Source organism: Rhineura floridana, chromosome 5, assembly GCF_030035675.1.
Source record: "Rhineura floridana isolate rRhiFlo1 chromosome 5, rRhiFlo1.hap2, whole genome shotgun sequence".
NCBI lineage: Eukaryota > Metazoa > Chordata > Lepidosauria > Squamata > Rhineuridae > Rhineura > Rhineura floridana.
Genome location: NC_084484.1, coordinates 98,257,460 through 98,329,548, shown reverse-complemented (window position 1 = coordinate 98,329,548; position 72,089 = coordinate 98,257,460). Strand labels below are relative to the sequence as shown.

The 72,089-nt window shown below is 41.7% G+C and overlaps 1 long non-coding RNA gene across 1 annotated transcript; it reads right to left on the bottom strand.

Annotated features, from left to right (window-relative positions):
* Nucleotides 1-34,159: 34,159 nt before the first annotated feature.
* On the bottom strand, nt 34,160-63,222 carry LOC133385881 (uncharacterized). The gene is made up of 3 exons (XR_009762994.1): nt 63,182-63,222; nt 61,317-61,453; nt 34,160-34,723 (listed from the first exon to the last, which is right to left on the bottom strand). It is a non-coding gene; the product is annotated as an uncharacterized LOC133385881 (long non-coding RNA).
* Nucleotides 63,223-72,089: the final 8,867 nt, after the last annotated feature.

The window sequence follows — 72,089 nt, the reverse complement described above, 5'->3', positions numbered from 1 at the left end:
TGCACTACAAATCTGGCAGATCATAGGGTTACAAATGTTGTAGAGTTGTATTTGGATTAATTTGTCTCAGATGGTGGAATTGTAATGGGGCTTTCCCACCCTACATTTGTTTTTTTAAGGCTTTCTTTATCGTCATTGGAATCCACTCCTAGGAAAAGCCAAAGATCCAACAAACATTCAAACTGAACATTTATTAGATGAGTGTAAAGCAAATTTGAATTCAAATACTTCTAAATGAAAATGAAAGTTTTAAATGTTACGGACTGCTGAAAACTATTTCCTACTTTTGACTGAAACACAGTTAGGCTGCTTATAAATCCCCTAGAAGTCAACATATTTAGGATCGGCCTCAGAGCTGAGACTAGAAATCAGAATAATATTTAGACGCTAAGGCTCCATCCCAAGACCTGCAATCCAAGACCAGCCATATGTGTGGGCAAGAGGAATGTAAGCACATATCTGGAGGCAGGGCCGGTGCTATCATTAGGCCAACTAGGCAGCCACCTAGGGCGCAGACCTCAGAGGGGCGCAGTACTGACCTTTGAGGGGCATAGTTTTATACAGATTAGTTATTTTAACCCTTGGAAAAATGCAACTAAAATAAATTTAGTAGTTTCAAGTCTTGAGCTTTTCATTTTTTCTACAAGACATCTGTTTTTGAAAACTGAAGTTAGCAATTTGGGAGGGGGTGCAAGTAGGTAGCCTTGCCTAGGGCACAAAATAGCCTGGCACCGGCACTGTCTGGAGGTGTCTTGAACTTTTTTACTGCAATTGATCACTTGGCTGAAAACTGAAAGGGAAGCAGATTTTAAATGGAAAAAGTAGCTTGCCCTCTTGACTTCATAATCAGCTGCAGGAAAAGCTCTCAAAACACCTTCCTTTATGTGTAGAGTGGCCATGTGTCCTATTTTACAGAGGGCAGAGCTCTATTTGAAGGGCTGCCCCATTTAAAGAAAAAGAACCATAAGAAGGGAGAAAAGGAGATTCAAAGTTGCTCATCATTGACATTTAGCACCTAGATGTCCCATTGAACAGACATACACATTACCTGGTAACTCTTTCTCTACTGTGAGTGAGATACATAAGTTGGGGAATTTCCTCCATATAGAGGTATGTCTGGAAACTTCACTATACAGTTTTCAGCAAATGCTGAAGACATACCTCTCTATCCTGGCCTTTGACACCTGAGATGTATGTTTCAGGAGCCACCCTATCCCTTTGACTGTAATTTGTTGTAATTATTTTTTAAACTCAATTTTAAATGGTTGTAATCCACCCTGGGACCTGCTGATGAACAGTATCTAATCAATTTTATGATGATTATGATATTTCTTTCAATTTGAGTGATATCCACCTCAGTCACTGAAATCAATGAATTTAAGTTACTTCCCCATTGATTTCGATAGGTCTACCTTGTGTATGGCTAGCATTGGATATTACCTATTACTTCTAAGTTTGCATTTATACATATAAATTGGCATTTGCACATTATATGCAAATGTGGGCCCTTTTCTGTCCTTTTTTTTAGTGTGTGTTTCTTCTTTTTCTTTTTTGGAGACCAAGTAAATGGTCACCCTAGGTAGCTGTATGCTTCTCCCCTGTTTTTGCATATGATTGTCTAGTATTGCAGCTGTGTTGTTTAATCCAATGCATATTTACTCAAGTCAAAAGTAAGTCCTGATTATTTCCAATGTCCTGCTTACTTTAAGTGGGGCTTCCTTCTAGGTAAGTGTTGATAGGATTGCAGCTTAGTCTCTAATTACTATAACTTTTTTTGTAACAGATCTTCAGCTTTGCTCAGGCACACATCCTGCTGAATTAATTGGATCTCACTTCCTGGCGTGGATGCTTAGGATTGCAGTCTTAAAGGCGGAAAGTAGGGATGGGATCCATTGGCCAGTGCCACTTCTAAAGCATTCTGTTGAACTAACAGGCTGGTATTCAAGTTTGTTCTTTGTCTGCAAGCTGCTACTTTTACCAATACTTTCCCACCCCCTCAGAAAAAATATTGATATTATCAATATTTTTAAGGAAATATTGATATTTTTAAAGGAAATGCCAATAAATGAAAGGAACTATTGATAAATTAAAGGAAATATCAGTAAAAATATCAATATTAATATCAATAGTTTAGACACAGTTTTAAAAAACCAATCAGTTTCTAAAAATAGCCGTAGAAAACCACTACATAAAAATCCGACCTGCAAAAATAGTGAATAAGCAAATTAATGGAAAGTTCTGTACCAAAATCCAAATCGGATAGAATTCCAGCATATCCCTAAGTAGTAATACTAGACCACCTCATGTCAAACAGCTAAGTCCCACCCCTTTTGAGTTTGATGGATGACATCAGCGGAAGTCCCACTCTGGAAGGCCCACCCCACCATTTCCGGCTCCCCGATGACCTCACTGGATATCCTGTCCCCCAGAAGCCCCAGCCCTCATGCCCCACCCTGGAAACGGTAGCCATGTGACCCCCCCAGGAGCACATGGCCCTCGCCGGACCAATGGGCATATTTTTACTCAAAACGGGGTCCTGGATTGGTCGCTATAGGGGCATGTGACCCCTCTATGAGCATGTGGTCTCCAGGGGACCAATCTAAAACCCAAAGGTGAAACCAGGGTGCCGGAAATGCACCCCAAAAGGGTGCATTTCTGCCCCCTCTCCAGACTGCTCCCTATAGGGGCATGTGACCCCTCTACGAGCACGTGGATGCCTGGGGACCAATCTGAAGAGGTTTAAAACCCATAGGTGAAATTAGGGTGCCGGAGATGGACCCCAAAGGGGTCCATTTCCACCCCCTCCTCTCCAGAACAGCCCAACAGGGATAAGTAACCCCTCTACAGCTACGTCACCCAATAAGGGGAGGTTTTGAATCCCTAACCAATCAGGAGAGGGGACAGAGTGACCTGGTACAGAAGTGCAATTTGCATGCCCAGACACGCTCTGAGGATCAAACATGGAACCAGCCAGCACCCCACTGAGTCCTACGGAATTAACTATACCGCCACCCGTAGAGAGTCCTAACCCTCGAAAGTGTTTTATTAGCACAAGTTCTAATGAAGATGAACGTTTTTCACCAACTAAACTGCTAAAAGAGAAAGAGAACAGCCAGATGTGGAACAGCATGCTGGAGGCCATTGCAACAGATAACGCTGTAATGCCGGTAAGATTTAAGTGTAAACTACATGCATGGAGAACTGCAAAATATAGGAGGGGCAAAAAAATGTGAAAACATGTCCTTACTTTTCTAGGGATCTTCAGTAACTGAAAACTCTGCTGAAGCTAGCTCGCTGCCATGTCCAACAGCCCTGTGGAAGACGGTATCAATAGGAAACATTCACATGCAGGTTTGTAGAGTGATTATTTGCATGGTGTAGTATAAAAACAAACAAAGGTATGTGTTTGATTTTTTTCTTTCTTTTTCTTTTTTTAGAACTCTGCAGATCTGACAAGAAATCATCCCAGGCATATCATCCTTAGAAGCATTCTCGGCATTCAAACCCATGAATCAGACAATATTTTACCAAGAAAACAGAAGGCAGCAATGAAATGCATTGTCAGAGCAGCTGTGTATGCCATTTTGAAACACTGTTTAATGCAAAATATGTATGAAGCTTGTGAGGGATGCCTAATTCAAGCCCCAGGTCAGAAATCACATGAATGTCTGAACTGGACAAAACCTGTCCTTTCTAGAATGTTGAGAATTATTTGTGGAAAGATCTGTTTTAAAAGTGTGCTTCATGTTGTTATCTTAACAGCTTACAGTCTGAATTGTCTTGTTCTAACACAAGAAACTGTTGATGAAGTAATAAATCTTGTTACCAAGGTAGGCCGATCCCACAAGTCTGTCAAAGTTGTTGAAAAGATACTGAGAGACACCGACCAGTCCTATCTAAGCCACATTTTAAATGTTATTAAGAACAGAAGTTACAAAACTTTTCTTACATCTCTCAATGAATCTTCTAAATAAAACGCTCTATTTGGAAACAGTGTCTTTTTCTTTCTTTTTTAAAAATAAAGATGTAAATACATGACTCCTCCAATGGAACACCTGAATGATTAAATTAGGACAGGGCTTACGGGGGGAGCTAATCATTCTCACCAATCCTGCTTTAATGCCAAAAGTAAATAAAATATATTGGATGCTGACCATGAGCAGCTTCCTAGGATTTAATCCTATATGGGTAGCTTCTCCTAGGCCTTAATTCAATCAGGGGAAATTACAGTTTAAACAGAATAAATGTACAGGATCTGTTTTTTTATATCCCTTTAGGTAAATCTTTGAAAACTAAAATATAGGGTTACCAGAGAGCTACAGCTATAGCAGACCCCCAACAACAAAAAAGTGCCACTTTGCAACATATCTGTAATATTTTGGAACCAATCACAGATCAAAGATACCCAGTTTAACAGTGTTTTTCAGGATGCAGTTATCCATGGTTATTTTTGTAAAACACGTGGTTTTGCAAGGCACCCTAGAAACTAGCCAACCATACAGTGTAAGGTCCAGGGAAAAATGGTTGAGACCACATGGACCTGGAGGAAAATGGCTGTGACCACATGGACCAGGAGAAAAAATGGCTGTGACCACATGGACCAGGAGAAAAAATGGCTGTGATCACATGGTATGGTCATACGATTCTAGATGAGATCACCTGGTATTGGACGTGGCCAATACAGGATGCTCTCTATAGGTAAAAAAAAAATAGCAGTTCTCCAGGGTGTAGTGTAAACCAATCACAAAGCCTTGGTCTGCATACATTAGGTGTGGTGATATAAAATAGCCTCCACAACTCAGGATCTTTCTCTTTTACCTGGCATTGGTGAGTACCCTCTACTGTTTTTCTAGCATGATTTAATAAGTTTGAGGCCATGTGACTGTTTCTAGCCCTTTTTAAAATTCTTTTTTCCCCGCAGAGGCTGTTTCTCTCTGCAAACACTCTCTAATCTTCTAGAAGGTAATTGTTTATTTCATTAATGCGATGCATAGTTTAAACGTTGTATAGAAAAGTCCACAGCAATTATTTGCAGCTATGTACATTTCCCAAGCACGATTTTAAAAAGTTTGAGGCCGTGTGGCTGTTTCTAGCCCTTTTTAAAATTCTTTTTCCCCGCAGAGGCTGTTTCTCTCTGCAAACACTCTCTAATCTTCTAGAAGATAATTGTTTATTTCATTAATGCGATGCATAGTTTAAACATTGTATAGAAAAGTCCACAGCAATTATTTGCAGCTATGTACATTTTCCTGGTACGATTTAATAAGTTTGAGGCCGTGTGGCTGTTTCTAGCCCTTTTTAAAAATCTTTTTTCCCCACAGAGTCTATTTCTCTCAGCAAACATTCTTAAGCTTCTAGAAGACAATTATTTATTTCATTAATATGATACATAGTTTTATTTCATTAATGTGATGCATAGTTTAAACGTTGTATAGAAAAGTCCACAGCAATTATTTGCAGCTATGTACATTTTCCTAGCACGATTTTAAAAAGTTTGAGGCCGTGCGGCTGTTAGCGCTCTGCTGCAATAACATGGTTTAAAATTACTTTTCTTTTTAAAATATAGTATAGAAAAAAGCCCCCAGCATCATGAAGAGAATGTCTGCAAGTAAGCTCTTTTTTTCTCGTCAAGTTTGCAGCATATAGTTTATTTCTGGTCCCGTGTGAAGAATTCCCCCATTTTTTCCACAGATTCTGTTCTTCAGGGTGGGAAAGCATCAAAGACAATGCAGCAAAATTTATCCAATCTGTTTGAAGGTAATTAATGCATGTTTATATAAAGAAATCCTCAAAAGGCATGTGGTCTAAAGACCGGTGCATAAATTATAGGAGACCTTCTGAATGTTATGGGGCTTGTACATTTATTTCTCAGCTAGAAAATTAAACTGGGTATATTAACCAAAGCATTGAGTAATAAGTCTTGAATAAGTCCATGATTCTGATCTTCACATTGTGGAAAGGTCTCTCAAAATGCTTAACAAAACCATATTCCTGCAATAAAGATAGAGAGTATTTATTGTTATGGCTGAAGGCAGCTAATTTCTCAAACTTAAGAACAATATATTTTTTGTCATACTCACCCAACCTCCATTTTCCAAGATCCATTCTGATTTTGTACTCGTGATGTATGCTGTGATGTAATGTGTAAGCTGATCCTCATTGCTTTGTGTCAGAGGAACTCCACACAACTGTAATTTTTTAGCAATAATACCACCAAACAGCAGGGTTGTTAAAAGATGCCCCCAACTTGATTTTCCATCAGCAAATACTGATTCTACCACTCGACCATAAGTATTGCATGCTGCCTCTATAGATTTAATATCAAGAGAGTCCAAATACGGGGCTATTTTTTCTTCAAGCTCATCTTGAATTGAGCAGGCAATATTTTCAAAAACTAGGACCGGTTTGAATTGCTGTATCTTAGGTACTGCTCTCCCACAAACAAAATTCAAGGAGCTTTGAACCATGATGAATGTATGACTCTCCATCTTTTCTGAATGTGCTGCTAAACTCTAGTTATGCTCTATACTGGTTCCAAGGGGCAGGCCTCAACATGTATTCCTTATCTTCAGAATCTCCAGGTCCAAGCTTTCGACATGTTTCTAAACTGAAGAGAAAGATAAGCACCACACCATCCAGGATCTCAAATAATGGTGACATTAATGGTATGATAAAGGGACTATGAAAAGAAACAATTTCTAATTTCAGTAAAATTCTCATGCATGTAACACTGATATGTTTTCTGGCTATAGGTAACAGGGTTCAGGAATTTGAGGTGGCAGGACCGTCCCTTAAAAAAACAAAGAAAACGCACCATATAGAGGGACCTCAGACCTCTGATGATATAGGTAAATAAGATATTTCAAGTTGTAGTGGTCATTTTAAGTTCAATAAGGATACCAACAATAGAGCTAATATGTCTGTTATTCCTCACAGTGTACATCAGCAACAAGCCATCCCCAACAGCTGAAGTTATAAGGGCACAAGACACAGGAACGGGTAAGAAACGTGTGTGTGTGTGTGTGTGTGTGTGTGTGTGTGTGTGTGTGTGTGTGTGTGTGTGTAAATATAACCATAGCTGCACATGACACCATTCTTTTGTATTTTAGAATCTGTACTTGGCAATACAGATAAAAAGTGTGGAGGCATAGAGATCCATGCTGTTCCTGATCCAGAACCTAAACAGAGAAGGTGTGACAACCCTCTACAGTCATCACAAGGATCCCTAAAGTTTTGGATTCCCACACACGGGACTGAGGAGCAAGATTTACATAATTGTGCTGAGCAGTATAGACTGATATCGAATACATATGAAGCTATCGAGAATATGGTTAAAAAAGCTAAGAATATGGTTAAAAAAGCTAACATGATGATGATGAATGCCAACCAGTATCAAGCATCTGTAAAGCAGATTTGTAGTGGGGGATGCATTGATTCATCAGCCTTGACAACTCTTCTTAAAGAGATTAAAAAACACCAACAGTATCACAGCAGTGCTAATAGTATTGCTAAGCATGTACAAAGGGGTGGTGGTAAACCCAAAAAAAGGTTCAGGAAAAGCAAACCAACCCTGTCCCAGATGTACTGGAGACAGAGGATTAAAAAAATACTTTGCATGGCTAAAAAAACACTCTCAGCCTCTAAAAGCCGAAAGTGTTTAGGTAAAAAAGGCTGTAAAAATACTCCACCTCTAGGCACAGCTGTTCTAAAACATTTCCAACCACCACAGGATGCTGGGTCTTCAGGCTCACATACGTCTACACCATCTCAGGATGTGGAGCCTATAGGGACTGCCGCGCATTCATCTACACCATCCCCAGATAGTGAAGGTGAATGTGCACCCAATGATCATGAAAGGCTGGTATGTGTAGAGCGTGTTGCCACATACCAGAGACATTTTGAAGGCTTCCAGGCTTTGCGCCTTACTGAGGTATTCCGATTTATTAATCTAGACTGTATCAGATCATATGCCCACGCTGTATCTGAATTATACAATGCCATCCAGATGGTTCTACAAGATATTAATAGTAGAATCGCTCCTGAGGATTATGTTCAAATAAGGTTAGAGGGTGGTGGTCTATCAGATCCACTATTTGCAGTCAGAAGGAATAGGGATGCCCTGAATGCTGAGGACTTTCTAACGCATATGAGCAACCTCTTGCAGAGCAATGCACAAATACTTGCAGATGTCTCTCTGCATTTGGTTGTTACAATTGTGAGGCCACCAAATGGTGGAGGCCATAGGGCAATAGGTTTTATACCCAACAGCGCAATCATCAGTAAAAAAAGACAGTATTTGGTAGATTTAAACTCCTTAGGTAACAATCTCTGTTTTGCTGGGGGGCTCTTAGCTGTTATGGCTGAGAAGACCTGTACAGATACCGAACTGTTGACAGCAGCCGGGGAGTTGCATAAGGAACTAGGGTGGAGTGATCAAAAGAAAGTTGCCCTTAATGTTGTTTCCTTTTTTGAAGACCTTTTAAAGGTCAACATCCAAGTAGGCCACTTCAATAAAAAAAAGGGGATGGAGTCTGCTTCACACAGTAGGACCAAAGTACCCCAAAACCTATACCATGCTTCTCCATGATGAACATTATTATGGAGTACACAATGTAAAAGCTGTTTTTGGATCTAAAAACTATTGTGAGTATTGCAATACGTTATGCACTCACATGCATAATTGTATGTATCGCTGCAGGCTTAGTCTGAGTACAGAGTGTGCTAGTAATGTTGGTACACTGCAGAGATGCAATAATTGTAAGATGGTTTGCAGATCTGCATCCTGCTTATTTAGACACAGACAACTGGCCTCTAAGAAAGGTGTAAAATGTGAGCACAGAATCTACTGTGTAAACTGTTCCTCTCTCCAGAATCCAGGGCATGATGTCCAAAAATGTAAAGGAAGACAATGTACTGTTTGTTGGGGGTTTATCACAATGGACAAGAATCATCAGTGTTACATGGCACCTATTAAGCAACCTAAAGTGTCTGTAAAATACGTGTTTTATGATTTTGAGTGTCACCAGTCAACAGGCGTTCACATTCCAAATTATTGTTTTGCAGAAGCGTTTGCAGGGGAAACTGTGGAATGTTTTAAGGATAGGCGCAAGGATTGCAAAAAGAAAGGGGGGAAGAAACAGAAGAAGAAGACAAACCAGAAAGAGAAAGAGTGGCTCCCTGCAGGCAAATCTTGAGAGTTTAAGGGTGAGTCTTGCCTTGCTGAGTTTATAAACACCTTCACTAAGGATAGTCAGTTCAGCAACTGCACATTTATAGCTCACAACTCTAAAGGTTACGACTGTTATTTTATAATTAGTCAGCTGATCAAGGAAAAATTGGATGTAGATATTGTTACTCAAGGGGGGAAACTGCTCTGTGTGACAGTAAACAGGCTAGGTATCAAATTCATTGATTCCCTTAGTCATTTACCCATGGCTCTCTCTATGTTTCCATCTGCTTTGGGTTTTGAGGGTTGTAAGGGCTATTTTCCCCATTATTTTAATACTCCAGAGAACTGGAATTATGTGGGACCAATGCCCAGAGTCGAGGACTATGGTGTACATCAGATGATGCCCGAGGAAAGGGAGAAATTTTTAAATTGGTATGAGAAGAACAAATCAAACATTTTTGACATTCAGAAAGAGTTGGCATTTTATTGCAAACAAGATGTAGCAATATTGGTGCAGGGCTGTACCAAGTACAGACATGAAATCATAGAAATGACCAAGGCTCAGAAAGCTGCAAAGTCTGGCACTGAATGGTGTGCTATAGATCCATTCCAATACCTCACTCTGGCTAGTGTGAGTCTAGCAATGTACAGGTTTAAGTTTCTGAAGGAGGACACCATAGCCCTACCCCAACCAGACAACTATCACAGGCAGTGTAAGAGATTCTCTACCTCTTCAGTACAATGGCTATCATACTTAGAACTTAAAGAAAATATTCAGATTCAGCATGCCCTAAAGGGTGGTGAATTCAAAGCTGGTGATTATTTTCTGATGGCTATGCAGTCATAGACAATAAGAAAACGGCTTTTGAATTTAATGGATGTTTTTGGCACAGCTGTGTCCTATGTTATCCTCCAGAAAATAGGAATCCTTTGATGGGTAAATCTTACGAGTCTCTTTACAACTCTACAGAGAAAAAATCTGCTGAACTTAGAGGTATGGGGTATGAGGTCAGGAGCATATGGAAGCATGAATGGAAGCAGATGTTGAAATCAGATGAGGAGCTTAAAAACTTTCTGACTTCAGCGGGGTTTCCTGAGCCTCTAGAACCTCAAGATGCTCTCTATGGTGGACGCACTAATGCTATCAGTCTTTATTATAAACCAAATGCTGAAGAACAGATATATTATTATGACGTCTGCAGTTTGTATCCGTTCATGCTTAAACATAAAAAATTTCCCTTAGCACATCCTGAGGTAATATATGAGAATTTTGAACCCCTCTCTAATTATTTTGGGATTGCTAAGGTAAAAGTGTACCCTCCCAGAGGGCTTTTCTTTCCTGTACTACCAGTCAAGATGAATGGAAAACTCATGTTTCCCCTTTGTGCAGCCTGTGCAAAAGCACACTTGGAAACATGCAACCATTCTGATGAGGAGAGGGCACTGATAGGAACATGGTGTATAGTGGAGCTGGACGTTGCTATAGAGAAGGGATACAGGGTGGCAGAAATCTATGAAGTGTGGCATTTTGAAAGGACATCCACGCAGCTGTTTTCAGAATATATAGACACGCACCTGCGTCAGAAACAGGAGGCATCAGGGTACCCTGAATGGTGTGTCAGTGGAGACGATAAACAGAAATATGTAGATGACTTTCTCAAAAAAGAGGGGGTGTTCTGGCGCCATGAACTGATCTCTGAAAACAAAGCAAAGCGTAATATTGCCAAACTGTTTTTAAATTCTTTGTGGGGGAAATTTGCTCAGAAACCCAATCTGGCTAACAGCCAGGTGTTGAGAGATCCTGATGACTTGTCTAACATACTATTTTCTGATGCTTATGAGGTTTTGATGTGTGGATTTATTAATGCTGCTGCTGCTTGTGTGACTTGGAAACATTCAAAAGATCGTATGACTGTCTCAGGTGGAAAGAATGTGTTCACAGCATGTTTTACAACTGCCTATGCTCACCTGGAGCTATACAGCCTGCTTGACAAGTTGCAGGAGCGTTGTCTGTATCATGACACAGACTCTGTTATATTTGTGAGTCAGAAGGGACAATGGGTTCCACCTCTAGGTGATTTTTTAGGGGAACTCACAAGTGAAATCCCTGCAGGTCAATATATCACAGAGTATGTGTCAGTAGGCCCTAAAACATATGGTTACAAATTGTCAGGTGGGACTGCATGCCTGAAGGTCAAAGGAATAACCTTGATGGCTGATAACTGTACAAAAATTAATTTCAATAGTCTGAAGGACTTAGTTTTTGCCCATGTCTCAGACAGTAAAGAGTTGCCGCAGCGTGAGATAGTAGTGCAGCAACAGGGTATTGTTCGAAACAAAAGGTGCTGGACTCTTGAAACAAAAACTCTCAAGAAAACCCAGAAAGTTGTCTATGACAAAAGAGTGATTACCGAAGGGTTTAAAACCATTCCTTACGGGTTTTAAAATGGATACAAGGTGGCACCACCCCTTCTCAGCCATTCTAGCAGGTCCTAGTAAATGCGGTTAAAGTTTTTTTTATAAAAAACATGATGGACAATGCTCACAGCGTACTTGCAGCTATGCCTGATAATGTTGTATGGTTTTACAATGTCTGGCAACCGTTGTACCAGGAATTACTATGTAAATACCCTTTTATTAATTTTGTGAAGGGTTTGCCAGAGAAATTTGATGATGACAATTTGCTGCCTCCTAATAAAACAAATTATGTTATTATTGATGATTTAATGAATTGTGCGTCACAGGATCAAGAAGTGGAAAAAGCTTTTACACAGTACGTACATCATAGAAATCTGAGTATTTTTTTCATTACGCAGAATATTTTCTGCAAGGGAAAAAGCAACCGCACCATCAGCCTAAACGCTAAATATATGGTGTTGTTTAAGAATCCCAGAGATAAATTACAGATTGCAACTTTAGCACGGCAGATGTATCCCAGAAATTCACAGTTCTTCATGGAAGCTTTTGCAGATGCAACACAAAAACCTTATGGTTACCTGGTTGTTGATTTAAATGCATCCACACCTGAATCTTACAGATTAAGATCAGGGCTTTTACCTCCAGACTGGCCTGTGGTATACACTATGAAAAAGGCCACTCGTGGTTACAAAAGGCGGTAGCTTAATCGCTCTATGTTCTTTGAGTCTGGATAGCCAGTTGGTCAACATGTCCAGCCGCGTAAAAAGAAACCTCCCTCTCTTAAATCTTCTTATTAAGGCTCCTCCACATCAGAGGAAAGCCATTTTATGTGCAGCATCAGATGATCTCATTGCTGCTATCCCAGATATAGCCCTCAACACTTTAAAAGGCAATATTCCTCTGTCTCCCCGCCAGGTGCGTATATTAAGAAAAAAACGCAGCCTTATCAAAAGCCTCAGCAACAAAAGAGTCTCAATAAGAAGGAAGAAACAGTTAGTGAAACAGTCTGGGGGTTTTCTCGCACCACTACTAAGTTTTGCCATCCCTCTAATAAGTGGACTGTTAACTAAACAGTGATGGAGTATGCTGAAAAGATGTACCTGGTTCCCAGCCATCAATTAGAACAATTGAAGGGAACCCCTCCTAAGGAGGAAGGCATCAGAAAAGCCACAATCTATTCACTTGATACTGAAATGAAGGGAATTCTGCACAGGACAGATTTAACACAATATGAAAAAGCCAAGCGTTATGATGCTCTGCTTCAGAGATATCTAATTCATGTAAGACAGAGGGAGGCAGAGAAAGAAAAACTAAGCCTGTTTCTACCACAGCCCCTGCAGGCCTCTGCAGAAACCCCTGTAAATTCTGATGCAATCATTCAAGAAATACTGGACAGTTTGCCTGCTAGATGTAAGAATCATGCTAGGGTGTTGTTAAACAAAATGGTACAGAACAAGAGTGTTTCCACGTGGAATGACAACGGCGTCTTTGTGTATAAGGGCAAAGCTATAGATGGATCCAATATATTGGACCTGATTAAAGGAATCACGCAGTCCCGCGCCCTCTCTGTAAAACACACCCCCATAGGTTGGGATGTTTTTATGACAGCCCTAGCTGAACTAAACATTTCTACATCTGTTGTGGGCAATGCTGCCAACAGGGAATCTTTAGACAAGTTAAAGAGCCCCTCTATCTCTTCTAAAAATGTTGCTGCATGGCTTGACCTATAGTATCTCTGCTGAATGTTTTATAAAGAAATAAAACTTTCAGAAGTGTGCTTAACCTTATATGCTGACTGTGTCTGATTGTTTTACAGGTATAAAAACCACCACAACAGTATAAATTATTTAAACCCTTAGGGGCGCTTTATTGGGAAACACGGCTATGAAAATCATTGCAGGATATACAGCTTTGGAATGGTTGAAACACAGCTGAGGAAGGTCTGGGCATATTTCTCTTGTTTACAATCTGTTCCACCATCTCATCATTTCTCTCTAAATCATAAGAATACAGTTCTTGAACCTGTTTAAATGTTAAACCCTTACAACACTGTTATAGAAAAAATACGCAGTGGTAGCCACAGGCGACAGAATCTGAGGCTTGTAATTGTCGGGGTTGAAAAGCAATCCTAGTGGTATTTTTCCTTAGAAATTTTATAATGGTCTTGGGAATCAGCGGGTGGTCTGGAGGATGTCCATAAGAATAAAAAAATTCACCACTCGTATCTTCTGTCAGGTAGATGGCTAGCCAGTGTTCTCCAGGCATGTTGTTTGGATGAGTATTGACTACTAGCCCCACAGGTCTTTGTAGTAATCTCTCTTTGGGGAGTCTGTCACAGGGAAACACACCGTAGAAAGGTTTTCGCGTGTAGGGGTTTGAAGAGAGGATGCGTGTTAACTGCACGCTGTCCATGTTTACATATAGTCATACAATACATTTCTTCTGTGATTTATCTCTATCACGCTGTCAAAAACTCCATACACAATCATGTTGACTGTAGCCAGGAGAGCCCTAGCAAATCGAACTTCTGCTCTCAGATTCCCTGTTTTGATCAAAGAATAGTGATCCCCGCATTCTTGGTCTGGAGACAGGTCGAAAGCAAAAAGAGTGTAGCCTCTTGGAAACTCCTCGCGTTTAATTAAAAGAGCCCTATCTTTCATATGTTTGCCTGCAGTTTGCACCAGGCTCATGTATTCTCGAACACAGTTTCCGATTTCAAATTCTGGCTGATGAGGCTTTGTGGGAATTTGGAAACCATCGACGTACAGAGATAAAAAGCTGATGTCATAATGCTTAAAGTTAAAAGGGTTTTTATTGTAAATTCCACTGAAGGAATCATTATCCACCAACCCTATAACTACTTGCTTGGGTAGCTGGCCCAAAAACAGATTCTCCTGATTGCTGACACGGCTTCCTCCAGGGATGCTAAACACTTTCATGCTGACACGATCCACTGAGTATTTGGCATTGGATGTCAACAATGCCTCTGCATGTCCTAAACGGACACCTGGGGCCACTCTCACCTTCTTTACAAATAGTGATGCTGATAAAATTTGCAATTTGTGGCGGGTGTTTGCATCATTTGTCATCAAGCAGAAAGTGTCTTTGTTGCGTGTCAGTTTAATTTTCACATCCACACCATTTAAAAGCAATTTTTCTTGAAAAAACAGATCAGCATGGAGATGACCTAGGAGGTCTATTTTCCGGCTTTCAGTTGTCAGTGCAGCCCTTCTAACAAATCCTAAATTATTCCCATCCAGGGTTGCTGATTCGTGTTCTCCTGGTGTGTCTTTGTAAAATAGCCCTGCAGAGAATTGTGTGGCTAGCGTATCATCACTGTAGTTCAGCACAGATTCTAGGAAGGCTCTATAAGGGTAGCAGTTATTGCTCTGGCTGATGAGTCGGTCTCCTAGGGTCACATCCAGTTGACTAAAGATGGAGGCCAGTGGATAATTCACTAAACCCACATTAGCATCTCTGGCCAGGTTTGTTCCATCATGGTTCACAATTTTGCAGCACACATATAGCAATGTATTGTTTAAATCCATATAATCTTTGCCATTTCCAGCAATGTAGAATTCTAGTGGTGCAGTTTCCGTTAGCGCTGCCAAGGGAGGGACTTCGATAAACAGGCTTCTCTCAATACTGGTCTGGGTAGGCCCAATCTGGAATAGATCTAATTCAGATTTAGTGCATTCCTCAGAACTGCAATGGATGAAAGCCATGCTGATTAAAATATATATCTTTTTAGGGCTGGTACTGTATGCCTCTTCTTTCTTGAAGCTTTCTGCTTCTGAGGCTTTTTCCTCATCTGCGGTGCTCTTTTAAAAGGTCAGGGAGGGCCTGTTAATTGTACCCGTGATGCTTTTCTTTTCAAGGCCTTTCTCCTTTTAATATACATCAGCCCTGAGCCCTCTTGCTGGGGTTGTGGATTAACTCTATTCAAAACTGCCTGAGTAACCTGCCCTACCACATCTTTAGCGATATTCCGAGCAGCTGTTTTAGCATGTGGCTTAATAATCTCTAGGCCTCTTCTCAAAAGTGGAACGGCTTTTTGAAAAAGGCTCCTGAATATCCCTCCGATTCCTGCCCCATACATAACAGGCATACCTTGGTACCCCGGAAGACCATTTCCAGCCTGGGCCCTGTAATAATCCCGGTAAAAGGTTGGGTCACCATAGGTTTTCAGTATCACCATTTTTAAAATGGCAAACCTCTGCATGGGCAAAAGTGTACCTTCACAATCACCTTTCCAAAACGAAATGGTACGTTTTTGTTCTGATCCATCTTTATTTCAACATTAATGTTGTCAATATGATGCTTACTCACAGGAATATAGTGTGGTTTGTCATAAACAATGTTGACACAATCATTATTCTGACCATGCACCGGTACAGAGCGCAATAAGGGTACATAGAAGTCCCCAACTATCTGGTGCTCTACGATGTCGGTGTAAATGTATAAAGTGTTGAAGCCTCTTGTAATGTCTGCTGTAAAAGGCAGCTGATGTACATGGATGTTGGGAAACAACCCTAATATGTGGGCTAGTTCTTTGCAGCTTTTAAATGTGCAACCATCATCTGATTTAAGTCTAACCATTCTAGTCACTTGGTCATAGTGTAGGACCATATCGGGGTGCTCGCTGCTCTGGTCTAGTATAAGGCTGTTCATGTTTTCCAGCAGTACTGGGATGCTTGAGTAATAACCACGTTGCAGACGGTAGGACCATGTTTTTTCTCCATTACCAATTTCAAATAGAGAATCAGATGTCAGATTGTTCCAGCTGTGTGGGTACTGTATCTCAACTAGGCCTACTTCCCACGCCCCTGGCAGATCCAGGGGCCTTGCTAGGCGAATAGTAAAGGCTGAGCTAGTGTTCTGCGGAAAAACAGTTACACAGGCATTGCTAGGCAGAGTAATGTAAAACCCACTATCCCCCATTCTTCTGTGCAGGTTCACAAAGATCAGAAGCACGTACCTAACTGTTGAACTTACTGGGCCAGCCTAACCATTTCACTAAATGATACTTTTTCCTACCCCTGCCTTTTGTTGATAGAATTGATTCAATCCTGTACAGCTTGTCCTGTTTGTCATTAACCTTCTGCAACTCTTCAGAACAGAAAGAACCAATTACAGGCTCCCCTGCATAATCTTTTAACAGGAAGACAGGTTTCCTTCCTCTTCTGATGACCTGATCCACTATAAACAACTCTGTGGTGAAATTTTGTTCATACCCCTTGACAAATACCCCCTTGCTTTTAGAAATCCTCACGTGGTCTCCTTTCCTGAACAGCGGAGATACCTCTTTTCTGTAATTACAGTCTCCATAAATGGTTTTCCATACCGACAGGGCATTAGAATGGTTAATATCAATAGGCCTTGCTCTGATAGTTCTATGAAAACTATGATTATAACTTTTTAAGAGTTGTGGCAGGATATCGATATAACTATAGGTATTGTTAGCTGTAAAATACCTCCACATCTTTGATTTCAGAGTTCGGTTAAATCTTTCAACAATAGCAGCTTTTACTTCATTATTGCTGACGAAGTGGTGAACTCCATGTTGTTTTAACAAGCCGTTTACAGCTCTGTTTAGAAACTCTTTGCCTCGGTCCGTTTGGAGCTTTCGGGGCTTTCTTCCACTCTGACTGAATATAACATTAAAAGCTTTAGAGACCTCTTTGCCTGTCTTGTCTTTTAAAGGCAATGCCCATACATACTTAGACAGAATATCTATGGCTGTTAAAATGTACCTATAGTTCTTGTTGTGCTTAGAAAATTGTTGCATATCTACTAAGTCAGCCTGCCATTGAGCATCGATATCTGACACAATAGTCTTGTTTCTTTTAAAATGGATTCTGGCTGGCTTACGCAATGTGTAAGCATCTTGGTCTGCAAGCCATGTCATAACATGTTTCCTTCTTAGTGTTTTACTGTGATTTTTTGCCTCCTGAAATAGATGGTTCACTCCCCCAAAGCTCCCTGCCTCCTCAGGTGTGTAATATATGGTTTTTAGAATTTCATCATGTTCTCCCATATTGCTGGTTGATACAGGTTTGGACACCGAGGGCTAAAGTAAACTATTTTTGTTGGTACAAAAACTCCTGCTTCAAGCTTTCAGGGTTCAGGCTTGGGACAGACACATGAAATGCAGGAAATATTAACAGCCTGCGAACTCTCAATGTGTAGATTTTCCAAATCACCATCATGCATCACATCTTCCTATAGAAAAAAAAAGAGAGGCATTTTAGCATTGGGGTTGTACCAAACTGGGAAAAACAACACACTAATAAAAATACAGCTCAGAAGCACCTACCTGTGGACACCCTTGCTCCATGCCTACATTTAAATCTTCCAGCCACTCATTTTCTTCAACCTCCATTTCCACCATGGGCTTAAAAAGTACACTTCCATCCACAACCTCTGCAAATTTTGTAAGTTCTTCTTCCTTCAGGAAATGAGCCTCCAGACCACACCCACATTCACACTCTGTGTCGGACCTGGTTTCACTAGAATTTGCCTGGAATGAGGTTTCAGGGTCTGGATACTGTCCAGCAGTAAACACCGCCACAGGTAAGTTTGTTGTTGAAACAGAACCTTTTTTTCTAAAATGCGCTAGTTCTTCCTTTCCATGGCTAATTTTTATACTCGCTGGTGGGAACGATAATCTCCTAGGCTTTACCCGCCTTTTTGAGTGCATTTTCAAAGGTGCTAGAGGATAGGAAAAACCTACTAGCCCCAATGCTGATTCGCAGGCTGGTTCCATGTTCGATCCTCAGAGCGTGTCTGGGCATGCAAATTGCACTTCTGTACCAGGTCTCTCCGTCCCCTCTCCTGATTGGTTAGGGATTCAAAACCTCCCCCTATTGGGTGACGTAGCTGTAGAGGGGTTACTTATCCCTGTTGGGCTGTTCTGGAGAGGAGGGGGTGGAAATGGACCCCTTCGGGGTCCATCTCCGGCACCCTAATTTCACCTATGGGTTTTAAACCTCTTCAGATTGGTCCCCAGGCATCCACGTGCTCATAGAGGGGTCACATGCCCCTATCTCTTATCTTAGCGGGAGAACCCAAAGAGTAGCATTGGGGGATGAGATCTCGGAATCGTGGCTGCTAGATTGTGGCGTGCCACAAGGCTCGATTCTTGCCCCAATGCTCTTTAACATTTACATCAAACCGTTGGGTGACTTTATTTGTAGTATGGGTCTGCAATTTCATCAGTATGCAGATGATACCCAAATCTACTTGTCTTTTAAATCTTCCCCACAGGCTGTTGCAACACAACTGACTAAAGAGCTGGAACTAATAGGGGAATGGATGTTTAAGAATAAACTGCGGCTAAATTCTGATAAAACTGAGATCCTCTTGGTAGGTGATCGGTCCAAACTAGGAATAACTCAAATGACCTTCAACCAAGTTTCTGTTCCCTTGAGTGACCAAGTCCGTAGTTTGGGTGTCATCTTGGACTCCCAACTGACGATGGAGGCTCAGATAGCGGCAGTTTGTCGGACTGCACTCTACCACCTGTCCCTCATTCGCAAAATCTGCCCCTACCTTCCAAAGCGTCTTTTACCAACTGTAGTCAGTGCCCTGGTACTCTCCCGTCTGGACTACTGTAATGCTTTATATGCTGGTCTCCCTTTGGGAACCTTGCGTAGGCTTCAGCTTGTCCAGAATGCAGCGGCACGACTCATTAAGGGCTGCCATAGGAGAAAACACATCACCCCATTCCTTCGGGAACTTCATTGGCTCCCAATAGTGTTGCGGGTGAAGTTTAAAATACTAGCTTTAACTTATAAGTCCTTTTTTGATGCTGGTCCAATCTATTTGAAGAACAAACTCTCTCTTCTTGGAGCAGATGGGCGTACGAGGTCCTCAGCCGCTAGACTTTTTGTGGTTCCATCTATCAGAGCGGCCAGATTAAATGGTACTAGATCTAAAGCCTTCTCCATTGTAGCTCCCATGCTATGGAACACCTTACCAGTTGATACTCGCTTAACCCCTTCACTTTTGGGTTTTCGGAGGCAGTTGAAGACATGGCTTTTTGTACAGTCAGATAAATGAACATGTCACAGTTAGGTGGCTACGGGGGTGGTCTGATTTTTGGGGTCTTATGTGAACAGTATTTTTATTATGTACCTGTTGATTTTATTTTGATGTTGTTTTTGTATTTTTATTCCTTTGTAAGTCGCCTAGAGTGACAGGTTGTCCTGCCAGATAGGCGTCGAATAAATCTTAGATAATAATAATAATAATAGGGAGCAGTCTGGAGAGGGGGGCGGAAATGCACCCTTTTGGAGTGCATTTCCGGCACCCTGCTTTCACCTTTGGGTTTTAAACCTCTTCAGATTGGTCCCCTGGAGACCACGTGCTCATAGAGGGGTCACATGCCCCTATAGCGACCAATCCAGGACCCCATTTTGAGGAAAAATATGCCCATTGGTCCGGCGAGGGCCATATGCTCCTGGGGGGTCACATGGCTACCGTTTCCAGGGTGGGGCATGAGGGCTGGGGCTTCTGGGGGACAGGATATCCAGTGAGGTCATCGGGGAGCTGGAAATGGTGGGGTGGGCCTTCCGGGGTGGGCCTTCCAGGGTGGGACTTCCGCTGATGTCATCCATCAAACTCAAAAGGGGTGGGTCTTAGCTGTTTGACATGAGGTGGTCTAGTATTACTACCCTAGTTTTGTTAATTATCACACCAGTTCCTGAGAGGCCATTTGAACTTTAAATTTGAGAAACTTATGGCCCAACATGGAGGAAGGCAATGATAAACCACCTCTGAATACCACTTACCATGAAAACCCTATTCATAGGGTCGCCATAAGTCGGGATTGACTTGAAGGCTGTCCATTTCCATTTTCCATGGCCCAACATGATGAAACAGCTGCATAAGTGTCCTAAGAAGACCATGGAATGTCCTTCTCAAGGAAGTATGTTTGAGACGTTTCAGTCTAAGCATTTAAACACCAATTAAAGACCTTTCTTTTTTGACAGATGCTGGCTGGCTGAGCTTTGGTAAAGAGTTATAGCACAGGAATTTCAGTAACCTTTGGAAGATCTTTTGTGAAGACTGATCATAACTGAATAGATTCTGGGCCAGTCAAATGGAACTGAGATTGTTCATGACATTTGGTATAGCTTTCTATGTGTTTTATTCACTGTTATGTGAATTTTACATAATTATAATTATTACTGTAACCTAGGGATGCTTTTTGCCAAGTAAATGTGTTCAGGATCAGGATGAAAGGGAACCTATGATTAACCGTTTCCTAAAATAATAACACACAGCAACCATATATCATGTGATAGTGCTACACATACATGATTGTGACAGCTAGCTCCTGCAGGGTGGAGGGTCAGTTATGATGGCCTGTCTCCAAAGACTGATGGCTCCAAGAGGTTTCCATAATGCTTTTGGTATGTTACCAGCTACATTCACTGTCTATCCTGTTGTCCCATGAAGATGGTAGTGGTGAATTCTACCCAACTCTAGTTAAATCAAGACAAAGCAAAGAAAGTTGATCTGGGATTTGGTGATTTCAGTCTGTTGGATAGCGTTACCCTTCCTCCAAAGGTGTGTAACCTGCAGTGCTGCTTGACCCAGCATTATTTTGAGAGTCCCATGGCAAGCAAGGTTTGTTTGTTTGTTATCAGCTTAGCCCAGTTCGCCACCTACAGCCACTCCTAAATAATGACAACCTTGCTCCTGTGATTTGTCCCTTGATAACCTCCAGACTAGACTACAGTAACTTTGTCTTTCTGGGGTTACCTTCTGAAGACTGAAAAATTTGGTTACCACAAAATGTGGCCTCTTGCTTATTATTATTCACTAATAGACAAAAAACCTTGCGATTTAAGAACGTACCTATAGCACACAAATATTTCTATCAAAAGTTAAAAAGCAGGGAGATTGGGCAGCTATAGTGAATGCACCAGGGGAGCGACCTCCTCTCTGAGATATTGTACTGCCCTACAAATTTGTCAAAATGCAAACACAATTTGAGTTGGTCTTTCACAGTCCAATCCACTTCCTGTGTAGCTTGGAAGAATTTGGTAACAAGTTTTAAAACAAGTTTCTAGGTGGTCTGGTTCAAGAGATATATACCAAAACATCAGCCCACTTTCTATTAAATGAGGGTTGCTCTAATCCCTCCCCTTCAGGTTTGTACCAATAAGCGAAGTCAGGGTTGTGATTGACAAGGGATTTGTTGACCTCCAGGCAATAACTAGAACCCATTGCAAGACCAGTAAACCGTTTCCTGGTTTATACCTTTCAGCAGTAGCAAAAGCCCAAGGAGATATAGAACAAAAAAAATCATCACATCAGGATCATGCAGCCTTCACGCGCTGCTGCGCTGCCACCACTGCACCTCCCAGCCGATCCCAGCTGCTCCTGAGAGCAGCCTGTGCTGCTGCTGCTTGTGCTCAACCAGAGTCTCTGCTGCTGCGCTACCACACCTCTCAGCTGATCGCAATCGTGCCTCTCAGCTGATCGCAATTGCGATCGCGCCTCTTTCAACCCCCCCACGCAGAAGGAACAAGCAGAGCTTTTGAATAGAAAAGGCGGGAAAAGAAACAGTCTTTTAACGGCCACGGTAGGTAAGAGTGCTGTGTGAAAGACCATTGCGCGAAATGCTGCTAAATTGGTACTGCAGTGTGAAAGGGATTTTTGAAATCCAGAACGAAGAGCTAGATTTTTAATCCTTTAAACTAGCGCTATTAGCCCCATGTGTGAAAGCAGCCTCTATGCTGTTAGCTACTCTGCCAATGTCTATTCTAGGGTAAATTACAGGGCTGTACTAGAAGTAACCTTTGTGCATCTACTCTTGTTGCCATTAATTATTATTATTATTATTATTATTATTACGATTAGGATTTCATATCCAGGGTTACAATAATATATTGTTACAACAGTATAAAAACACAGTATTAAAATCAGTTAAAATAAATAACAATTTAGTAGGTGGTCTTTCCTAGGTGGTCTTAGCCTGGTTTATACGTTTGTCAGTTCTTTTTGCATAAAAGCTCAGCTTTCTTGGGGTGTTGCTGCATGAGAAAAGTCTCAAACTACCAGACTGTCAAAAATGTCAAGATAAATTGTTATTTCTATTTTGTTTTAGTTATTTTGTTATTTCTGAATTTAGTTCTTAATTTTTTTTTCAGGACTTATTAGACATGGATAGATTTTTAATTAAAAAACGTAAGTTGGACGATGACAATGAATCAGGTGTGGCTGGCACTAGTTCAGGTAGTAACGCACATAGTGCCGTCAGTGTTAGTTCTAAAACCGTCATGTGCCAGTATAATGAAGACTATTTGTCCTTCGGATTAATTTCATCGGGAGAAGAAGTGACACGTCCTAAGTGTGTTGTTTGCGGTGAGAAACTGGCAAACCAAGCTATGGTTCCAAAGTAAGCTGAAAAGACACCTTCACACAAAGCACTCACATTTATGTGAGAAACAATTGATTATTCTAAAAGGGTTATAGCTGATCAAACACGTCAGGCTAAACAATTTACCAAAATCACAACTATTTCTGACAAAGCTCAAGAAGCAAGCTATGCCATTGCCGAAATTGTGGCAAAAAGATGAAATCTCATACATTTGCTGAGTCAGTGATGTTACCAGCATGCTGTAAAATTGTAAATATTATGTTTGGCGAAACATATGAAAAAGAGATCTTGAAAATCCCTGTGTCAGATAACACTGTTAGTCGGCGTATACAGGACATGTCTCAAGAGATTGAGTCACAAGTGATAGCTAACATTAAAGAAGCCGATTTCTTTGCTATCCAGTTGGACGAGTCAACTGACATCACTGGAAAAGCTCAACTCCTAGCATTCGGCAGGTTTGTTTTTAATGGAGACATCATTGAACAATTGTTATTTTGCAAATCACTTCCAGAAACAACAAGAGGCCAAGACATTTTTGATGTTGTCAGCATCTATTTCAGTTCTCAAGATTTGTCATGGAAATCATGCATCAGCATCTGCACAGACGATGCTCCCTCTATGTCGGGAAGCCTAAGAGGATTCGTCGCACTGGCCAAACAAAAGAACCCTGGCATTGTTTTTACACACTGTTTCCTTCACAGAGAGGCCCTCATTTCAAAATCAGTACTACCTGAACTCCAAAAAGTACTGGCTGAGACGATCAAAATGGTTAACCATACCAAGAGTAGGCCATTAAAATCGAGGTTGTTTTCAGTACTGTGTTCTGCCATGGAAGCTGCTCACACACAACTTCTACTGCACACGGAAGTGAGATGGCTATCTCAAGGGCGGGTGCTTTCAAGGTTGTATGAACTGAGGGAAGAGCTTCTAATTTTTTTTACGTCAGAAGAGTCTGAGCTGGCTGACCTGCTTAGTGATGAGACCTGGTGCAATAAAGTTGCATTCCTAGCTGACATTTTCCAAGCTTTGAACACTCTTAACAAGAGTATGCAGGGAAAGAATGAAAATATTCTTACTTGTACTGACAAAGTTATCTCCTTTAAGGAAAAACTAACACTGTAGGGAGCCAGAATCAAAAAAAGTTGAAATGTTTGAACTGACAAAAAGTTGCAGACTGGACAAAAATCTTGTCAATTTAATTCTACAAAGTTTGTCACTGCTGAGTAAAAACATTGAAAAGTATTTCCCATCATCTGATGTATCTTCCTTGGACTGGGTGAGAGATCCATTTGTGTTAAGTGCGTGCAAGTCAGCAGAATTAACTGTTGCAGAAGAAGATGAGCTGATGGAAATCAGAAATAATAGAGGACTGAAATGGAAACACTCATCAACAGATATGGCCTCATTCTGGTTGTCTCTCTGAGAGGAATACCCCATCATCACAAAGATGGTGATTAAAGCACTTCTTCCTTTCTCAACATCTTATCTGTGTGAGGCTGGTTTCTCTGCTATGAACGCAATGAAGAGCAAGAACAGGTCATGTCTTCAAACACTGGAGGAGGACTTGAGGGTATGCTTGTCAACCATCCGCCCTCGGGCAAGGGACATCATGAAAAATCACCAAGCACAGATTTCCCACTGAATTATTTTTTTAAAAAATAACACGATTAAAATTTTAGTTATTGAACTTTAAACACAATCTAAACACAATCTTAAAAAACTGATGGTGTGCCTTGACAATTTTAGCGCCTTGTCAGTGTGCTGTGAGATGAAAAAGGTTGAAAATCACTGGTCTAATTCATAGCCTGTTTTGAAATCCTTCCCAATATAAAGGTTTAATCCTATACTTACTTTTCTGGGAGTAAAGCTGCAATGCTAATCCCACATACTGAGAGTAAACACCATTGAATTCAATAGGACTTACGTTTGAGGAGACATGGTTAGGACTGTGCTAACTTTTGGGACTTTTGAGTGAGCATAGCAAAGGATTGTTGCTTGAGGTTGCAGTCCTGTGCACACTGCCGTGTTTGAGTAAGCCCCATTGAATACATTGGGGCTTCTGAGTGAACATGCATCATATTACACTATAAATAACTTTACAGGTTGTGTAAATAATAAACATCTTTGACAGTCATGCTTACATAAATATTTCTTCATACTATGTCCCGATAAGTATCTGATTTCACACTATAGTTGTACATTATTATTGCCTCTACATTTTAAGTGTACCCTTCTTCCTTGGGGTGGTCATGGTCCTCCTCTGTTGTTTTCACTCTGAGAAGCAGATTAGGCTGAGAGATGGTGAGTAGCCCATGGTCACCCAGTAAACTTTGTACCTTATTTCCATTTTAAAAAAAATAATTGAAATAATTTACCCATATATGGAGCGAGAAATGCCAGATGTCCAAGCTGGATTTAGAAAAGGAAGAGGCACCAGAGATCGTATTGCAAACATACATTCGATAATAGAATGGACCAAGGAATTTCGGAAGAAAATCACGCTGTGCTTTATAGATTACAGCAAAGCCTTTGACTGTGTACATCATGAAAAACTATGGAATGCTTTAAAAGAAATGGGGGTCCCACAGCATCTGATTGTCCTGATGCGCAACCTATACTCTGGACAAGAGGCTACTGTAAGGACAGAATATGGAGAAATTGATTGGTTCCCGATTGGAAAGGGTGTGAGATAGGGGTGTATTTTCTCACCCTATTTGTTTAATCTATATGCAGAACATATCATACGGAAAGAGGGAATGGACCAAGATGAAAGAGGTGTGAAAACTGGAGGGAGAAATATCAATAATTTAAGATATGCAGACGATACTAAACTACTAGCAGAAACCAGTAATGCTTTGAGACAAATGCTGATGAAAGTTAAATAGGAAAGCACAAAAGCAGGACTACTGCTGAACGTTAAAAAGACTAAAGTAATGACAAAAGAAGATTTCTGTAACTTTAAAGTTGACAATGAGGACATTGAACTTGTCAAGAATTATCAATACCTTGGCACAGTTATTAACCAAAATGGAGACAATAGTCAAGAAATCAGAAGAAGGCTAGGACTCGGGAGGGCCGCTATGAGAGAACTAGAAAAGGTCCTCAAATGCAAAGATGTATCACTGAACACTAATGTCAGGATCATTCAGACCATTCATTCAGATCGGTCTCTATGTATGGATGTGAAAGTTGGAAAATGAAAAAAGCGGATAAGAGAAAAATCAACTCATTTGAAATGTGATGTTGGAGGAGAGCTTTGTGGATACCAAGGACTGCAAAAAAGACAAATAATTGGGTGTTAGCACAAATTAAACCAGAACTATCACTAGAAGCTAAAATGATGAAACTGAGGGTATCATACTTTCGACACATAATGAGAAGACATGATTCACTAGAAAGGCCAATAATGCTGGGGAAAACAGAAAGGAGTAGAAAAAGAGGAAACCAAACAAGAGATGGATTGATCCCATAAAGGAAACCACAGACCTGAGCTTACAAGAATTGAACAGGGTGGTTCATGACAGATGTTATTGGAGATCACTGATTCATAGGGTCGCCACAAGTCATAATCGACTTGAAGGCACATAACAACAAGGTTTATGAAGTAGATCCACTCAATATATTTAAAGCACATCCAACTTCCATTTAAAGTGCATTACTTCCCCCAAAGATTGCTGGGAAGTGTAGGTTCATCATCACAGTTATAGTTCCCACCACCCTTAACAAACTATAGTTCCCATGATTCTGTGGTGGGATTCATGTGCTTCCAATGTGTATTGAATGTGCTTTAAGTAAATGGTGTGGATCTGCCCTAGGCATGCTGTGCATTCATTAGTGAATTGAAAAGAACAGTTTTAAAAGATATTTTTAAACAGGGGAAGGGCTGTAGCTCAGTGGTAAGGCACATGCAAAGGTCCAACATCCAATCTCTGGAAAAGACTATTCCCTGGAATCCTGGAGAGCAAATGCTAGTCCATGTCATCAGTACTGAGTGAGATGGTACCAACTGGCCTGAGCTGGTATAAGTCAAACTCCTTTGTTCCTAGAAGAGGAAAGAGACCCAAGGGCCACAGTGACTCTGAAATTTATTTATGTGTTTTATTTACAACATTTATATATCGCTTTATTGTAAAAAAAAAAAACCTCAAAGCGGTTTACAGAAGGAATGAAAACTGGGGAAACAGTTAAAGACAGGTATTTAAAAACATTCAAAATAATAAAACCAATGAGTTAAAAACAGATTTTAAAATGTAATAGCTTTGACATACCTGGCTAAGCTTACCTAAACAAAAATGTTTTTAGCAGGTGCTAAAAAGAGTACAATGAAGGTGCCTGCCTAATGTCAATTGGCACGGAGTTCCAAAGTGTAGATGCTGTCACACCTAAAGCACTGATTTCTTACAAGAGCAAAACAAGTACTATGTGGCACCCGTAACATGGAAAACACACCTTGAACTTGGCCTGGTAGCAAACTGGGAACCAGTGCAGATTTCAGAGCAGAGATATTATGTGTTGATAGGGTCTCCCACATGCCAGCAATCATGCCACAGCATTCTGCACTAACTGCAGTCCCCAGGTCAGGTTGTGCTACATGGGGATTTCTGTGACCTTGGCTGACTGGTTGCCCGGATTTTTTAATGACCCTATTTTGGGGGCTGTGATGTTCCTGTATTAGTGTATATATGGTAAGTGCTGTTTGTATAGGAGATACATGGTAAGTGGAATGAAAGAGGAGGGGGGAGTGGGCAGTAGAATGCTGGATGATTGGCTGAGGGTTGAGAATGGCAGAGAGTATAAATGGAAGGATGACAGTTAAATCTGGGAGGACGTGAGAGGGTTGTTTTGGTGGGTTTGTGAGAGTTGTTTGAGAGGTGGATGTCAGGAGAGTGTGGAGAAAGAGAGACTGGGAGTTCTAGTTTATGATAAGTCAAGTATCATAGTAATAGATGAAACCATATGCTTATGTGCCTTTATAAAGTAATCTTGTTATCTTTGTTATTTAATAAATACTGTATTTGGTTTACCAAAGGCCTGATCCTTGGCTGGGGTTTCACAGACCAGAAGGGAGGGTAAGGTAAATACCAAGGCTGAAGAGTGACAAATGGTGGCAGCGGGGAAGGGAAGAATATAACACCACAAGTATTCAGAGCAAACCAGGATCGTATGCTTTATATATAAAGATCAAAGGGATTGGGGACAGCTTAAGCACTCAGTCACAGAGGTAACCTGATAGAGAGACTCAGGCAGAGTCTCTGGGAATACTGGTTATAGGACGTGACTGGTGGTGCTGCCTAGCAGGGGGATCTGTGGAGATCTGTGCTAGAGCGGGGAGAGAAACCATAAAAAAGGACAGTCCGGACTGGTGGAGTCCCTGGTGGTGCCTAGTGACAGGCAGTAACCACGAGCAGGTAGGAACCTGACAGGGAGAGCCAGGGAAGGGCGTCACAGGGGCCTCCTGGAACATTTAAAATGGCAGTTCCAAATCACCCAGTGCTCATTGAAGTACTGTTGTTGACCATCTGCTGCCATGTAAGCCCACATGGCCCACAAATGTAAGAGGGATCCACCAGACAGCATTTTGCCAAGGGCTTCCCCAAATCTGGCACTGGCCTTTTGTTTTACAATATGCTTTCAGTTCATGCAGAAACTACCAGGCCTGTTAGGCCTCTCTGACACCTCACAGAAAGAGCATACCCCAAACTCCTCTGTGCTGTATATTGTGAGAGAAGATGGATAGCCGGGGGCAAGCTATCCTTCACAGTAGACTGTCTGCCATTACTGAACCTCTCTTTTTGGAACCTCTCATGCAAGGAGCTTTAATGTTACCCAGAACACAGTTTGAAGACTACAAGATTAGTGAGGCTTTTTTACTTCAAGAAAAAGGGAAAAACTGAGTCTCTGTTGATAGCAAATGCGACAAACAGCAGAGAAAGAGAGACAAACTGTTAGAATTGGAAGTGCTGCCAAAGGAGTAAAAGAAGATTTAGTCAAGACGTGGTGTTTTCTTAAAGAAAGCTACAGTGCATGCCCTCACACCTGCACACAGTTAATCTTCTCTAGAAACACTTACTATAGGATATAGCTTTGGGCCAATGTTCAAATAGGACATAGAGAATATGACTCTTTTTCATTGTAATTAAATACCAGCATAGAGGAACATGTTAACATCCAAGTTCAAGAGGTGATCCATCATGGACCCTTGTTGTGTGGGCTAGTAAAGACGACGGACATTGGACACATTCTTGGCCACTCACATGTGCCAAGAGGGGCAGACACTTCTCCTCCTGAGTGCGTCTTGTTCTGTAGTTCTGGATCTGAACAGCTTTCAGCTGCACAGGATGCTTCTCTTTCTGGCTGCTCTGAAAGATGAAAAAAGATGTAGGGAATCAAATCACTGGAAAGGGTGGATTTTAAAGAGGATTAAGATGACAGCCAAGAATATGAAGGGTGGTGGAAAACCCAGGCGGCCCCACAGCTCCTGTCTAGTGCCTGCCTGCCAAGTCACACAGATCTGTAGTGTGACACATGTCTTCCATTTTGGATCGCATGGCTGCACAAATAACTCACTTGTTCATCGTGCTTTTTGCAGGTTCAGTCTCTCTCTGCCTAATGTGCCAGCGCCACACACTGTGTGTACTACTGTGTGGTTCCTTTCTTCTTCTTCTCTTCCCTAAAGTGTTTATTGGGTTTAAGAATAAAAACAACACCCAGTATATACCACATAGGTTACACTGAAGTTAATCCTGTGGAGTGCTCCCATTTCAGTGTTCTCTCTTTGTTTTTCTATATGTGTTTTCTCATGGAAGGGCAGGAGAAGAGGCAGGCCCAGAGGAGATGACTAAAGATAAGAGCTTTGTATTGAGGCTCGAGATGGAGGAGGAATTGGGTTCGGTTCACATTTTAATGTGAACTTCCTGAATTTGCACTTCCTGAAACAATATGCAAACTGATCTATCCTTTGAATGCATTTTCCAAATTATGTGATGCAATTCTCCAACCGAAGAATGTGTACAGAAATGCATAGATTAGGGGAAAGTGTGCATACAGATTCATATATTCATGAAAATAATATACAATAATGCATTCTGTTGAGCAGAAATGGCTTGCAAAAATGTACATATTAGACAAAACGGTTTGCAAACATGTACACATAATGAGAAAGGCACACTAAAATGCTGATGAATTTTCATGACTTAAAAATATTGTAAACCAAGGTGGAAATGTGGCAAACTGAACAGAAGATTGAAAAAAATGAGAAACTGAGAAGCCAAAATTGACAGATTCATGCATCCCTAATTAAGACCCATGCTTTATTTTGACCCAGGGACAAAGATTCCCTGATTTTGTTCAGTGCCCAGAAAATACAATTAGCTAAACCAGCCGGAGAAATTTGCCACTACAAGCCTAGCTGAAGAGAGGCAATCGTTTTCTAAAACAGCTGAAAGTGGTTTGAGAGAAGAATCACTTCTCATGTTGTAGTACATACACTTACACACACACATTTATTTTATCCCACAATTTATCCCAGTTTCTGAATCAATTTTAAAAAATCATGTTTACCAGAGGCAAAAAAAGACGTGTGAATGCATGCATCACAAGCAGTGGTTCATCTTTCAAACCACTTGCAACTCCCTGGGGGGGAAAAAGTGTCCGACTCCAACATGTGGCTTTGGACATGGGATACTCAAAGCTTTTATCATCTCATAGCCGCCAAGCTCTCCAGATGATTTTGATTGGCACTGTTTCCTTATCAGCTTAGGTCATTCCCACACTGTGGGTTATTGTGGACTTGATGCTGCTCATGCAGGCAAGTTTTGTGCAGCATCCATGTGACATTGTCCTCATCAAAATGCAGGCCCATATTATTTGGATGTACTGTTTTTGCATAGTTTTTTTTTTAATCTTAACAGTTTTTCTGCAGAAATAGCAAATTTAGATTAAATGGGACCTTAATATGGGACAGCATTTTTATGAGGGTGATGCTGAGTGGATGCTGTGCAAAACTTGCATGCATGAGCACAACTGCATCCACAAAAAATTGCCTTGCATGAGGTCAATAGGCACTACCGCATTTGTTGTGTGAGTCAATGAATGAACTGAAAGAGCAATGGAAAAGCACAGTACAATGATATGTAGCATACTGACCCCTGATGTTGAACTGGGGTACCTAACACAAAGGCTTTCAGTTAAAAATATTAACAGTGGCTTGCAAAATAATGAAATGGATTTGAACCTGAGGGTTTTTATGTGATCTTCAGTTCCCCAACTGTGCAATGGAAATGGAACTGATGTACCTAACAGCTCTGCTCACGGCCAGAGTTCGATTCCTATGGAAGGAGGAAGTCGAATCTCCGGTAAAAGGGGTCGAGGTCCACTCAGCCTTCCATCCATCTGTGGTAGGTAAAACGAGTACCAGGCATATGCTGGGGGGTAAAGAAAGGCCGAGGAAGGAACTGGCAATCCCACCCCATATATACAGTCTGCCTAGTAAACGTCGCAAGACGTCACCCTAAGAGTCAGAAACGACTCACACTATAAGTGCAGGGACACCTTTACCTTTTAAGATGTCTGGTTTGGAACCAGGTTATTTGAAGGACTGCCTGCACCTCTGTGAACCTGCCTGGGCCTTCAGGTTGGCCTCATAGGCCCTGCTCATCAGCTCATCTGCAAGAACAGTAAAACAGATGAGCACTAGTAATACGACATTCTCCATGGTGGCCCCCTATCTGTGGAACTCCTTCCTAAGGGATATACAGTTGGCTCCATTAGTTCTGGCTTTTTGAAAAACTATTTGTTTTAAGTTGCTTTTACCTGAGATGTCTTTAGCTGAAATGTTGGACTGGTTTTCTGTTTTTTAATGGCTACATCATTGTTGGCTTTAATTGTTTCTTGAATGGTTTAACTACTTTTTATATGATGGCTAAGCTGAATTGAGAGATGTTTTAACTGCTATTTTAAACGATCATTTTGTTGAAATGGCATATTGCACTTTAATGTTTTTGCCCTGAAAGGTGACCTAGAAATACATAAAACAGGGGTCAAAAAAACAGAGATCATCTTCTCATTTATTGGACTAGCCTCTGTGTTAATTGGAATGTGCACATTTTCAAGTTACACCAGAATCCTCATCAGACATTTCCCAAGAGGGAAATGTAAACACATGAAGGGGCAGTGGAATTTATGTGCTAGCTCTGTCCCCTATTGCTGTTTCAATCATCTTCTAATTTATGGAAAGCAACTGCCTGAAGTGGGGAGCCTTTGGTATCTGACGAGGCTCTCTGTATGCTTTAGAACCTTGGAAAATGCAGACACTAAAACATGAGGGAAGCCTCCATGGATACAAAAGGCTCCCTGTTTCAGACAGTCACCTGAAATGGCAAGCGTGTGTGTGAGTGTATAGCTAATACACTTGTCCTCTTCTCCCCTCACATGTTTCCATTTCCATGTTGGTAACATCTACATGGGGCTAATACAATGAAGAAAAGTAAATCTCAGCTATAAAGAAAGCAAAATAGGTTCTTGATACAAATTATTTCAACTGCAACCACTGCTGGTCAATTGTACGTATGGTGAAAATAACATTTTGTGATCCCGCTCTGTCTGAAGTTATGGGTAAAGAAACAGAAATGAGACATGTTCCCAATACAGCTGTAAGTGACTGCCTTTCCAATATGTGGTAAAATACACCATTGGGTGAACCTATCCTTAATTATATTACTGATGAGGAAACAAATGAATAATATTTCTGCGAATGTTGTGTCCTCACGTAGCCACAATAAAATCCTTCATGTTTGTGAGCGCTGAGCAGCGAAGGCCGTGTGGGTGCTACTGGAAACAATAATAATCAAGCTCATGCATTCAGCTTTGAAATTCACTTTCCATGAATTTGTGCCAGTGAAATTCAATAACACAAAATGTTCAAAGAAAGGGAACATGAAAAGGGACACAAACATAGCCAAAATGAATCTATTTAGTGATGAAAATGAATATGCAAGGGAAATCCATACAATGTTCCCTCGGCTCAAAGGCCAACGAGTCACAAAGCCAAACCTCAAAAGGCATCAATGTTTTATTAGCTGACTCTTTCACCTTAACACAAACGTGGCAAACAGCATGAGCGTAAGAAGAAAATCCTCTTCCAAAGAAAGATTTATTGCACTGTGTTCCAAAAGAAAGGCAGTCTACAGACACAAGCCTGAAAAAATCATCTGTGTTTAAATCTCAGAAAGATTGTTAACAAGTCCAATTTCTATAATAAATAACAGTCTTTATCATATACACCCAACAGAGACCATAATTCAGATACCGTTGAGCAGAGTCTGAAGCTCATTGGTAGAATGCATACTGTGAAAGCATAGCCCAATGGCTTCGGTTCAGTCTCTGGCATCTCCACAATAAAAGATTTTGGTAGCAGTGATAGGACATGGGCCAATGTCAGGGGAAGACATCACTGGGCAATTGCTGAGGATTACACCGCTGCAGGAGATCCACTGTCAAACTCCTGGAGCCTCCAGATTTTGCTCCTTCTCCTCCTTGCTGTCACTCAGGGCTGGCACCAACACCTAGCAATGTTTGGCAACTGCTAGGGACCCAGGATTCTAACTGGGACCACCAGTAACACTCACTCTTGTCCCCCTTTAATTTATTTTCCTGGTGTGGTGTTCCATGCAAGGCCATTTAAATTTCCCACAATGATCTGGAGTGACACTACACTGAGGGCACTGTGGGAAATTTAAATGGCAGCTAGACCCAACCACCTGGCACTGCAGCCATATACTATTCCTTGCTTTGGAAAGTCCTGGGAAATGTCAACTGTGAGGACTGGATGGCCTGTGTGAGCCCAGCCTACCCTAGAAATAAGCATTATAAACTTAGGCCACATTTACACCATACATTTAAAGCACTATTATACCACTATAAGCAATCATGACTTCCCCCAAAAAATGCTGGGAACTATAGTTTGGTAAGCATGCTGAGAGTTTTTAGGAGACCTGTCTTCCCCTCACAAAACTACAATTTCCAAAATAGTTTACCAATCAATCCTTTTTCCCAAGGTTCTCTGGGAATTGTAGCTCTGTGAGGGGAATAGGGGCTCCTAAAATCTCTCAGCACCCTTATGAAACTATTGTTCTCAGGATTCTTTGGGGGAAGCTATCACTGTTTAAAGTGGTATAATGGTGCTTTAAATGTATGGTATGAATGTGGCTTTACTATGAGCCATGGCAGAGCAACACATTATAAGACACATGGGGCTGGTGCCAAAAATAGCACTAAACTCTGCATTTCCCCACTCCTTTCTCCATATCACTGGCTGCTGCTAATGCAGGGGTAGCAAACCTTTTGGGGCCCATGGGCACATCTGTAAACCAGAGAAACTATCATGGGGCACCACACAGATGCACACAGCAATCTAGCACACACTGGATTTTATTCTATTGACTACAACAGAACGCTTCTTTCAAGCATAATTTCATCAGGGGATGGGAGGGAAGTTTGTTCTAGAATTTTGAGAGATCCTGAGAAGGTTACTGTCATTTCAGAAAGCCATTATTATTGTTGTTGTTGTTGTTATTGCTTTCAGTGTAACTGGTGTTCCTCATTTGCTGCTTTAATCCAGCCCAGTCCTTTAGCTCTCCATTCCCAGATGGTTTCTTCATTCCTGGATATATTTTAGATAGTTCACATCAAAGTACCAAGACAAGAAGCATTTGTCTTGCCCAGGCATCAGAGGGCATATTTCTGTCCTTGGAAAAAAAATTAATTCAGTTTTAAAAAGGCATACAACACACCCTGACTGACATTTAACAATGCAAAGCCTTTTGTAAAACTAGCAGAAGGTCACTGTGTATTTTCTTCTCAAGGAAAATGGCATAGGCCACATTTATACAAATTAATGTTTGCACAGACAAGTGAGGCACAGGAGAAAAAATTCCCACTTTGTTTGCAGCAGGCCAAAGCAAAACATTGTCTTTTATGTGAGGCAAATATGTCAACCGCCTGCTTCACGAGGGAGATGCCTTCCCTTAAACTGTTTCTCCTCTCAGCCTATATTGCTTTCCCAGAACCAGAGGTTACTGAAATAACTGACTGAATGAAAGGCAAAATGGCCCATAACTCTCAAACAGTTGAAATGGAGTTTAAACCTATTCTTCATTTCTTTCATGTGCTGTGTTGAAATATGAGTACAAAGGGAGGCCAGCAGAGTTAAATATTCTGTCATGAGGTAATTCAGTTTTGAATGAGAGAATACAATGATAGCAGTGTGCTTTCTGTTTCCATAAAACCTCACGTAACTGTGAGCTCACCAGGCGCCTTCAATGCACAGCTGAAATGGGAACAGGCAGGATTTCTCTTAATCAAAATGGTCACATTGAAGGCCCTGTTTAGACAGCAAATCCACTGCTAATGGTCTCTGAGTATCAACCATGGGAAACATGCAGGTTTTTTTTTTCATTCAGATGCTATTTCTGCCATGTTGTTCATTTCCAAACTATTACAAGCTGCCACCAGGAATAATTTACACAAAGAAAAACCATGGGGTGGTAGCTAATCCACATGGGCAGCTGGTGCACATGAATGACTCACAGCAAAGAGCACAGGTAGTTTCAAGAACACCCCCACCCCAATAGTACTTATATTGGAAGCAGTGTCCTTCAGCACAATAGGAAACCAAAGGCTAGTTCACCCAAACATGATCAGATGGCGAGATACAAGATCGGATGAACTTATATATTTCATACTCATTCTCTCATCAAGGCAGGATAGGCACATGGATAAGTGGTTGTGTTTCACCATGCCCCCCGTATACTGTTCTTCATTATATGGCTATCTTTCACAACTCCACTACTCTCTGCAGTGGTACAGTAAACCAGGATTCAATGCAGTCACATACAGACTTTGCCATGCATCCAAAAAACCTGATTCTGTATTGATTCAGGTGAATCAACCCTGACCGAACAGCATAATACATTGGAATTAGATATCTCCAAACCATCCCATTTAAATGTCTAATTAAAGGAAACTGACAAGCAGAGTTTTAACATGTACAGCATGTTAAATACAGAGGCAGGGGTGACCACCAACTTGGATGGCCTGGATAGTAATTTGGAGAGGCCAAAGTACATGTCAAAACAAAAGTCCTAAAGACATTTGAACAGAGACACTGTATATAAGTGTTTATGTGCTAATGCTAGAGCCACGATGGGAGAACTGGAGTGCTTGGTCTTAGAGGACAGCATTGACATAGTGAGCATAATGGAAAACTGGTGGAATGGAGAGAACCAGCGGGACATGGTTATCCATGGATATAAACTATATCGGAAGGATAGGGAAGCATGTATTGGAAGTGGTGTCATAAATCCAATGAAGCTGAATGTTGGAAGATTCAGGACAGACAAAAGAAAGTACTTCTTCACGCAGTGCATAGACTACGGAATTTGCTCTCATAAGAGGCAGTGATGACCACCAACTTCAATGGCTTTAAAAGAGGATTAGACAAATTCATGGATGACAAGGCTATCTATGGCTATTAGCCACGGTGGCTGTACTCTGCTTCCATGGTTGGAGACAGCATGCTTGTGAATACAAGTTGCTGGAAACCACAAGTCATAGAATCAAAGAATAGTAGAGTTGGAAGGGGCCTATAAGGCCATCAAGTCCAGCTCCTGCTTGCGGGTTTCCCATGGGCATCTGGTTGGCCATTGTGAGAACAGGATGCTGGACTGGATGGGCCCTTGGTCTGATCCACCAAGGCACTTCTTATTTATTTCATCAGCTAATCTCAAAAATCACTTGCTTTCATTTCCCAGTACCTTGCCCCACTCCATGGGGCTTTCTTTCTTACGCTGATTTGGTGTGAATTTAGGGTTGCAATCCTATACACATTTACCTGGGAGGAAGGCCCATTGAACTCAATTGAACTAATTTCTGAATAGATACACGTAGGCTGTAAGACACTTTTTACATGTGTTTTATGTGGTGTCACTGTGGTATAGTGGTTTGAGTATTGGACTAGGACCAGGGAGACCTGGTTTAAACCCCATTCAGCCATGAGGCTCCCTGAGTAGTTTTGGGCCACCCATTATCTCTCAGCCAACCTATCTCACACGGTTGTTGTGAAAATAAAATGGATGCAGGTGAATTCACATATGTTGCCTTGAACTCTTTGGAGGAAAAGCAGAATACAAATGTAGGAAATGAAATAAAACTGAACTCAGTGGGACTGATTTCTAAATAGACATGTAGAGGAAGGGCCGTAAGTTCATTCGTAGAACATTTTCTTTGTATGCAGAAGTTACCTGGTTCAATCCCCAGCATCTCCAGAGAAGGCCGGGAGAGATCCCTACCTGAAATCCTGGAAAGCCACTGCAGTCATTGTAGAACATACAGAGCTAGATGGACCAGCTAGATAGTCAGCCCCCTATGTTCCTGTGTATAGGATTGTGCTGATTTGTATTAGGCTTGTGCCAATGCAAACTGTAGTAGTTCCATTTTCAGCCAGGTGGTGGCACTACAAGCAAATACTTGCGTGACTACAAAAAGTGCTTGTGTTCACTGCAGTATAATTATTACAACAGCCCATCTTGTCTTTATTTATGAGACTGCTTCCTAAATTGTTCACTATGCATAACCTGGTGATCTTGGTGGGAGCAAATATAATGATGAATGTTTTACACACGGTTACAGTTAGCCATTAGGTACAAATTCAGAGGAACTTGTCTATTTTTTAACTTTTTAAAACCTGATGTAGAACTTTTGGTGTGTTGCCAAACTGTCTACGCTGCTAAGATAAAAAGCATTTCCATATTAGCATATGTGATTGTCTGGATGTTTTCCTGTGACATGTAAATTAGTGCTGGATCTTTGCTGGGTTTTTTAGGGGATGGAAGGTAGCCTTTCCCACATCTGTAATTCAATTATAAAAAAAACTAATTGGCTGTTAAATCATATTATACCTGGGCTTGTTTCATGGCCCTATTTGTCTATTCCATATTAACATGTATAATTCTGCATATTTGTATTACAGACTAAAACCCCATCTTAGGGCAGAATTGCACATTACAGGGCTTCCCAACCCTGAGATTTGGTTCACGAAACTGATGGGAGTGCGGGCAGTGGCAGCTGTTGGCTCCATGTCAGTGAGGTAATCTGCTCCAGGTTTTAGTCTGAACTTCCAAGGAGCTGTCCAAGGTGCTTGGACAGCTCCTTGAAAGTCTTGGCTAAAATCTGGAGCGGATTCCACTGCCCACTGACGTGGAGCCCCCAACTGCCAACGAGTGAGGGACATTTACAGGAAAATATTGGCAGGCAGCAGGGAATGCTTCAATTTTCCCCACCCACCAATTCTACATTGTGGTCCCCTCTCCACCCTGACAGTTTCTTCCATTTTTCTTCAAGCCAGACCTGAGACCGGAAACAAGTGGGTGATGGGGGCAGGGAAAAGGTCAAGCAGCCCCCACCTGCCAATTTCCCCTGAAAATGCCTCGACCCCACAGTATTGTTACCCAGGAAATATATTTGCTAGCATGTAGGTCCACCATCAGTGCAGACCAAGGGTGTAGTCGTCCAGGGCTTTGTGGGGTCTTAGACCCTTTACTTTTTTGGGACCAGGGTCCCAACAGGGTCCCTATCTCTCCAGTGTCCTGTGAGCATGAAAGAAGAGTGTCTTAGGCACTGAGAAGAATCTACTAACATGCTTATTTGACTTTTCCTGCTGATTGGTGCCAATCTGAGCTAAAGGAGGCGAGTCAGCTACTGAGAAGAGTCTTCTCAGTCACCAACACTATCCCCTTTCATGCTTATTGGCCACTAGGAATGTCTATTGTGAGAGAAGGCATTACCAAGGATCTCATTGTCAACCCCATAGCAAAAAAGAGGGAGGGGGCATGGCTATGACTAACATGAAGGGCCCCTGTGCTTCTGAATTTGCCACTACACTACTGGTGCAGACTCCTTCAAGACTGACTATCAAACACATGACTTTCCACCCCCCAAAAAAGAATCCTGTGAGCTGTGGTTTGTTAAGGGTGCTGGGAACTGTAGCTCCGTGAGGAACGAGCTATAGTTCCCAGGATTCTTTGGGGAAGGAATTTGCTTTAAACTTGCTTTAAATGTATCTATGTACACAGATAGTGGTCTACCTAGCTCAGAACTGCCGACTCGACACTGATGACCAGCAGTGTCTGTCCAGGGTTTCAGACTGGAAGTCTCTCCCAGCCCTACTTGGAGATGCTAGGGATTGAAACAGGGACCTTCTACATGCAAAGCACACCTCAACCACTGAGTACATCCCTTAGCCCTTCCCTCTGCCCAGCAAACCATGCACATAAATTATCTCCAGATAATAGTTTGGTTGTCCCAGAGCGCAAGCGCTTAAAGGATAAACAGTAATCATAATATGCACTGGTACATTTCACATTTGTGGTGCTTCTCACATCACTGACACTAGAATATTATAGAAGACTGCTCTTAGACTGCTTGTGGAAGCATGTTCCCTCCCCGCAAACCTGCACAGAGTTTGGTGACTGCAGCAGGGATGCAAATCACCCCCTGCTTGGTCCTCAAGTGGGAAGATAGCAATATCACTCTCCCACAGTCAACAAACTTGTTCAAGAGTTATTTCCACTTAAAATAGCACATCCTGTTGGGTGGATTAAGTCAAGAATAGGTGCTGCACTGTGCTTTTGAGTACTGCAAATTGAGTGTTGTGTTGGGTAAAATTGCTATTTCAGTGCTTACCCCTCACCTCAAAACAGATCAGTTATTAATAAATTAAATTACACCAATCCTTATAAAGTCAGTGCAGGTACAATTCCATAATATCTCCTTCCTCAAATTACTTCCTGAAAAATCCCAAAATTTAAAGCAAATGGCCTTTAAAAAAATAAAATTATGAAGCAATCACTTTCCAACATGAAATATATTTTGTGTAAATCAGAACGATTTTCCCACATTACTACAAAATATGTTTTCCTTCATTCAAAGAAATAAGATTTTAAGCAACTTTGATTCAGTAAGAGTGTTTAAAAGATTGATGAATGATATGTGAAATGGCTTGTTTCCATTCTGTAATAGTGGGAAAGTGTGGGTGTTTGCACAACAGTAAAGTATAATAGATTTTAGAGAAAGAAGATTGTAAGTTTGTACACATCTCATTGAGTTATATTGTTTTTTAAAAACAAAACAATTCATGGCAGCCTCTCTGGAAAGCAACCAGGTTATGTCCATTGGAGTAGCATTGCTATTCACAGCAGAGCAACAAGGAAGAGGGTTTCCATGGGTTGGAGAAAGCAAACAGCTATGCTAACAAAGCCAAATCACAGTTCATGAATCGTAACAATCAGCAAATTCATTTGCATGCCTAGGCTCAGGCTTCACAAGAAACACACACTAGGCTGAGGTGAAAGATCATCAAAAGCAGTAACTATGATTTGCTCCTACAGCAGACAGTGAGTCATGGCCACCAACTTGGATGCCTTTAAAAGAGGATTAGATAAATTCATGAAGGATAAGGCTATCAGTGGCTACTAGCCATGACGGCTATGCTCTGCAACCATGATAGGAAGCAGTACGCTTCCAGATACCAGTTGTTGGAAACTGCAGGAGGGGAGAATGCTCTTGCATTCAGGTCCTGCTTCCAAGCATCCCATAAGTATCCAGTTGGCCACTGTGAGAACAGGATTCTGGACTAGATGGGCCATTGGTCTGATCCAGCAGACTCTTCTTGTGTTAGTATGTTCTTAATAGATGCCAGGGCCTTGGCAGTCTGGATTCATAGGAGATCACCCTTTGGATGATTCTGTGATTCAATATAGGAGCCATCTAAACACAAAAATCAGAAGTGGGTTCTTCACATCCTGTTCTGCCCTGCATGCATCTCTGAGCAATTTTAAGAGCTTTCCTGGAAAGCACGCAGCTTGCAACTCAGGCCTAGTTCATACATGTAGTCTGCATGCTTTAGTCCCATTTCAACTGTGGTCTGCCATATGAGCCCACATGGTTAAAATTATCAAAATGGAGTGAATCACACATGCAAAACAGCTTGCCATGTAGTGTTGTGTTTTCAGTCAGATGTAGAGAGGAAAAGTGCACTAACACAGCCTTTGCCAACCTGGTGCTGGTGCTTTGGATTACAACTCCCATCAGCCCCAGCCAGCATGCTTATGGGACTTGGGCTGATGGAAGTTGTAGTCCAAAACATCTGAAGGGCATCAGGTTGGCAAAGGCTGCAGTAACACATCCATTCTTTGGATCCTGGCTATAGACAATGATGGCTGGTGGTTTCATCATAATCAGAGAATGTGCTAATATACCCTTGGGGGTGGGGCAGGAGAAGCCTAATAAGAATATGACATTCTTGTGGTTTTGGGAAGAAACCAACTCAGAGATAAGAAAACCTCAAGGAAAGGAAAGGAAAGAAATAATGTTTTCTCTCAAGAATAAATGAAACAAGAAATCCTCTGAGTACAGTTATTTAATTCTACCATTCTGAAAAGTATTAGTACTTGAACAAATGGAAGAAGCTAATTTCATTATTTTAAATGTTTAGAACAGCATCTCCTACTTCTATAAGAAATCGTTTCTGCAGCCATTCCTGCAAAAATGAAAATTGTGCCTCCATTCATTTGTGCATGAGACCCACAAGACTTAGCAGTTTCCACAGCTCATTTTCCCCCTGTTTCAGTATCAGAAAATTCAGCTGGACGTGTCTATTATCATCACTTTGCAATTATTCCCATTCCCACATGTGCATATATGAGACTGTTCTGTCACCCCCCCTCCAACACACAGGAGAGCTCTTCTTTGTAATGTGTGATAAGCGAAGGGAAGACAGATACCATTTTTGGACAATTTTCGAAGCAGTCTCCCTAATGGAGATCAACACCACTTTATATGGGAACTGCATCCACATGTCCTTCCAAGTTTCATCTTCAATTTCACATTTCAAATCAGTTTCCCAGTATGTTTTGAAGTTCATATTACTACCCATATCCCTCTCTATTAAAAGTTTATATAATTTGGAAACTAAACCTTTTTCGTCGCCAACACTGAAACCAGAAGTTCTCCTGTAGTGAGCCGTCTTGTTCCTTGAGTTATAATAATTTTTTTTCTTATAAATGAGCTTATCTGGTACCAAAACATCCAGGAGACACCTTTATCTTTTAGTGTGATATGCCAGCTATCCTGTGAAAGTAGTATACCGTTAGTGTAGAAATCTCACAGTCTGACAAGATTCGTTTAAGTGTAATATCACTTAAACATTCGTTTAAGTGTAATATCGCAAATGCAAACAAGAAAAGAGCTTCTGCTCAGTTTCAAGCCTGCTCCAGAAAGCTTTGTCAATTTCATTCTCAGTGGGAAGGAAAGGGAGAAGGAGGGGGGGACACATTTCTTGCTTTTTTGGAGAAATAAGTGCATTGCCAGAGTGTGTATCTCCTTACATATCAATAAAGGCAGAAAAGCATACATTCCTTTAAGTGTAATATGCAAATGCAAACAAGAAAAGGGTGTCAATTTCATTTTCCGTGGGAAGGCAGGCGTGAAACCGACCAGCAACCTTTCCTTCTGAGGCGAGAACTCCTTTACAGCCATATTGTGCTTCGTTGCAAAGGGGGAGAGGAGCATATGTAATTTTTTTGCTGACCAATTGGTTGATAGGGGGAGGTTTTAGAGGAGGAGCTTGGAAAAAGCGAAAAGAATGTAGGGGTCTTACCACTGCGTGTGCGGGTGCAAAAAAGCATTTTTTTTTATTGGGAAAGAGTGAACTAAAAGGCAAAGTGAGGACTATCAGATGACAAACCGAATATGGAAACCGTGGATTATCCTGCTCCGTTTGGATAAGCCCTGAGTAACGGCCTTTCCCCAGCAAACAGGCCCAGTGTTGCATGAAATCAGTAAACTACTGATGACAAATCTGAGGTCAAGAATATTTGGACATTTAACTTGGGAATGTGTTTTCCTTGAAATTAAGGAAGCATATATTTACATTTGAGGGCTTCTTCATACTCCTGAGTATTGAGTCAGAGCTATTCTGCTTTATCCAAAGCGTGAACCCAGGTAGCCATTCAGGGGAACTGAAGGGATGTAGCTTAGTGGCAGAGTATTTGCCTTGCATGCAGAAAGCCCCAGGTTCAGGCACCGACATTTCCAGGCAGGGCTGGGAGAGAACCCTCCCTAAAACCCTGGAGAGCTGCTGCCAGTTAGTGTAGACAATACTGAGCTAGATGGACCAATGTCTGATTCAGTATAAAACAGTTTCCTATGTTCCTCTGACAATTCTTAAGGCTTTGGGGGCGGGTTAGGTTTTAGTGTTATTGTTGGAATTTTAAGGTTTTAATGTGAATTATATGTTTTATGCTGTACGTCGCCCAGAGTGGCTGGTAAACCAGCCAGATGGGTGACTAATAAATTTAATAAATATAAAATAAATATATAATATACCTCTTCAGGTGTGGATGAGGTTGCAAGAAAGCAGAAATACAAGCCCAGCAGGAATGGAGGCATTGGCCTTACACTAAACAGAATGAGCCATTCCCATTCTCCTGAGCTGCTGCCCTAGCAGTGGTAATATTTGCTTCTTGCTGGCCTGGGATGGCTGGCTCACCTAGCTGCCTTCACCAAGCACCTTCGTTAGAAAAGGCCCCGACTGAGCAAGCAGACAGAGAAGACGCCAGCCCAGACTGTGCAAGCATCATGCATACATGTGCATCACTCTGCTCACACGGCACATGCTGCTGCTGTATTTATTTATAGCCAGCAAAGCAGTGAGTGAGCGGCGGCAAGGTTTTGGAGGATAGCGGTCCACGACGGCCAATGGTCAGGGTGGATGGGAGCTGTAGTCCAACAACATCTGAATGGCTGCAGGTTCCCCATCCTGACCTAAGCATTCTAACAGAATCAGCAACTGCAGAATGCCACAATGTGATCCAAAGAGGGAAGCACCCTTTCTTATTGGATGAAATTACACAGCTCCAAATTTGTGGCACTCAAAGCTTCTGCATATAGAGTCATGAGTTGATTTATGGGGCATAGCAGCATTATGCCGGGTCTCTGGGGTGTGGCTTGCTGCTCAGTCATCAGTTACAAATAGAAAACACAACCAGCAACTGTGAAGAAAGAAGGGAGGGGGGAAGCAACAACCAGCAGCTTATCTAGTAAAAGTCACAATATCAGAACAAAAAAGATATGATATTGTAAAAGCTTAAATACTTCAAAGAGACAAACTGCCAGTGAATCACAAGCCACACACAAATAATAAAATCCTTTACTGGAACTGGATCCATGCAAGAGATCAGAGATCAGACTCACCCAAAGAGCTGCAGAAGTCTATTTGTTTTTGGGAACAGCCAAAAGACGGATATTAAGTTAGACATCAGCATGTTTATTGCCCTGTAAAACATGTTCTGTTAAGCTTCCCTTTGCCCTTTTCTATCCTTAGACAGCTAACTGTAATGCTTTTTTACAACACAATAAAAAACAAATGTGCAATATCAAGATCATTGTCTTTCACACTGTGCCACCAAAGTGTTTGCTCATTTTTATTTTTATTTTTAATCAGAGGAACCAGTGTTTATCCATCTGGGTGGAAACGGTTCACTGTGTGTTCCAAACCCACTATTGTGTTAATATTTAACATTACTGTTGAAATAATAAATTCCAGCTAAGCTGTCACCAAAACTATTTTGTTCATTGCCACGATTCAGTATATTGGAGGCAGAAATGATAATTTTTATGTGTTTATTTATTTATTGGAAAGGAAGAATCCCAGAAAATAATTTCAGTTTTAACAGCAGCGAAAGATCAGGTTTCCCACTACTTTAAATTTTATTCCATTTAGAACAGCTGCTCCTGGCTAATTAATATTCTAACTTCTCGCCAGCTTAATCTTATCTTCTCACTACCTTTGTGTTCAGAGCTCACAGTTATAAATTCCTTGAATCTAGGGCTTGTGAGCATCGCAACAGTTTGCAAGGATTGTCATTTGATGAGGAACCCAGTTTTTCACCTGCAGTGAATATAAGAAACACTATGTTTGTGGCACATACATGGCAGGTGTCGCATAGGTTGTACCTAGGGTTGCCAAGTTCAGGGCCTGAGACTAATCCTGTATCTTTAGGAGAAGAGAAAGTCAGCCAAGTGCAGGTTTTCTTGCAACATTGTAATGGGAAAAACCACAAGGTGGAATTCTCCCTTCCCCCTGCACAACTTTTAAAGATACAGAAGACCTCTTGGTTGCCGGGCCTGCCCTCCAAGAAGCCTTCTGTATCTTTAAAAGTTGTGCAGGAGAAAGGGAGAATTCCACCTTGTGGTTTTTCCCATTACAGTGTTGCAAGAACACCTGCACTTGGCTGACTTTCTCTTTTCCTAAAGATACAGGATCAGTCTCAGGCCCTGAGCCTGGCAACCCTATACTTTATAGAATAATAGAATTATAGAGTTGGAAGGGACCTTAAAGGTCAACCTTCTGCTCATTCAGAAAACCTATTGCTACCACATCCCTGATAGGTGGTCATCCAGCTTCTGCTTAAAGGAGAATCCATCTTTTTCTGAGGAAGTCTGTTCCACTGTTGAACAGTTTGTACCACCAGGAAGTTCATCCTAATGTTTAATCAAAATCTTCTGTCTTACAATTTGAACCTTTTAGTTTGGCTCCTGCCCTCAGCAACAGAAAACAAATTTGTCCCATCATCCATGTGACAACCCTTCAAATATTGTTTCTCACTTGTCTCATCTTGAAGCGAAACATACATAATTTCTTCATCCTTTCCTCATCAGACTATCTGTAGGCCATTCACCAGATGACACTCAGCTCTACCTCTTTATTCCATCTGAATCAGGAGAGGCAGTTCAGGCGTTGAACAGGTGCTTGGAGGCAGTGATGGAGTGGATGTGGGCCAATAAATTGAGACTGAATCCTGAAAAGACAGAGGTGTTATGTGTCTGGAGTTCTCATGTCTAGGAGGTGGAAAGACAGCCTATTCTGGATGGATCAGGTCCACAGCCTAGCAGTACTCCTTGATCCAACATTGTCACTGGAGGTTCAGGTGCCTTAGGTGCTAAGAGTGCCTTTTTCCAGCTCCAGCTGGTTTTCCAGTTTCAGCCCCTTTTGGACAGAGAAGACTTGGCCACAGTGTTCCATGCACTATGCTCTAGTAACTTCCAGACTGGATTATTGCAATGCATTCTACATGGGGCTGCCCTTAAAGACACCCTGGGAACTTCAACTGGCTCAAAATACTGCAGCCAGATTACTGACAGGGGTTCCCTTTAGAACTCATATAACCCCTGTTTTAGAACAGCTGCATTGATTGGCAGTTCATTTCTGGACCCAGTTCAAGGTGCTCACGTTAGTGTTTAAAGCTCTAAATGACTTAGGTCCCAAATTATCTGAAAGACTGCCTCCTTCCCTACAGACCCTCTCGGGTGTTGAGATCAGCGGAAGGGGTCCTTTTGGTAGCTCCACCACCCTCATAAGCTTTTGGGGTGGTGGCGGCCCAGAAGAAGGCATTCTCTGTGGCAGGAGAGGGGATTCTCCCTAAGCTGTGGAACTCCCTCCGCACTGAGGTGCATCTGGCAACTTCATTGTACAACTTTCAGTGAATGCTGAAGACACACTTCTTTACCCTGGCCTTTGACACCTGACATGTATATTTTTAGGACCCATCCTGTTTTTTGTGATGTTGTTTTTAACTGTTTTAATTAAGTATTTTTAAATGGTAATCATCATCATCATCTGTGTTGCCCTCCCTTGGACCCATCCAAGGTTGTTGAGAACAGGATGTAGGACTCCAGGTAAGCTTTATTAAAATAGAATAGTATGGTGCTGTTACTTCTTGTGTTCTGGACATTACACTTCTGTTAATGCAACCTAGAACACACTAGCCTTTTTAGCTACTGCAACGTGCTGCTGCATCGTGTTTAGCTAGCGGTGTATTGAGAAGCCCAGATCCTTTTTGCATGTACTGCTGTCAAGCCAAGTGTGCCTCTAGACTACCTGTATTGAGCCTTCATCCTGATTTGCTAGCCCAAAGGTTGTGCAGAGGTTATACAATTATTGTAAAGTACCCAGAGAGCTTCAGCTATGGGGCCATATACAAATGCAATAAATAAATAAATACAATGTCTGCCATTTATTGAGCATTTATTCTGATTTGTTTGCAGAGAGGTCATATGACTTGCCATCAATCAGTTGTTACCTAAACTTTCTAGTGCATTTTCCCATCACTTTCTTTACTATAAAAAGTCTGGTTTGAGTCTAAGGACTACACTAGATATTATGTAAAATGTGTCTTTGCCTTTCACATGCAGCCGTTTAAAAATGCAGATAGCAGCAACTGGTTTGGCTGATACTACTTGCATTGTACTTCCTTATCCTCACTGGCATTAAAATGGCAAATGCAATTTCATGTAAGTCACTGTCCAATTATTCACTTTGAGGCAAAAAATCCTAACTTCACATATATGCTTATGGGGGCTCAACTGGCAGTGGAGACCTTGGCATCATAGTAGATAGTTCAATAATAAATGCTCACCCCGAGAGACTCTACTTATTTAAAGGGATTGTGTCCAAGAAAATGCCATTGCCCACAATCTCTGTCATAGTTTGTTTTCAAACCTACTCCATGTCACTGATTTGGAATAAACCGCAATAAAAGCACAATCAGAACATCCCTGACATTCTAAAAGTTCAGAAACCTGTGAGGCAATTTACATAGAGTGAAAATGACCTCTTGTCTTTTGCTGGTGAATGTGGACTATCAGGAGACTCAGATCACTGAGGGTTTGATATTACTCTCCTGTTAGTTAAAGCACAATACAATGTGAGTGATAATTTAGTATTGGCTATAATGGTCTCCTGCAATTTTGGATAATTCTGAGCCAGCCTTCAGTAAACATTTCTGTCTCTCTAAGGTATGCAAGTACTGCACATGAGAACTGTGAAATCAAATGCACATGCCATCTATTCATGAGGGGGGGGTGGTATTTGCACCTTTTACTGGGTGTGTATATCCTCTGAGCAGCCCCAAAACTATGTGGAACTATTTATTGTGTTGCAAATTGATACTGAGTGTCAACATATGAAGCTGTCTTATGCTGAGTCAGACCATTGGTCCGTCTAGCCTGGTGTTGTCTATTCTGAAGGACAATAGCTCTTCAGGCCTTTGGTAGAGTCATCTTCCCCAGTCCTCCTTTCCCCAGCTCAGAGAACTTTCCCAGGCTAGAAATGTCAGGGAGTTAATCTGAGACCTTATACATGCAAGGATTTATACAAGGAGAAGGAAAACTGGTATCATCCATATGTTGTTGGACTCAAACGCCCATCAGCCTTCCTACCATGACCAATGGTCAAGGATGATGGGAGTTGTAGTACAGAATATCTGCAGGGCACTAGGTTCCCCATCTCTGTTTTATATTTTCTACCACAGTTGCTCCCAAGCTTCCCCCCCCCGGACCACTTGAAAATGGCTTGTGGTCTTTGCAGACCACATGATTTTGTGCCTGTTGTAGCAGTTATAATGGACAGTGCTAGATGCTGTACAATTTTTAATTTTATTTTTGTAACTTCTTTAATTTCTAATGTATTGTATATAAGAAAAATTGACAGCAATAAAATACAACCTAAAAATAAAAGAAGTTATAAAAATACAATTAAAAATCAATATGTATATTTAATGTGATGGATGTGGTGTTTCCTGACTTCAACCACAAATCCAGACACACACCATGGACCATTTGAATGATGCTCACAGGCCCCTGGTGGTCCTCCCACAGCTTGGGAACCTCTGCTCAACTACTTAGCTATAGCTGCTTTCTTTGCTTTGTTTTCATTCAGTCTTGTGCCATCTTGTGCAATATGGTCCAAAGTAGATGTAATGTTGCTTGTGCAATTATATTTTCTGTGAATTGTTTTTTTTTAAAAGTAAACAGCAGCTGCAGGGGGGCTCCAATCTGCAAAGAATAATGGCATGGGGAAAGGGAGATTATAACCTTGCACCTGTGCTATATGCCCAATCAGAATTGGACTTTGTGCCTGTTATTTGCATCAGGAGAGAAAACCTGATTGGCAATGTGCATTGATCTTCTGCACACTACAGGCATGTTTGCACAGTCTACAGGAGGATTAAGGAACTTGCCGTTAGTAACACTTTAAAAAAATTAACTTTTGTATTGAGTTTTCAAAGGTTTTTCACATCTTGTACAGGTACATCAAAAGAAACCAATCAAACATTGTAGAAAAGTTTGTCCTACCCGGACAGAAGGAGATAAGGTGGCAGGCACAGTGGGTCACAAAAAGGGGGTTAACATTCTTTGCCACTGGAGCCCACTAAGCGTTTCAACAACCAAATCAGGTTTATCAGAACAAATAGCAGTTTGGGCTAGTGCTCCTGGTGGGAAGATTGGGAAGGGCGAGAAGTGCAGAAATAAGAAAAAAATACATTACAATTTATCTATGGTTTGGCATGGTGTGGGAACAGCGGTAGGAACATAGGATTGGCTCCCCCACGGCTCCCCCACCGCACCTACCTCCCTGCTGCCTCCACCCTCCCCCTATCAGTAACTAGCAGTAACCCTAGTGTGGGAAGCCAGGTATGCAACACCTCGCCGGCTGCTACTGCAAGACATGCAACCCAGAAAAAGCATCACTTTATTTTTATCAAATAAAATATTGCCCCTCCAAGTTGTTCTGAAAGTACTGTTGCGTGCCACCCCAATCTCCGAGCAGTGAGATTTCCAGGGGTCACTGCACTCACCCAGGGTTTGGTTTCCTTGGGAAGAAGGTCAGCGGAGACTGTGGTGTCTTTCACAGATAGTAGAGTTGGAAAGGGCCTGTAAGGCCATCAAGTCCAACCCCCTGCTCAATGCAGGAATCCAAATCAAAGCATTTCTGACAGATGGCTATCCAGCTGCCTCTTGAATGCCTCCAGTGTCAGAGAACCCACTACCTCTCTAGGTAATTGGTTCCATTGTCATATGGCTCTTTTTCCTGATGTTCAATCGAAATCTGGCTTCTTGCAACTTGAGCCCATTATTTTGTGTCCTGCAGTCTGGGATGATCGAGAAGAGATCCCGGCCCTCTTCTGTGTGACAACCTTTCATGTACTTGAACAGTGCTATCATATCTCCCCTCCTCTTGTCCAGGCTAAACATGCCCAGTTCTTTCAGTGTCTCCTCTTAGGGCTTTGTTTCCAGTCCCCTGATGAAATCTTCATGAAATATGGTGTATTTATTTATACACATTCCAACCTCAGCTTAAGATGGAGGGATTCAAGGCATCAGCAGTCCAACATCTAGCTTTTCCATCAGAGTTACAGGAGGCACCCCAAAGCCATGGTGCAGAGAGCCAGCCTCTCTGCCTGCCTCCAGTCCCCAGCCTTTCTCAGACACCACTAAAAACACAAGCCTCTCTGCCACCCCAGGAGGGGGGCGGCAGCTCTCCTGAAGCATTTCAATGACAAAAGGATCTTCCTGGCCCATTCACCAGTTGATGGTCACCTGATGGACCCATTAACCCACCTGGCCACTCCATTAGATTAACAAAAGAAACTCATCTGACCAGCAGAGCAGGTTTCTCACCCCCAGGCACAGGATTCCAAATCAGAGGCTGGAAGGGGACTCATAGGAATTATCCATCTCAACCCCAAACCCATAACAGTACCTTGAAAGAAGGGGGGGCTCTTTTTAAAAGCCAGGAAAAGTTGAGGAAATGAACAGGAAGGAAAGAACTTTTTCACAATGGAAGAAGGAGCCGTATAAACCATCCCATGGAGTGGGGAGATCTAAGAACCGCTCCTTCCTAGTAGTGAGAACAGTGTCCATGTGGAATACCAATATTTATTTATTATTTGGTTTATATCCCGCCCTTCCTCCCAGTAGGAGCCCAGGGTGGCAAATATTGTTGGAACAAAGATAGTTGCTTTGTCTTACAAATGCAGAAAAGCACTGGCACTTTATTTTTCCACAGTAAATGCAAGTAAATATAATGCAAAGCAGTCTCTTTTTTGCCAAAAACCTCTTCTAGCATATGAATCACTGTCTAAAATCATAACCTCAGAGCATTATAACAAAGTTTAAATAAATTTATGATTTCCTTTCAGCTTCCTACAATATTCTGCTCAATATGTTTTGAGGTGTAATTTTTTCTCCAGGGTATGAATGAGTTCAGTTTTCTAATTTGATTTTATTAAGGAAAAAAAGTCTTCTCCTTATATGGACACAAGCTTTAATGCACTCAAGAGATGCTTTGATATCTGTGTAGGTGTATTTAATATGTTATTTCCCTTAATTGTATTTCCTGTTCACTAAATTAGAAAAAGCCTGATTTAGAGGGATTAATCTTTTGAGTCTCCTCACCCTGTGCTAGTCTTCATGAACGTATAATTTAATTGTACACTTGGACTTCCGGGAAGGGTGACTTAGCCTGTGCCTGCTTTTGAGACGGGCTCCTGCCTCAAAAGAAGCTTATTCAGATATATCAGTCAGTTTTTTCTTTTTTTTTTGACTGATTAAACTTCTCCCGGGTAGGGAGAAACGAAGAGATTAACCTCAAAGCCTATTTTTGTTGGGACGACCAGATCTCATTAATTTATGGGACGAGGTCCAGCCGACGAAGGTGGGACGGATTTTTAACAGCAAGCTCTATCTGTTAAAGCGAAAGTTCATCTTATCTTCTAAGAGAGAACGCACTAACAGGCAAGCACCCTTCTTTCTATATTTTTCTTTTACTTGACTTAAATTGTTGCTGTTTAAAAGAGATTTGCCAGATTGATCGGTTTTTGACATCTCACTGGGGAGCCGTAACTTCTCTCTGCTACGCACTAATTAATAGCTTATCTCTGTTTTTGTTGCAAAAAGCTGTCCTGGATTTGCATTCTAAAGATACACACAGAAGAGGGATTTCTATTCCAGATTTTTATTTTGAAAAATATTATACTGTTTTGAGACTACTCTCTTTTTGGTCTATTTTATTTTGACGAATCTGTTTCTTGACGATTGCCATTAATTGCTTCGATCCTGGGAACTGCATTTTGTTTACTTAACTATTGGAGAGATAAGGCTGTCTGCTCTGTTTATACTGTGATGTCACCAAGTTTGGAGTATTAACCCAATTGTTGCTGAAATAAGAAGTGGTTTTCCTATATTTTTCTTTTAAAATGGCAATTAAGAAAGTGGCTGAGAATCTGGAAATAACTATGTTTCAGAGAATAATGAATGAGATTGAGATAACGAAAATTGAATTGAGTAAAATGAAGCAGGAGATTAAAGATATAAGGGTCCCTGTGAGAGAGGTGACCCTGGAAGGGGTCCCTGTGAGAGAGGAGACCCCGGAGATTGGAATAGGGGTCCCTGTGAGAGAGGAGACCCTGGAGACTGGAATAGGGGTCCCTGTGAGAGAGGAGATCCCGGAGATTGGACCAAACGTGGAACAGGAACAAGATTTGGAGTCTATGGACTTTAGAAATAAAATCTATTGTTTGGAACTTAATGTTATCTCTGAAGAAATTAATGAAGATTCTAGAGATAAAATTATCAATGGCATGGATTATCTTCTGGACTGGAATGATGTGATGGAGCCCAATATAGAGAAAATCTATGGAATTAACTGCAGCCATGTGACAATGGAAAAACTTTTAAGAGATGACCCAGTGTATTTTGAAAAAAAGAACAGAGATATGATTTTACAGCAGTATTTCAGCAACTTATTCAGAATGGATGGCAAGAAAATATTTGGGATAGAGGTAATTCCCATCAGACTCTTATTATATGACTATGGCTTTGACAGCAAGATTATTATGGAATACTGATAATGGAAGATTGGATATTGAAATTACTGGACTTAACAAGACTACTGAAGATGGAAGATGGAAAATGGAACTAATAGAGATAATAGAACAATGGCTATTGAAATTACTGAACCTAACAGATTCTGATGTGATGGATTAATTGAAATGTTTATTTTGACTATGGTTATGACAATAAGATTATCATAATTAGTAATGAGATGGATTAATCGATATGCTTATCTGGAAAAAAAAATTGATAGATATATTTCTTAAAGAATTGAAACCTCTCTTTGACTTTTTGTGGAAAGAATAAAGTAATGTTTATGAGATTTGATGATTAAGTAAGATAACTACTGGAGGAAAGTGATTTTATAATATGACTTAAGAGACAGGATTGCTATATATTATAGACTTATAACTGATTTGATCTTTGACAAATGGGAAGTCAATATTTTACTCTTTATTTTTTATTTTTGTTTTTTTTTTTTTCTTCTTTTCTTTTTTTTCTTTTTGTTTAACTATTTTTGATTTTGTTTTTTGTCTTTGAATGTTTTATGATTTTGTCTTGTATGTTTTATGAAAATCTGAATAAAAATTATTGAAAAAAAAAAAATTTAATTGTACACTTGTAGTGAGCATTTAGTGGGGGACTGCACACATTAGGGTTGCTTGAAAGTAAATTCATTTATTCGGACTTCCTGTACATGGATTCTTTTCTCTGTAAAGAGGGAAAACTAGCTCCTTATTGCAGGATTCTCATAATCCTCACACCCATTTTGTAGTTTAGGGTTTCACATTTCCATATACAATTTAAAGATTAATTTAAGAAGGATTCAGCATAGGACCAGAACTGCAGTGATCACTGCAAGACTTGACTAGTAGGCCAAAGACCCTGTGTTAGGCAACACAATTTTGTCTGGAATACACCTCTCATGAGCCCTAACTTCCAAGGGTGTCTGCAGGGAAGGAGGGCCAAGAGGAACATTTGCCCTCCCTTGAATTCTAAAAATAATGGTGGGAGGGTGGGTTGCCAGTGACCTGTAGTAATTCATAGACCTCCGCTCCCCCAAAATATTTCTGCAGACACTGTTGCTAACCCTCACCAGCTACATTTTGTCTAAGATGGTTTCACCCTATCTATTGAAAATGTTAGTTTCATATGATTTTTTTTCCCTTTCTCTCCCCCCCCATGGTATAATGTATACATGTTTATGTTTGTAAGGTCACTTGGAGACCTTTCAGGTAACAAGCGACATATAAATTTTGTAAATAATAATAATACTTTGGGAGGTAGGGTGGGATATACATTTAATAACAAATATACTATATAAAAATCAGGGCCAGCCCCAGACATGCTGGGGCCCTTGGGCACAAGCCTGACCCAGGCCCCAGCACTCCCCTTCCACAATTCACGGCAGAATCGCTGCTGCAGATTGCCCGGCGAGAGCTTCGGAGCTCCACCATTCCCTTGCTTAGCCTACCTTGTTCTGCGGTTGCACACGCAGCGGTACCCTTAACAAAGATGGCGGCTGAGGTTTCCCTAAGGAGCTGAAGCCTCTGCCACCATCTTGGTTCATGGCAGGGATGCGCGCACATCTCTGTGGTCCATATGATGATCTTTACCAATCACTGCCTTCCCCCACTTTCCCCTCACTTAATCCAGAATTTCTCATACCAGGTATATGCCAAAAAGGAAACAGCAACTACAGTTGCTAAGGAGGGAGGCCAGTTGCTTTGCCTCTCATTTTTGTATGTGGGTGGTTCTAACTTCACCTCTTTCCACATCTCTTGTTTCTGTTGGATTCCTGTTGGCTACCTCACTCTTCTGCTCTGAGCCAATCAGCAACATAACAAGGTTAGAGGGTAGTAGATTCTGTGCCCCAAAACCTCAGGGTGAACAGTTCAAAGATCAGAGGCTGGAAAAATAAATAAAAAAGAGATAGGGTGCAGCAGCAGCAAAGTTTTAAATGTGGTGAATTGGACTCCTCCTGGCTTCTCTCCTCTCCCCCCCCCCAATTTTTGCCAATGTGTGTCATGGTCAGCTTTGTGCTGGGATGGGAGGGAGACAAAAAAAACCCGGCACTCTTACAAATATGGAAGAGGAAAAAGTTTGTACAAAGAAACTGCAAAGCAATGAGGCTTGGATTACCAGTAGCAAAATCAAGTAAGGAAAACTTTGAATTTTAGTATAGTTTGGATGAGCTCCTGGTCTCGTGCTGAATGCAGCGTTGCCAGCCTAAATGTTAAAACACCTACAGCAGCATAAAAAATGGAAGTGAACTGCCTTCAAGTCGATCCTGGTTTTCAAGGTAAGCGGTATTCAGAGGGGGTTTACCATTGCCTCCCTCTGAGGCTAGTCCTCCCCAGCTGGCTAGGGCCTGCTCAGCTTGCCACAGCTGCACAAGCCCACCCCTTCCTTGTCCGCAACTGCCAGCTGGGGGGCAACTGGGCTCCTTGGGACTATGCAGCTTGCCTACGGTTGCACAGGTGGCAGGGCATGTAACCCCTGAGCCACTCACTGTGGGGTGATCTTTAGCTGGCCCTTGACACCCAGGAGATACAAGCAGGGATTTGAACTCACAGACTCTGGACTCCCAGCCAGGCTGTCCTCCCCACTTGAAACTTGAGTTCTTTGGATGCATTAGGGTTAGCATTGGGGGATGAGCAGGGCTTTTGTACTATTAACAGCTATGTGGCATGCATAAATTCAACAGGTCAAGCCTTTTCTAGCATGCTATTACTGTTGGTCAGTGACGCAGGTTGTGAGACTTACAGATAAGGTTTTTAGCAGAGAGAGAGAAACCTGAAGCAGAAGGGTTAAACTGTGAGAACAGAGTTCCAGACAATCAAGGTCAGTGTGGCTAGCTGAGAGTGTGATAAGCTGGGAACTGGCAGGAACTCGAGTGTGGGGGAAGAATTGTCAATGGAGGAAGATGTCTCTAATGTCTTTGCCTAGTAAAGACTCTTACATGAAACTTGCCTGGCCTGTCTTATTCCTGTTCTAAACGGCTCTTGGATTCATACCACGTCTCACCTGCACACGCAGTGCGCTACAGGGGTTATGGGCCCAGATTAAGAGGTGTTGTAGTGGGTTCGAGAGCTGGTGAAGTGGCGTTGTTGCAGAGAGAAACAAAGCGCAAGTGAGAGGCAAGTAAGAGTGAGCAACATGGCAGTAAATCTATTATCTGGGATGCCGATGGAGAGACTGAATGCTGTAAATTACTCCAGCTGGAAGTGGAGAATGAGGGCTGTTCTGATTAAAGAGGATTTGAATGATGTCGTGGAAAACCCCCCTCCGGCAGCTCCTTCAGCAGCGTGGCTGAAGAAAGACGAGAAAGCGAAGGCTTTTATTAGTCTGGGGCTATCAGATTCACAACTGTTGCTGGTGAGTAATGAGCCGACTGCTAATCAGATGTGGGAAAAGTTAAGAGCTGCACATGTACAGCAAACTGCGGGAAGCAGGCTGTGTTTGGCACGGAAGCTTTATCAGATGCGTTTTACTGATGATGTGACTATGGAAGAGCATTTGGCTGAATTTCGTAGATTAAATGCAGAGCTGCAAGATCGAGGCGTACATCATAATGACTTGCAGATGGTTTATCTCCTGTTATCTTCATTTGATCAAAAATGGGACGTGCTGGTTGCTGGTCTTGAAAGTCAACCAGACGGGACTCTATCTTTGGACTTTGTGGAACAGAAACTTCAACAAGAGTGGTGTAGGAGACAAGAAAACAAGAAAATGGACTTAAAAGAGGCTGGGACTGTGTCTGTACAACGGAATCAAAGAAGCAGAGAAGAGACTAAAACATGTTATTTTTGCGGGTCACGTGAGCATATACAGAGACATTGTTTAAAGAAGACGAATTACAGAGACTTTGAAAGTCAGAGGGCAAGCGTGAACTTTGTTTCTAAAGAGAGCAATAAACTGATTAACTCTAAGTGGCTTCTTGACAGTGGAGCGTCTAATTGCCTAATCACAGACTCTAGTTTATTTTACACTTCAAAGCCGACGCAGGAGAAGCTTTATCTGGCTGACGGATCGACTCAGAACGCGACAGCAAGAGGAATGCTGAAGATGGGTAATTTGGGAATTTTAACAGATGTATTATTGATTTCTGGTTTAAAATATAACATTCTATCAGTGAGAAAATTGGCTCAAATAGGTTGTAAAGTTACATTTGAAGGGGATAGATGTTTTGTGAGAAAAGATGGTGAAATATGCATGCAAGGGAAATTACAGAACAAAATGTTTATAGTTGAATGCAAGATTGATAAAGACATGTGTGCTTGGATAGCAGTAAATAAAGAGAAACATGAGAATTGTGTCCATGAATGGCACAGAAAATTAGCACACGGACATTTTCAAAAGATACAAAACACCCCAAAATATAGTCAAGATTTGAAGTTAACACACTGTGAGCATGTGGATGAGTGTGAGGTATGTTATAAAACAAAAATGACTGTGAATCCAGTAAATAAGAGCTGTGAAAGCACGACTTCAGACCCCTATCAGCTTATACATGTGGATTTAGCTGGTCCTTTTCAGTGCTGAAAAGGTGGAGCAAGGTTTTATTTAGTGATTGTGGATGATTTTTCCAGATTTACACATGTGTTCTTATTGAAAAAGAAAAGTGATGCAGAAGAGAAATTAAAGACATTCATACAGAAAACAGAGACACAACATGGGGCTATTATCAAAAATATCCGATCAGATAGAGGAGGCGAATTTACCAGTAATTCATTTCAAACATATTTGGAAAAGAAGGGAATAATTCATAGTCTCACTGCTCACTTCAGCCCATCCTCCAACGGAACGGCAGAGAGGAGGAACCGGTCATTGCAGGATTCATTGAGAGCAATGCTAGAAGATGCTGATATGAATAACACTTATTGGGGTGAATGTATACTGTACACTGTTTATATTCAGAACCGCCTAATGCACAGAACAATAGGCATGTCTCCCTATGAGAAACTGACTGGAAGAAAACCCAGGGTGACACACATAGAATGTTTTGGGGCAAAATGCTGGGTACATGTTGCAAAACACTCAAAAGCTCAAGCAGGACGCATTTTGGGATTTCAGAATTCATATTACAGAGTTTGGTTACCTGAGAAACAACAAGTAGTGTTAAGCAGAAACATAAAGGTGATAGATAAACCTTGGAGACACAGCCAAACAGTGATCTTAGAGAGTGAAAACAAACAGGAAGCTGCAGATGTTCCTTTCAGGCAGCAAATTCCATTAAAAGCTGCTTTAACAGATTTAATATATGGTGGCAAGCGTACTGTTAAAAGACTGAGAGGTGAAGACATAACAACACATGATACAGAAATGCCAAGTACGAGTGCTGGTCCAACTAAAGTTGAAAGTGAGGAAGAAATGGAAATAGATAATGTCAGGAGATCAGAGAGAAAAACGAAAGGTCAACCTCCTCAGAGATTTGCATTTAATATTACACAACAGAATAATGAAACAGATGAAATTCCAGAGGAATGGGAAAAAGAGGGGCCTATAGATAAAGAAACAATGGGTCTAATGTGGAAGTATTGTGTTGAAGAATGAAATGTAAATGTATCATCAAATAAAAGCAAACATGAATCTGTGAAACTTGTGTAAATAAAGAATAAAGAGAAACTGAACTGAACTGAAACTGTAAATAGAAACTGTAAGAATCCATGTACTGAAATGTATTTGTAATGAAAAGTTAATGTTGTAGAAATGTAATAATTGTGACTTGATGTTTTGAAGTCTGCAAGTCTCAGGTGGGGGCTGTTGGTCAGTGACGCAGGTTGTGAGACTTACAGATAAGGTTTTTAGCAGAGAGAGAGAAACCTGAAGCAGAAGGGTTAAACTGTGAGAACAGAGTTCCAGACAATCAAGGTCAGTGTGGCTAGCTGAGAGTGTGATAAGCTGGGAACTGGCAGGAACTCGAGTGTGGGGGAAGAATTGTCAATGGAGGAAGATGTCTCTAATGTCTTTGCCTAGTAAAGACTCTTGCATGAAACTTGCCTGGCCTGTCTTATTCCTGTTCTAAACGGCTCTTGGATTCATACCACGTCTCACCTACACACGCAGTGCGCTACAATTACAACTATGGGAAAAGGTTCTCCTGTTAACACTCAGTCTGTAAGACATCTTACTACTTGTATGTGGCCCCTGACTTACCTTTGGGCCCTTGAATCCACCCACAAAACTGGATACAAATTTGCAAATTACCCCAAAACAGCCCAAAATAAATGCAAATCTCTGTCCTCTGTTGCAAGATGGGAGGACCCAATTCACATAAAGTGTACTGAGCCCAGAAAATCCTGTTGGCACCCCTGCACACTGAAGGACAGGTCAATTAACCTGCTGTATTAATGAAAGTTTTTGGGTTTTTTTAAGGTATTTGTTTGGCTCCCTTCACTTCTGATTCATGAGCAAGTAACCAGCCATGTTAACTTTTATGCACCTGTGCAGTACAATTCCTCCTGCTATGGTAAATTAATAATGTGTCAAAGCTGCCATTTGATCAAACCTTCTAATCCTCTGCTTGTAAAACATATTGACCCTATTGTTCTGTATTCATCAACTGTCTCCAGACGTTTATATACAGTGAAACTTACTTTATTGTTAGTGCCTTATCGACAAACATTGTGAAGCGTTAAGCCATAAAAGGCAACAAGTCATACATAATAAAAGTTACAGTTTCTACAGAGAAGCGATTAATACAGTAAAAGAGAAAACATCCTATAACAAAGCAGGCAAGGATCAAATGGGAGCAATTAGCAGCAGTTGTAATCTGGAGTTTAACCAAAGGTGGCTGTGAATGCTATAGACCCAGAGATGTGTGTGTGTGATGGGAAAGGAAGCAAAATGCACACAAATTTATCTTTTTCCACATCCAGTGTAATATCCAACGGAGGAACTTCCTACAGTTTAAGATCCAAAATGGGAACTCGTGCATTGCCCCTTCAAAGAGCAATATGTGAGATGTACCTGAAGCTGCAGGTGTTTTTGCCACAGATGTAGCTCACACATGGGATAAGATTTCAGTTTCTGTAAGTTTCTCATTTTTCCAATCTTAAATTCAATTCTCCACATTTCTCCATCAGCTTGCAATTACTGTTATTATTTTAAAATCCTCATGAAAATTCAACAGTATTTAAGTACACATTTTTCTTAATATACATATTTTTGCAATTTCCCATAATGCATTTTGTATGTTATTTGTATTAGTATGTATGTTTTTATGCATATTTCCCTCTCATATACACACTGTTGTATACATTACTGCACTGTAAAATTCAGAAGACTGAATGTCAAAGGATAGCTGAGTTTCAGTTTGTGTATTATACAACCAAAAGCATGGCTGTATACTATAGTCAGCATGGATTTTTTTTGCATTCCCCAATGTTAAATTGAAAATACCCCCCATGCCATTCTGATGCTTCCCACAAGCACATTTCAAAACAAAACTGTACACAACTTATAGTCCTGAACTCAGAAACGCTTGCTTAAGTTATCATGGCAATACACAAAACAGTCAGAGAGAATCAAGAGTTCAAAGTGTAAAAAGAGAGAGAGAGAGAAACCAGATCCGTTCTGGACTTTTTTCTGTCAGTGTTCTCATAATTTGTTGAAATTAATTAAAAACCAGCCATGTTCACAGAGTTCACCAATTACTGACCTTGCTCCATACTCTGACCTTCATCTTCTGCAAATTAAAAGTTTAAAAAATGCCTGGCTGACTTTTAATTAATTTAAGAAATTTAACATTGAACTCAGTGATAAGGCCAGGCATGCTCAGTAAGAACCAACTGTCAGTGTTCTAAAAGCCAGACTCACAGCTGCTTGGCTTGGCTAATCAGGGGGCCACACCCACACCAGACCTTTATTTCACTTTAGACAGTCATGGCTTCCCCCTAAGTATCCTGGGAAGTACAGTTTGTGAAGGGTGCTAAGAGGAGACTCCTGTTCCCCTGACAGAGGTCTACTGGCCATAGTAGTCTTCACCATCATATTACATTGACCAATAAGAAGGATTTGAAATTAATACAAATAAATTTGACACAGATTTCTAGGGTGAATAATGAGAGAAATTTAAATGTCTAGCTTAGATTCTCTGTAGAACCTTGCTGGTCATGGACCGAAATAAACATTCATTCATTCATTCTCTGTAGAAACAGTAATAACACAGGAAAGAAGCAAAGTAAGAAGAACACCAACAAACATACAAAAATGTAATTCTCCATCTTTGGAGATGGTAGGTGTTGCCACCACTCACCATATGCTCAGAGGCACATTACCAAATTCTTCCAAGCTACACAGGAAGTGGATTGGACTGTGAAAGACCAACCCAAATGGTGTTTGCATTTTGACAAATTTGTAGGGCAGTACAATATCAGAGAGGAGGTCAGGTCGCCTATTCCCCTGGTGCATTCACTATAGCTGCCCAATTTCCTTGCTTTTAAAAGTTTGATAGAAATATATGTTGGCTATAGGTACGTTCTTAAACTGCAAGTGCAAACTAGTTTTGCATTACAATGGGAACCAAACCACATTTCTCCGCCATACCTTTGCATGAGTTCGCACTTCAAATGTTGAGTTGGAAGCATGCACCACTATTGCCTCATCTCCTTCATCTTCTATGTTAGGTCCAAAGCCTTTCCGTTCGCTTGCACTTCAGAAGTCAAAACACCATAAGGAGTCCACTGTTCAGGGAATTCACACAATCCTTGCTGTCTTTTAATGTTATATGCATAGTCAGGCATTACTGGGGATTCGCTCAGATGATCAGTGAATGTATCCCACATCCGACTTTTTAGCCTTTGCAAGATAAATAATCCCTCAAACCCCAATTCAAAATGTAACATTCAAGCCACACATAGTAATTTGGCTGTGAAAAGGAGATGCTGATTCTAGTCCTTATCTAATGGTTTTGCCAATCACAGACCTTGCTTGGACACTTTAAGTATTAGCAAGTTAGCTGGTGGTACATGATGACAGACAACTACCATGCATGCTATTCTCTGCTCTGAGTTAGAGAAAGGCTTTCTTGGTACTCTAAAATGGATGAAAAATTCTATTTCAGAGTTGAATGTAGATTCAGTCAAAGATTTATTTATCTGTTTATCAGAAAGTACGGGGAGGGTGAAAATTGCATTCATCGTACAAGTAGGATATAAACAGTGCAGGGGAGATACCCATGTAGGAAATGTATCACATGCTTTGCATATGATAAATTATTTCTAGATGGAATAATTTGATGCATAGGCTTGAATACATATTTTTGCTTACACATTCATTTAGGATCAGCAAAGTTTGGAATGGGGGTAAATTACACTGGCTTCCTATAGTTTGCGTTGCTCTGCCCAAGTCCCTTCTTAGAGATCCTGGTAAATATTGGGGGCTCATAAAACCCACCTCAAAAGGGGAGATGGATTTTATAAATCCTGAACTGTCTCTCCTGCTCACATCTAAACAGAAATTGAGAGAAGGATTCCTGGTTATCTCCCTCAATTTTCCCAACAGTCCTGCATGTAAGCCCCAAGGAAGGGAGGGAAGAACAGAAGGAAAGAAAGATACATGAAATGTCATCCTCAGTTGACAGATAGACACACACACATGGTGTAGAGGGGGAAATCGTGGGGCAGAACGGCAATAAAATGCAAAAAATATCAACTGTGTGTCGATTCAGTTAAACCATAAATGCAAAATAAGCACAGTGACCATTCCCAACAGCAGTGTGGTGACCACCAAACAGCATCAAGATAGTGACTGAGAATACTCTTTGCAGACCAATTAAAGTAGCTTGTGCCTAATGCAAAAGAGCAGAGAGTGCACAAAAGCATACAGGGACAAAGACTGATGTGGTGCAACTTGTAATCTTTTGCACTGGGCACCAGGTGAGCTAAAAATAACTTCCTGAATAATCTAAAAACTGCATGCAATGCACATGGGGTTTCTACCATGTTGGGTGCCTCCAGACTGTCAGTATTTTGCAGAAGGGATTCAAGCGCATACTGGAAATTTAGTTTTCTGCAATTAATTTCTGCACTCTGTTACCCTAGTACAGCCTTTCCCAACCAGTGTGCCTCCAGATGTTGTTGGACCACAACTCCCATCAGCCTCAGCCAGCATTGCCAATGGTCAGGAAAGATGGGAGTTGTAGTCCAACAACATCTGGAGGCACACTGGTTGGGAAAGGCTGCCTTAGTACAACAGATCCACTATAAAAAAAACCCCAGGCTTCTTGTAGTTTGGAGAGTGATGGGGAATTGCATTAAAAAGTGTGAGTGAATAAATGATAAATGTGAAGACATGTAAACACCCCACAAGCAAATAAGGATAAATGCTCATTGTTATACAACTACTCTGTAAACAAGTCAGAACAAATGCTTAATACAAATAGACTGGATATAGGGTAGAAACACACTCACTGTTCTGCTGGTTCCAGTGTGTCTCCACCTCTCTCTTCCGAAAACCAGAGCACATGACACTAGTCAAACCTCACCCCTATTTATTGGAAAACCTGGTGGGATCACCTTGAGTGTTTTTTTAAAAAAAATCAGCTTCAAAGAGATTTTGCAGCTGATCGGCAGACCAACCCATTCCCCCTCCAGGTGTGGCTAATTGAAACGCTCAGCTTTATGCAAGTAAACCAGGATGAATGCTAAATAAAACAGGTCATCTGGAGGAGCCCATCTTCAACCAAGAACATCTGTTTCTCTGCTCCCCTTCCCTCATTTTCTTTTTTGTCAACACTGAGTCTGAGAAATTGTTCCAGTAACTGAAAAGCAAGCTCACTGCTTTGTGATTTTTTACTTGGTCCTTATAAAGATATAACATTGTTTCTGTTTGGCTTTTTTTCCTAATGGGCCAATGTTGTTGCCTGCATTTTCAAGCCACTATAATAGTGAGACGAACAGCTTGGAGAAGTCTTCCTTCAACCAAGACTGAAAAATTTCCAGTGTTACTCTAGGCCTATGCTGCTTAGCACAGTTGGTACTTCAGGCTTATGTTCCAATGTCACAATCAGGACCTTAAATAGGAAGTTTGCCAGTAATTGCCATTTTAGTAAGCAATAAAATGACCACATTAGGAAGGAAGTTAAACAATTTGTTCTTCTGAAGGTACAAGTTGGTAACATCAAAAAGGAAGATATATGGTAATTTTTCTTCTTTTCCTTAAGATTTCATTTCCTCTTTTTGAAGCAGCACAGCTTGGGCTCTGTCAAGTAACTTTTATTTGAACTGCAAAATTATTTCTCATTTGGTTGAAAACAGCTGATAATGAATGCTTCCTTGTAGTGGCCTCATTCACACATAAAGCTAAGCCAAACCATAACTTAGCAAGAAACATAGATCTTCTCCTCCCCAGAGCTAAGCCATGGTTTCGCTTAACATTATGTGCAAACTCAGGCTCTTGGGTTGTCTCCCTCAGATAACTACAAGAGGTAAACCAAGAACAACCTTTGGTTACAGCTGATGGTTTGATAGTAGTCAGACAAACCAAGAGTGTGGGTTCCCACATGACGCTAAGCCAAATAATGACTTAACTTTGGGAAGTGCAGCAGCAACAGGACTGGGGGTGGAATGAAGTGGCTACAGTTTTCACTCTGGGCAGGGGCGTCACTATGGCGATGCGGCAGGTGCGGGCCGCACCGGGTGACACCCTGAGATGGGGGTGACACCACGAGCCGCCCCCCCAGGCACCGCCGGGAAGGGGGCAGGTAGGTGGAGAGCTGCCCTGCCCGCGCTAACACGTGGAAGGCAGCGGCAGCGGTGGCGGCGGCGCCTTAGTGACACCCCTGCTTCCATCGACTCCTGAGTGGAAACCCGGGAGAGTTCAGCCCTTGCAGCTGCGCCAAAGTCCGGGCTTTCTCCAGGGCTGGCATTTCTGACCCGGAGAGACGAGAGGGAGAAAAAAACCTAGCCTAAAAGACCCGGATGTCAGGGCCTCTGTTCCCCTACATTTTGAAGTCTATGCTGGTTCCGAGTCACGGGGAAATGGGGGAGTGGCCCAGGCGCAAACCACATCGCCGGGACAGGCGCGCTCGTTGCTTGTCTCCACCCATGTGGCTCACGCAGGAAGTAGGTGGGGCTAGGCGGCGGAGCGCACAGCTGGGTTGGTTACTCCGGATTTATTCATGCAAAGTAGCTAAGCCGAGACGTCGTGAGCAAGACCGTGCAAGCAGGTGGGATTTCTCTCCTGCTCCCCGTTCAGTTTGCAATGCCCACCCTCTGCAGGTGCAGCGAGTTTTTTCCCACTCCGTGGTTACCCCGCCGCGTGGGAAGCTGTACCTCAGTGTCAGAGTCCTTGCTTTGCATGCAGAGGATCCCAGGTTCCGTCCTCAGAGGTTCCTGCAGGGCTGCAAAAGTGAAGGGAGTAGCTGCTGGTGGGCGTGTAGTCCAGGGGTAGCCAACGCGGTGCCCTCCACATGTTGTTGGAGCACAAATCCCATCAGCCCTGGGCCAGCCGGGTCAATAATCAGGAATGATGGCAGTATAGTCCAGTGTGGAGGTAGCCACAATGGCTACCCCTGGACTGCAGGCAATGCTGTACACAGAAGCTGATCATTATTTTTGTGGGGAGGGTTGATGAAAAGTAGGAATACAAATATTAAAAAGTTAAAAGTTTTCTTGTTTTGTTTTTTTAAAGCAGGTCATAAGGACTTGAGAGAGTAATTTCAATTCATTTGAAATGTGGTGTTGGAGGACAGCTTTGCACATACCATGGACTGCGAAAAAGACCAATAATTGGGTGTTAGAACAAATTAAACCAGAACTGTCACTAGAAGCTAAAATGATGAAACTGAGGTTACCATACTTTGGACACATAAGACGTGATTCACTAGAAAAGACAATCATGCTGGGAAGAACAGAAAGGAGTAGAAAAAGAGGAAGGCCAAACAAGAGATGGATTGATTCCATAAAGGAAGCCACAGACCTGAACTTACAAGAGCTGAACAGGGTGGTTCATGACAGATGCTCTTGGAGGTCACTGATTCATAGGGTCGCCATAAGTCATAATCGACGTGAAGGCACATAACAACAACAAAGGGCGACTGCAAAGGGACTCAAAGGGTTCTGACACCAGTACCATGAGGAGGTATCTACAGCAGGGGTGGAGAACCTTTGGCCCTCCAACTGTGACTGAACTCCAGTTTCCATCAGCCCCAGCAAGCAGGGTCAGTGGCTAGGGATGATGGGAGTACAGTTCAGCAACATCTGGAGGGCCCAAAGGTTCCCCTCACCTGATCCAACAGGGTTAAGTCTGCAGCCTCCTTCCACTCAAGGGCAAAAGGTGCCGCTCCCTCCAGCCACCCAGCGCCAAGCAGGATCGGGTAACAAAAAAAAAACAGAAGGACTAGCCCTAACCATGAACAGCAGAGTCCCGAGATCACAAGAAGCCTGCGTGGATTAAAACAGAACACAGAAGAGGGATGAAGCCTACGGCAGCCTTCCTGACTCCTTGTGCCCTGCAGCAGTTTTGGACTACAATTCCCAGCAAGTCCAGAAGTTGTAGTCCAACATGGCCCCAGGTAGGGAAGGCCAGCCTGGGTTCCTCCCTTCAAGCTGCTCATCAAAGGCACAGGGGGAGCCTCTGCTGCCCCACTGCGCTTTGCAGGGCAGAAGGCTTTTCTTTCAGAACCAGTTCAGCTCTCGCTCTCCGCCCCACTTCTTTATGCTGGAGGAAAAGACAGCCTGGATTAGAAGAGGGTTTTGGAAGCTTTTCACACAGGCCCAACAAGGCAGGCCTGGAGCGAAGATTTCCAGCCGGCTGAGAATATTTATTCAACAATATTAGTGCCATATTATCTCATGCGGCTGCTGTTTGATTCCTTCTCTGTATAATATTGATATGTTTTATCATGTTATTGTTTTAATATTTTATAGTGCTGGTCTTTGACTGTAATAATAAATGATTGATTTGGTTCAAACTGCAGCCCCAAATGCTTGATGTTAATTTGACGGCAGGTTCCCACAAAGGGAGCAGAGGCCTTGCGAGGCCCAAAGTCCTGCTTGATGCTGAGACTTTGCTGGGCAGTCAAAGGCTATTCCTGACATGACCAGATGTAATCAGCAGTGATCCCGGACTCCTGAGGACATCTCCGTAAGGAATAAACTCCTTGCCGCTCCAGGTGCAAAGGGGAATGGATAGGATGTCTGTTGCAGGAACAGTCAAATCTTCTGCCTTGCCCACAAAGTCAAGCTGCCTGCCCTCACACACCCCTTTCAAGTCTGGATGCGACAAACCGAGCCAATTCTTAAGTCAGAAAGCGACTCTGCAGATTTGTGAAAGGCAACGGCGTGAAGCAGAGCTTCCTTGGAGCCCACAGGCATGTTTGGGATTGGCACTTGCCCATAGACCATATGAAGGGACAGAGTAGCCTTCAGTGTGTCTACTGTCAGCTGCTTCTTTCCACGGCTTCTCTTGCTCCAGCACCCGGTTCTCATGCTCCTAGAAATGGCTGCATCTCTACCCCCCCGGCAGCCCCCCCACCTGGAGCTGCTTCCCAGAACTCCTGTATGATGTTCAACTCACTTCCTTTACACGACCCCTCTCCACAAAGCCTTTGGCACAACCCTGCAGAACCCCATTTCCTGCCTACCACTACTAAGCCTGTAAGCCAGACTTCGCCCACCAGGTACCCTCCAGCTGGCTGATGGGAGTTGTAGTCCAACACATCTGGAAGGCACCAGGTGGGCGAAGGCTGCTGTAAGCCAACCCTAAGTACACCTGTACATGTAACTGTACTGACCACATATTTTTCCCCTTTATACTTGCCTCCGCTTTCCTTTGTTTTCCCACTCCAGTTTTAAATTGTAAACTCCTTGGGAAAGGGACCTGTCCTGTAAAACTCCCAAGCACATTGAGGGTGCCACATAAAATAAGTCCACCCTGACACTGATGAGATAACAAGGTGTGGCTTCCGAAGAGTATAGAAACTAAGCAATGTCTCTTTAAGCAAAATGCTTATCTCAGGCAAAGATGTGGCCTTTGCACAGGCCTGCCTGGGTTGAAGGGGCACCCTATGCCAGACTGACTAAAGGGCTGCCACCAAGTTCAGTTTTATTAACTTCAAGTCGCGTATCTGTAAAATGGGAACAATACTGACCTACCTCAAAAGGGTTGTTTTTGGGAGAGTCAAGCACAACAGTCTGTAAACAATTTCTGAAATTTAATTATAGGAGCTGCTCCAATAGGTCATTTTTATTGTACCTGTGATTATTAACTTAAAAAGCCTTCTTCCCCATCACTATTCAATCTGAAAAAAGAGCTTTATGAAAGCATCTTTATTTAAAAGACTTCATTTTAAATTGTAATGCTGTTGGATTGCAAGATCAAACAATTCCATATGTAATAAAGAAGGTGTTTTATTGAAAACGGCCAATGGATTATTATTGGGTTTTTTCCTTTAAAAAAAAACACAGCCTCAGATGCAACTATGCCCACAGAAATCTAGGCAACAACTGCAGTGCCATGACTGCATGACAATCATTTGGCACCTGGGAAAGAACCTGACCGAAAACAGGAGGGGGAAGAGTGAGACAATGCACGAGATCCAAGCCCATCTTCAGTCAGATTTATTTTGATCACATCAATAGTAACATTAGTACAAAAAACATTACTAAGGATTCTGTATGGTCTGATACGGGAGGAGGTCTATGGGGGTGACACCATGAGTTACCGCACCGGGTGACACCAACCCTAATGACGCCACTGATTCTGGGTACTCTCACACTAGCTCATTCTTGCTAAGTCATGATTTGGCTTAGTGTAACATGCAAACCAGGCCAGTATCAGTAAATTTGCAAAAAAGCAGTGGAACCTTTATGTGTTCATGATCTTTACTAAAACAAAGCATATTATAATCTAGCTGAGAAAATGATATTATAAAAATTAATTCCTGCATTAATCAGCAGAATGTGTTGTGCCTGTTCTATGTTTTCTTGAAAATACATGCTGCACTCCACAGTGGGGTAGTCTTCCTGCTTACCCACCCCCTTGGGGTTCCTCAGAATGCCGGGCCTCTCTTGTTTCAGAGTAGACATGGTGAGCCATTTGTTATCAAGAGCCTGGTTCATCATCATAGGACCTTCTCCTACTTTCTTGTGCTGAGGTTCCTTCCTCTTCCTTCTCCTTGGCTGGCCTCTGTACATAATTAACACAGGACTGGCCATGGTATGGCTACTTTCCTCAGGCCAGTAAACTTCCCTTTGGCTCCCTGTGGACTGAGGTTGCCAGCCTCCTACTATAGGCTGTCAGCATTGGGTTGCCTGTAGCACTGAGAAAAAGGGAGGCACTCTCCTCCTTGTCTCTCTGTGCTTGGCTGCGTTCCTGTTAGATACACCAGATGCTGTGGGGGTTTTCCTAAAGCCATATTTTCAGCTGTGCTCTCCCTCTCAAACCCACACCTCCCTCTCAGTGTTTCTGTTTTATTTCCATATGCTGAGAAAGGAGACATGTCCTGCAGCCTGACCAGGGAAAATTTCTGCAAATACTCACAATAGCATTTGTTTGTTTGTTTGTTGCATTTATATCCCACCTTTACTCCAAGGAGCTCAAGGCGGCATACATGGTTCTCCCCATTAAATCCCCACAACTACACTGTGAGGTAGGTTAGGCTGAGAGGCAGTGACTGGCCCAAAATCACCCAGTGAGCTTCATGGCTGAGTGGGGATCTGAACCCTGGTCTCTTAGATCCTAGTCCAACATTTTAAGCACTACACCACTGGCCAATGACACGTGTCTCCTCGCAATGCTTTTTTAAAAAATAATGTTTCAATAAAATTTTCCACCCCAGGTGTTACTGCAATCTACTTCATAAGATGAAATGTTGAAATGAAATGTTACTATGTAGTTGCACAATAATGTCCAGAAAGTGAACCTCTTGTGTCCACTACTGTGACTGGCCAGAGACCACTACTGGCCACTAATAATAGGGTAATTATCACCATCTCTACTTTTATATATTTTATTTCATTCTGACCTCACTCTTCACAATTCTGCCTCACCCTTGCCCCCTAATCATGTATATACATACCTGCAATTCTGGATAACACCCCTGCACCTGACAAAGTGGACTGTAGTCTATGCACACTTATACCATAACAAATGGCATTGCCACAATACCATTTCTTGTTTTTGCTGCTCCTCCAGATGATGCTTACATGGTAGTTTGTCAATGTCCAGTCTTTATCGAGCATTCATTCCAATTTGTTTATAGGGCAGTTACATGACAGTGTGCATTCATTATCTGTCATCCTGATTTGTTTGTGGGGTGTTTGCACATCTTCTTGTCAATCATTCATTCATCCCACACTTTTCAGTTGCACAAACCTGAATTTCCAGTATGTGCTAGAATAGCTTCTGAAAAAACTGACAGTGTGGAGGCACCCAACATGGTAGAAGCCCCATGTGCGTTGCACCTGAAAATGGCTTCCCCTCTAGAAAATGCTGAGAAACAATTCATTTATGGGCTTGAATATATTCTACTAACAAGAAATCTTCACAATTCATGGCCAACTGGCAACAGCAAAAGACCACGAGGCTGTACTTAAATAGCAGTTTACAAAGCCATGTATTTGGCTTTTAGGACTGTTGTGGATTAATGTCTTATGAATATTTATTATTATTTCATTCTGCAATAGTGCTTCACTGTCGGCTGCTTTATGGGCTTAAGGTATGGTCTGAAGGCATATGAAACCTACCACCATCTTGCTAAAGCTAAACGCATCTGGGTCTTGTCTGTACTAGATGCACGAGTGTCTGGGAATGGGTTCCATGATGGGAGAAAAGTAGGACATTATTGTAATAAAAATTATTATAATAAAGTTTGGAAGAAAATGTAGAATAAAAATGTTATTTTAATACTGTTGTTGTCATTGACTGTGGGCACTTCTAGGTAACCTGTTTATTGAGCATTCATCCTGATTTGTTTGCAGGGTGATTAGACCATGTTGGCCATTTATTTATTTATAAATTTATACTCTGCCCTTCCTCCCAGATGGAGCCCAGGGTGGCAAACAAAACACTAAAAACACTGTAAAACATCTTTAAAAACATCTTTTAAAAAAAAGCTTTAAAACATGTTAAAAAGCAATTCCAACACAGACGCAGGCTGGGATAAGGTCTCTATTTAAAAGGCTTGTTGAAAGAGGAAGGTCTTCAGTAGGTGTCGAAAAGATAACAGAGGTGGCTGGCGCCTGTCTAATATTTAAAAAATGTAAATGTACTGCCTTCAAGTCAATTCCAACTTATGGCGACCCTATGAATAGAGTTTTCATGGTAAGCGGTATTCAGAGGGGGTTTACCATTGCCTTCCTCTGAGGCTGAGAGGCAGTGACTGGCCAACGGTCACCCAGTGCGCTTCATGGCTATGTGGGGATTCAAACCCTGGTCTCCCAGGTCATAGTCCTGCACCTTAACCACTACACCACACTAGCTCTCATCTAATATTTAAGGGGAGGGAATTCCAAAGGGTAGGTGCCACTGCACTAAAGGTCTGCTTCCTATGTTGTGTGGAAAGGACCTCTTGATAAGACAATATCTGCAAGAGGCCCTCACCTGCAGAGCGCAGTGATTGACTGGGTATAGGGTAAGACAATCTTTCAGGTACCCTGGTCCCAAGCTGTATAGGGCTTTGTACAACAAAACCAGAACCTTGAATGAGCATTTATTCTGATTTGTTTCTGAGGAGGCTAAATGAGATTGTGGCTGTAAGCACACTAGTCACCTACAGCAAAGCATTTCCATTGGCCACACCTGGAGGGGTCATGGGTTGATCTGCTGATCAGCTGTGAAATCTCTTTGAAGTGATTTAAAATAAATGAACTCAAGATGATCCCACCAGATTTTACAGTAAAAAGGAACAGGGTTTGACTAGTGTCGTCTGCCACGGTTTTCGGAAAGGAGAGGTGGAGACGCAACCGGCAGAACAGTAAGAGTGTCTCTATCCGGTGTCAAAGCAAGTGTTCTGCCACACATTCAAGTCCATTTTCCCATCATGTTCCTTGTTGCAAAAAATCTAATCTTTTGGGAAAGCTGCTGGGTTCTGCAAGAGCTTCCAATCAACTATAATATCACAAACTGAATTTGCCAGTATGTGATTGAATCCCACCCAAAAATAGTGACAGCCCTGTGTTATACCTATATCTACTGTTTCATATTTTTTGCTTTTTATTTTGCAAACCATCTTGAAAAGTTTTTTAACCTTTAAAGGCAATGTAGAAATATTTCAAATGCATAAAAACACTTGGATAATAAAATCCATGTTAATAATGAGGCTATTTTAATCCATTTAATGCAATCAATTTAATCAATATTTTTAAACAGTGAGGC